Here is a 56053-nt window from a genome sequence, read left to right as displayed (position 1 = left end):
ACACACAGGTGTAAAGGGTAACAAGCTAAATGGATAACTGCTGGTTTCTTTTGTCATTTGCATCTTATTGCTAATAAGGAGCAATTAAAAGCCAAGAATGCAGCTGTTTAAGAGTTAAATAAGCAATAAGGGTTCAAAATCTTAATGAGGGAGACAACTAAAATGAAGCAGAAGTGTTTCTAGAGCAATAAGTGCTTCTTATTAGGCAATTGGGTTGGAACAAAAACCTGCAGCCACTGCGGCCCTCCAGGACTGACTTTGCCCACCCCTGTCTTAAGAGATTCTTTCAGTATTTTAGTAATAAAGGAACAGTCAAGGAGGAGGTAAACTGCATCAGAAATAATAAAGGGAAATTAAAAGATACAGACAATGAAATAGCAGATGCCCTAAACTTACGTTTTCTGAGGTGTTTACAAGTGAGCAAGTGGATAACCTCCCAGAGGTAAACGTGACTACTAAGGAGGTACTGAGGGATTTGGGAATTGTAGAGGGTGAAGTGCTGCTCAGATTAAATAAGATGACATCAAACAAATCACCAGGACCAGATAATATTTATCGTCGTGTTCTTAAGGAGGCTAGTGAGTACATATATAAACCCTTGACACATATTTTTAGGAAGTCACTGTGCACTGGAGAGATTCCGAAGGACTGGAAAATGGCAAATATCATCCCATTATATAAAAAGGGTGACAGGGCAGATCCAAGCAACTATAGGCCAGTAAGCTTAACATGCATCACAGGAAAATTAATGGAAAGAATTATTAAGGATAAGATTGAGCAACACCTGGTAAGGACAGGAGTTAGTAGGAACAGTCAACCATGGACTCAGAGAAAGGAGGTTGTGTTTTACCAACGTGCTGGAATTCTATGAGGAGGCAACAAAAGGATACGATCAAAGTGGAGCTTATGATATTATTTATCTGGATTTTCAGAAAGCATTTGATAAGGTGCCACATGAGAGGTTGGGCATCAAGTTAAAAGAAGTGGGAGTTCAGGGTGATGTTTTTAGATGGGTGCAGAATTGGCTCAGACACAGGAAGCAGAGGGTGATGGTGCGAGGAACCTCATGGCCGATGTTAAAAGTGGTGTTCCACAGAGGTCAGTGCTAAGGCCGCTGCTATTTTTAATATATATAAATGATTTACGGTAGATAGGAATATAAGTAACAAGCTGGTTAAGTTTGCAGATGATACCAAGATAGGTGGATTGGCAGATAATTTGGAATCCATTATATCATTACAGAAGGACTTGGATAGCATACAGGCTTTGGCAAATTTGTGGAAGATTAAATTTATTGTTAGTATTTCACATAGGAAATAAAAATGTTAGGTTTGAATACACAATGGCCAGTCTGAAAATCAAAAGTACTCCTAATGAGAAAGATTTAGGAGTCATAGTGGACTCCAAGCTATCAACTTCCCAACAGTGTTCAGAAGCCATTAAGAAGGCTAACAGAATGTTAGGTTATATAGCACGATCTCTGGAGTACAAGTCCAAGGAGGTTATGCTCAACCTTTATAATGCACTGGTGAGGCCTCATCTTGAGTACTGTGTGCAGTTTTGGTCTCCAGGCTACAAAAAGGACATAGCAGCGCTAGAAAAGGTCCAGAGAAGAGCGACTAGGCTGATTCCAGGGCTACAGGGGTTGAATTATGAGGAAAGATTAAAAGAGCTGAGCCTATACAGTTTAAGCAAAAGAAGATTAAGAGGTGACATGATTGAAGTGTTTAAAATTATGAAGGGAATTAGTACAGTGGATCGAGACTTGTATTTTAAAATGAGTTCACCAAGAACACGGGGACACAGTTGGAAACTTGTTAAGGGTAAATTTCACACAAACATTAGGAAGTTTTTCTTTATACAGAGAACCATAGACACTTGTGCCACCTTATATTTGGACCCAAGTGCTGCTGTGCATCAGGCAACAACTCAACACCACAATGGTTCCGATTCCCAACAGGCCTGACCTCTCTGGCTTTTACTGTTTTGGGGATGAGGCTACCAAGGGCTTCCCTCCATTTCCTTCATAATGTTGCTATCCTATGGGCAGGTACAGAGAGCAGAAAGGAGTCCTGTCTGTCATTTCAGAGCTGAGTGAAGTTTTTAACAGTGCCTGGAATGCCAATCCTGTCCCCACCTCCCAAGTATTCCCTGCAAGTTGAAGGACCATTTGCAGGGTGGATGCAGTTTAACATCCTACCCAGGGCATATACATAACTAAATGCCTTGGTAGGTTGCTTCAGATTCCCGCAGCACTTTGAGTGACTCTTTGCCACCAAGGTCCTTGAGTATGTTATTTACTATTTAACTAAAAGAATTTTACAGGTGGTTTAAATTGTGTCATGTGCAGTTTTGTGTTCTACAGACATATTTGAACATATTTACCTCAGCAGTTGTTTAGTCACTCTGTTGCTCTTGATTGTATAACTCTACGACCAGCAGTGAATCTCTCTGACCTATAAAAAAACTAGAATTGGAGGCTCACAATCAGTATACTGATTGTGCCTTTGTGCCTTTCAATTCTCAAATGAATATCTTGAAATAAATTTCATTGAAGGTTTACTACAACCCCAAATCCAATGAAGTTGGGACGTTGTGTAAAACGTAAATAAAAACAGAATCCAATGATTTGCAAATCCTTTTCCACCTATATTCAATTGAATACACTACAAAGACAAGATATCTAATGTTCAAACTGATAAACTTTATTGTTGTTTTGCAAATCTTCACTCATTTTGAATTTGATGCCTGCAACACTTTCCAAAAAAGCTGGGACAGGGGCAGCTAAAGACTGGGAAAGTTGAGGAATGCTCAAAAAACACCTGTTTTGAATATTCCACAGGTGAACAGGTTAATTGGAAACAGGTGTTTGTCATGATTGGGTATAAAAGGAGCATCCCCAAAAGGCTCAGTCGTTCACAAGCAAGGATGGGGCGAGGTTCACCACTTTGTGAACAACTGCATGGGCAAATAGTCCAGCCGTTTAAGAACAACATTTCTCAATGTACAATTGCAAGGAATCTAGGGATTTCATCATCTACTGTCCATAATATCATCAAAAGATTCAGAGAATCTGGAGAAATCTCTGCACGTAAGCAGCAAGGCCGAATACCAACACTGGATGCCCGTGACCTTCGATCCCTCAGGCGGCACTGCATTAAAAACCGACATCATTCTGTAAAGGATATTACCAGGAATCAGGAATACTTCAGAAAACCATTGTCAGTTAACACGGTTCGTCGCTACATCTACAAGTGAAAGTTAAAACTCTACCATGCAAAGCGAAAGCCATATATCAACAACACCCAGAAACACCGCTGGCTTCTCTGGGCCCGAGCTCATCTGAGATGGACTGACGCAAAGTGGAAAAGTGTGCTGTGGTCTGACGAGTCCACATTTCAAATTGTTTTTAGAAATCATGGATGTCGTGTCGTCCAGGCCAAAGGGGAAAAGGACCATCCGGATTGTTATCAGCACAAAGTTCAAAAGCCAGCATCTGTGATGGTATGGGGGTGTGTTACTGCCCATGGTATGGTTAACTTGCACATCTGTGAAGGCACCATTAATGCTGAAAGGTACATATAGGTTTTGGAGCAACATATGCTGCCATCCAAGTGATGTCTTTTTCAGGGACGTCCCTACTTATTTCAGCAGGACAATGCGAAGCTACATTCTGCATGTGTTACAACAGCGTGGCTTTGTAGTAAAAGAGTTCGGGTAATAGACTGACTTGCCTGCAGTCCAGACCTGTCTCCCATTGAAAATGTGTGACGCATTATGAAGCTCAAAATACGACAACGGAGACCCCGGACTGTTGAGCAACTGAAGTTGTACATCAAGCAAGAATGGGAAAGAATTCCACCTACACAGCTTCAACAATTAGTGTCCTCAGTTCCCAAATGCTTATTGAGTGTTGTTAAAAGGAAAGGTGATATAACACAGTGGTAAACATGCCCCTGTCCCAGGTTTTTTGGAAAGTGTTGCAGGCATCAAATTCAAAATGAGTGAAGATTTGCAAAACAACAATAAAGTTTATCAGTTTGAACATTCGATATCTTGTCTTTGTAGTGTATTCAATTGAACATAGGTTGAAAAGGATTTGCAAATCATTGGATTCTGTGTTTATTTACGTTTCACACAACGTCCCAACTTCATTGGAATTGGGGTTGTAAAATACAGTTTATCGTTCTTGCCTTACAGCATATAAAATAGGAAGAAGACTATATGAAGTTTAATGATGATCAGGATTCAGAAATTGGCCTGCAGGTGAGCTACCGAAAAGAGTGGATACATTTACACTGTAAATATCTAGGATCAGAGTGGTAGCCTGAGATGGAAAACGAGATGCAGAGATAACCTGTAATGGAACATTTGGAAGAAGGTTTCAGGAGCATTGCATGATCAGAGAATTAAGGTGAAGGTTAAAGATAAGGTTTTTAAGAAGACCTCTATAGAGTGAGACATGGGCAGTAAAAGGAGCACAGGAGAAGAAGTTTGATGTCTCAGAAATGAGATGTGTGGAATGACAAAAAAAAGGGCAGAATAAGAAATGAGACAATCAGATCTACAACAAAGGTAGGAGAGATATCTGAGAAAATACAGGAAATTGCAGGTTGAAGTGGCATGGACATGTGATCAGGAGAGGTAATGAATATGTGGGCAAAAGAGTGATAGGAATAGAAGTACAAGGAAATAGAAAGTAAGGGATGCCAAAGCAGAGGTGGACTGATAAAGTAGAAGATCTGAAGAAAAGGGGCTTGACAGAGAAGAAGGTGCATGACCAAGCTGTTTGTAGAAGGTTGATCAAGCACATCACCTTCACATAGAAGTGGGAAGAGATAAAGAAGAAGAAGATTCCTGCCTCACAGCACCAGGGTCTGAATCGAGTTTGCATGTTCTCCCCATGTATTTTTAAATTAATTGGCATCAGTCAGTGTGGTTAACTGTGTATGATCAACTGTTTTAACACTGAAAACTACAAATGTGTCAGTAATGCTTCTCAATTACCAAAAAATGTTTAGTCCTTCATGTGCTGTGGCATAAAAAACATCATTCACCTTTTTCCATTCCCAACAAAGCCTCCAAGGATTCGACTTAGGAACACTAGTAACTATGCCGCCAGATCACTGTTTCAAAATATCTACAGCCAATAAATGGATTAAAAATAAATGAACACTTTATTCAGATTTCTGTTGCTGAATTGCATGCAGCCACTCTCTTCTGATGGGCTGTATGGTTATGCTCTGCAAAGGACTGGTGTACCATCCACCACATGAACTTCTTGCCTTACACTCAGTGCTGCGGTGATATTCACTGGCTCCCTGTGGTCTAATCTAGGCAGATTAAATGTTCCCTTCAGAACACACATGATTTAAACGTATAGCACCTTGTCACTTAACTGCATGCTACTCACATACTTAACCTCTCCCTCACTAGCTGTCACTAGACAGCCGAAGCATGTGTTCATGACAATAACAACCCCAGCAGGCAATATCTTTACCAAATAACGCCAATACTTTAGCAAAAAAAAAAACAGGTTTTGCAGAATAACATAATTCTTTGAAAAATAACAAAACATTTTTTTTTTGTATGGCAGAAATAAGCTTCCATAACATTTTAGCAATACAATCAATTATTGAGGCATGTTTACTACTTATTTAATTTTTGCCCCAACCTGCCATTAAAGCTGAGATGCTACGTGTCTGCATAACAAGCAGTACCACATATTATTCTAATTAGATGGCAGAGTGCAAAACAAGGTATAACATTATATAATTAGTCATAGATATTGAAATACTAAAAAGGTATAAACGTTTCAGCAAGCATTACTAATGAATGCCTGTCTCTCTCTAAAAAAACCTTTGGAATTCTTTCTTATTGAGTATACAGTATTTTTCTGTAATTTTAAGTCTATCAGAAAATCTTAAATCCTGTGTACTCATCACTTCCCTGTCCAGTAGCCATTGATTAACTGGATTAAGTGGTTTGATAATGGATGGATGGACAAACACTCACTGTGCAAGTTATTAAGAACATCTGTACACCTGCTTATCCATTCAATTATCTAAACAGCCTACCATGTGGCAGCAGTGCAGTACGTAACATCATGGAGATGCAAGACAGGAGCTTCAGTTAATCTTCACATCAAACATCATAATGAGGAAAAATGTCATTTCAACCATGGCATGATTGTTGGTGCCAGACGGGCTGTTTTGAGTTTACTCACATTGATGCCTAAAAAACAAAAACATCCAGTGAGCAGCAGGTTTGTGGACAGAAACATCTTATTGATGACAAAGGTTAGAGGAGAATGGACAGACAGGATCAAGCTAACAGAAAGGTTTTGGTAACTCACTTCTGTACAATTATAGTAAGCAGAAAAGCCTCTCAGTATGTACAACATTTCATATCTTGAGGCAGACGTGCTACAACAGCAGAAGATCACATTGGTTTCTACTCTTGCCAGCCAAGAACTGTAAGCTGAGGCTGCACTGGGCAAAGGCTCATCAAAACAGGGCAGTTGATGACTGGAAAAAACATAGCCTGGTTTGATTCATCTCAATGATTGCTGAGGCACAGGGTCAGAATTTGGTGCCAACAGCATGAATTTATGAACTCAACCTGCCTGGCGACAACAGTCCAGGCTGGTGGTGGTGGTAGTAAAATGGTGCGAGGAACATTCTCTTAGCACACCAATCAATTACTGCTTGAGCACCATGATCTGGTTAAGTATTGTTGCTGACCATGTGCATCAGAATTTACCCATATTCTAATTGCCACTTGCAGCAAGATAATGCACCATATCACAAAGCAACAGTCCTCTCAAGCTGGTTTTATGAACATGACAATGTTCTTCGGTAGTCTTTCCAATCACTAGATCTGAATTCAGTGGAACACCTTTGAACAAGAGATTCACACCATGAATGGGCAGCTGCCAAATCTGGAATCATGTCCACATTGACCAGAATCTTAAAGGAATGTTTCCAACATCTTATGGAATCCATACCATGAGGTTGTTTTGAGAGCACAAGGAGGTCCTACCTAGTATTAGCATAGTGTTACTGTGGTGTAATGTAGAGACATATATAAAAGTATATTCTTAAATTTGACTGTTTACATATATTGAAAAAGAATCATAAGCATGTATGAAAATAAGCATTACTTGTATATCCTAATGCATGTTAGTATAGCAAGGGTTAAGTCAGAAAAAGGCCTGTGCCCTTTGTATTTTTTATATTTCTTAGCAAGCTGGAAACCACCAATATGCCAGGAGTCAAGGTCAAGTGTGTAGAGAGAGGCTGACAAGCAAGCCCCCCTCTTCTTCAGGTGACGAGCGTGAGCTGAGGACTAGAGATAATGGTGGCAGGAACTGGACGGGTTCAAGGAAGGGAGAGGGCCTGCCTGGTGGCCATGATGGATAAGTGTAATGTGTTTTGCACATTAGGCTGGGAAATATTGGTGGAATTTATTAGAGGTAGGGAACGGGAAACTGGAGTCAGGTAGGAGTGTCAAATGAACTGAGTGAGGTCAACTTTTGATAAGGACTGTAATAAATGTAAGGTACAAATGAGATGCTAATTGCTCATTTTCATTTGAAATGTGTACATCATGTAATAAAGCTTGATTCTGCCTGCACATCCTGAGATCTTCAAGTGCCTTTTTTTCAATAGTGTGTTTCTGCCACAACAGACGAGGCCTAAAAAAAGAATAAGGAAATACTTAAGAACATAAAGAACATGAGGCCTAAGCAGCCTTTTGGTGTGGAACCCCTAAAGATTTTTTTTTGCCGGTTTGAATCCTGAAAAAGCCAGAAGTGATTCCACACCATTGGGCCCTTGAGCAAAGGCTGTTATCCTGCAATTGCTCCATTCTAGGTATATTAGCCTGAAACCAGCCGCCCCACAAGCAGCTCCACCAACTTGCAGTGAGAACTCGGGTGTTGGTGGCAGGATTGGCACTTCAGCCATAGTAAAAAAACCTCACACTGTTCCAATCCATTTGAACTAGTGTAGTTGCACTGCTGCACTTTGGTCCTAATCTGGGCTCCTGAAGTGGTTGGTCATGTGGTGGGGGTGGCATAGCGTGCTGTGTCAGTGCACATTGCCAGTCTATCTACTGATCTTATCACTGAACTGCCATTTAGACACTTACAAAACCAATTCTAAATTTAAGCACTCTACTTCTCTTAATTGTCTATCTAACGTTTGTAACCAGCATTATTTCTTTTTTGTATACTATTTATTCATTATTATTATTCTTACATCACTTGATGTTTTTTTTCATTTCTATGTCATCTAGTAAACAATTTTCAGCAACATCCTATGTATGTAAATATGCTATAGAAATAAATGTTACTAGGAATTTGCTCAGTTAGTGTATGATCCATCTATCTATCCAACCGGCTATATCCTAACTACAGGGTCATGGGGGTCTGCTGGAGCCAATTCCAGCCAACACAAGGCGCAAGGCAGGAAACAAACCCCGGGCAGGGCGCCAGCCCACCGCAGGGCACACACCAAGCACGCAAAATATAATTCCCAACTTAATTTTGACTAGCAGATCGTGTAGAAGTGTTTAATAATGGGTACATTGGTCAGCGTGAGATACTGGCGTCCCGTCCAGATCGACGCCCTGTGCTACCTGTGCACAAAACAGCACTTGTCACGGCCGTTATTTTATTTCCTTTTTTATTTTTTTGTTCTCGCTGTCCATCATAACTGCCAATGCCGTGTCCTCCTTCCGCCTCCGTCTTCCTGACGGCTCGTGACCGCGTGCTCGGCTGCTGTGTTGTGTTAACAAACGGCTTCGCGAGGCAGTGACGCGGACGCGAGGGAGTCGGTAACCAGGTAACGTCGCGTGCCGCTTAACCGCTGCCATTCCGTCCCTCGCGGCTCCCAGCGGCGGCAGGTCAGCGTTCACTCACCGTGGCTGTGGCCGTCCTGTGCGTTCGTGCTGCTTGCTTACTCCACCATCCGAGGACCCCCGGCGTGAACGTGACCGAGTGTCTCCGCACCTTAAGGTGAGAACCGCGCACGCGCGTCCTCGCTCCCCGCTGGCTTTGGGCTGATGAGAAGCAGAGCCCAGTTGGTACCTGTCGAGGTGGGGCGCATTTTAGGCGGCTTTCTCTTTAGATGTGCCATTGACAAGCTGCATTGGAATGTGAAGTTAATGTGGCGGGTTGGAAACGCAGGTCGATGGAGTTCCTAGACACAAGTTTAGTTTTTTACAATTTTAAGACAAACACGAGGGAAAACGAAATAGCGATAATGAACTTCCATGCAAGGTATGCCACCCATTCATCCACTCTGTTTAAGGGGCAGTGACTTAGTAACTGGTACTGCTGGACAAGGCTCTGCCTTCTCATGGCATCTCGTGAACAAATAAAGGTGCAAAAAGCGGGAGAGTGTCACAAACATAAAAGACGTTGCAAGACATCACTCTGAGTAGTTTATCAAAGTTGGCTTTTCTGCCAGATTCCCGTTAGGTTATTTGGCGATGTTCTGTGTGAGATAACGATGGGTATGTGCTTGAGTGCACCTGCAATGAACTCTGGCCATTTCCTCTGTTGTGCCAGATCCTGCATTGATTTTGCCCAGCTCTTACAACCCATTTTGGTATTAAGCAAACGTCATAATGTTACTTTAGTTCAAGTTGTAAAGTTCAGAAACGAATGACAATTGTGAGAGTACCGAGAGTCGTCAGTCTCAGACATAAACTGCACGTGAAGTTTTCAGTTTGGAACAGACACTGTATGTTGTTCTACCATTCCAGTGCAAGAAGTTGCGAAGTACTGTGGCACACAGATTTGTTTTCCACATGACTGCCATAATCAGACACCCAGTGGAGGCTTTCTGTAAATGCCTGATATATTTTTGTAACAGATCTGTAGAGGTTTGGCACTGTTGTCGGTGACAGCAGTTCCACTGCATGTGCTTTAGTTGGTAGTTCAGGGCTGATATAAAAATTAGGTGCTTCTCTCTAAATATTGGAAACTAGAAGTGATACTGATCCAAGGAAACATCAGCTCAAGGAATATCATGTTGTGAAAAAGACACAGTGTACTTGAAACAAGGACCCAGGGGACCTTTAAATGTCAGTGTGATTAACAGGAACTGATGAGCCCTGCTGAGCTGAATGGCCGGTTGTTCTTGTCATCTCTCGTAAAGCCAGGCCTAAGACAGTGACGAGTTACTCATGTGGATGCGCTGAGCTTCAGTCACCTCACTCTCTCTCTGTCCCATGTACTGTACGCGTGTGTGATCGATGCCAGAATGTACATTAAATTACAAATTCTTAAGACATGCTGCAGCTTCAGTCATTTCTCATTTCGGATGAAGAATAAAGACTCTTTTTATTCCACTTGGATTGTTAGATGTAGGTATATTTTCTGCAGCCAGTGATTTAACAAAATCTTCCTAAAGGAAAAGGAAATATTTTCACGGTGACAGGAGTTTGGTGATTTTCAGTCACATTCAGGAAGAGCATACTGAACATTTGAAAAATAACTTGGATCAGTTTCAATGCCATTTGATTATTACAGAGTTTACTAATTTTAAAGAACTACAACATGTACAAAGAATTTATTTTCAAACATTCGTCCATCTATTATTAAATCCACTTAAACTAGTTTAGAGGGTTGGAGTCTATCCCAGTATTCGGTGCAAGGAAAGAGTGCACCCATGGTGAGTTACCTGTACAAGGTAATGCCTTATATGAGTTTGAGTGTGTGAAACCCTAACCCTAAGAAATTTAATTTGATTTAATACATGCATAACATTGTCTCCTGCGGTGGGCTGGCGCCTGCCCGGGGTTTGTTTCCTGCCTTACACCCTGTGTTGGCTGGGATTGGCTCCAGCAGACCCCTGGGACCCTGTAGTTAGGATATAGCAGGTTGGATAATGGATGGATGGATAACATTGTCTCATACCAACATGATTCAATTTTAAGGTATCAGGGGCTGAGTATATCCTAGCATCAGGGCAAAAACCATCCCTCAACAGGGCTCCAGTCCATTTAAGTGTCCACATTGACACTCATGTGACATATTCAGGCCATACATTCTTGAGTTGGCATAATGGGCAGCCTGGCAGTATCAGTCATCATCGACCTTGGAGAGAACACCAGTCCATCATACTGCCCACTCCTTCACATAGCCACAATCACATTCACTCATTTGTAGCAAGTTTATAATTCCCAGTTAGCCTCACTGCTACTCAGACACTGACACAACACAGAGAGTGACTGGTCACAGGATCATTGTGTCTATACTGTAAGAATTACAGTATGAATGCTTTGAAGCCACTTTGGCTTTGTTTGTCCGGCGCATCCTGACTCACTGGTATGACAAAACCACCACATATGATTGACTGTTTGACTCATCTTGATGTCTAGTTATACAAGATGTTGAGGTTTTTTTGGGGGGTTTTCCCTTATTTTTTGGCCCTATAGGCCAGACACCCCCTCATTTTTTGGCCATTTTAGACTATATTTTGTTTAGGAAATTACACCATTATGATAAAGCGAAAATCAATAGGTGTCTTCAGGAAAAATTGAAATTATCAAAAGGACTTGAATTTGCTTCCTACAACATCAACCAATCCCAGGGATGCACCCGTTAATGGGAAATGACAGGACAAAGTTACTCCATTTCACAAAAATTTAAAAAAAATTGGGGATCAGTAATATAAGTGTGAGAGTTGAGGTTGGTGATCATGAATATGGTCATATTTTTTATATCTGTTTCTTTACTGTTGGTCCTGTCCCTCTAAGAGCCATTACAAGAAGGTTACAAATGACACATTTCAAACATAGGCATGTGGGATATCGCTTTAGACTATCTCAAGATCAGTGATTATGACGTTATTTTTGATTTTTGATTGTTTACTCTCAATGGACGTCTGGCAGAGTGTAAAAATTACAAATTTCAAACACAAGCATGTGGAAATCTTCTTTAGACTAGAATATGTTATTTTTGACCCTTTACTAGGGATCTAGCCCTCTACGGACCTCTATCAGAGAGTGAAAAGTGACAGATTTCTAGTATAATTGAGAATATTTAGACTTGAAACATTTAAATTGAAGCATACATTTTAATATTTCAAATATCTGATGCAAGTATTCTTGTTTATTACGTACTTCTATCCTCAATAAGTAAATCATTACATTTCTTATGAAAACCCTGAATTAGAGTGGCTTACACAAATTCAGGCTCTTTTTTTAAAATGCTTACCATTGGCCTTTATTAACTGGACGTATTGTTGCCACAAATTTTTTTGCATTTATTTGAAGTTTAAACTATTCTCAAGTTTAAATTTAAATCAGACTTCCCCAAGACTTTGAGATGGGATTAAGCAGTTTTGAAAAATGTATTTTAAAATGAACCTGATGCAAGCCATAGTCAAATGCAAAGAACATTTTATTCCATCTACAGCTTCATTTCTTTTATATTTCTAAAATTCTGGAGCTACTGGAAAGGTTCAAACATTGAGTATGATGCATACACAAAACTTTCACAGTCCAATTATCTTCATTGGTAAAGTTTTAGTGACACTCAAAACAAAAACCGGAACAAAATTAGTAATGCACACCAAAACAAGTAACCTCTTGTCTTGTGATATTTGAGTTTCAGGCTTACACCGATACAAACATTTCTGCATATGTCAGTATGCATAAAACTGTATTCCTCTACTTATCCATTTGCAATTTTGTTACAGCAGACTTTTCACAGAGTGTCAGGACTGTTCAATTAACATGTTAGCTTATAGGGGGTTAAGCAAAAACGTCTATTATCTATGCTGCCATGTAAAATGAACATTCTGTACTAAATAAGCAAATACCTATGTGAATTAACATTAACATTAACTTTTGATTAGCTCCTACAATGCTCAATCATGATAAAGTATCTTTGAGCTGGAAAAAGGAAGCGCCAAGTAAATGTGTAGTGATGTCATCATTGTGTGTTGATATCAACAGTTTAGCGAGATTTTGTTGATTCAGTGCTGCTGCATTGTGTATTGAAGGCGATGAGGGAATACGAACAAGGGATGAGCTCTCTCCTTGCAGGCAACAGCACTTAAGTTTGGCTCCTGCAATGTGTTCACTTCAGTACCTTTACAGTATGACTTATTAATAAAGAAATCAGGCATAGCAAGTAGATAGATAGATAGATAGATAGATAGATAGATAGATAGATAGATAGATAGATAGATAGATAGATAGATAGATAGATAGATAGATAGTTTATTAATCCCAAGGGGAAATTCACATAATCCAGTAGCAGTATACTGATACAAAAAAAAAAAACAATATTAAAGAGTAATAAAAATGCATGTAAAAACAGACAATAAAAGTATAAGAGAGACACAAACATAGATCATAATGTTTATGCCAAGGTGATCCCAATATAATTGAAAATTGCCTAAAGCCAATGGAAATACAACTATGTCTGATCAGATGCTAGTCAAAACGTAGACTGAAGCCATAATGGCAGTGGAGCCATTTTTCATGATGAGAAAGTGGAAGTGGTTGGTTCAGGAGGGTGGAAACCAGTAGTGACATCTCACAGTAGTGACATCACCATTCTACAGAAGGAAGACGAGAAAAGGCATTTGTGTGATGTTTAACAAAATGTGCACATTAAAATGCAAAGTCATTACCAGCTTGCAGTGAAGGAAAGCATTAATTGACTTCTGTAATTGCCAGTTTTGCCCATCAATCACTCAAAAATGCATTGTGAAAAAGTAGAAATATGAAAGTTTAGCAAATGTATTAAAACAAAACAAAAAAAAAGGAAACCCTTGAACTACATGGCTTGGTCTTTGTGCGGACATGCAGTGAATTGTGGGACCTTATTTATATACGCAGGTGTACCCGTTTCTAAATGATATCCAATCAATTCAGTTTGCCACAGGTGGACTCCAATTAGGTTCTAGACACATCTAAATGATAGTTAAAACAAACAGGAGGCACCTGACCACAATTTGGAGTTCCACCGCAAAGGATCTGAACACAGTTTTATGAGTTTTTATAAATGTGCAAACCATTCTGGAAATGTGTTTTCACTTTGTTATTTTAAATTATGCATTTAAAATTAAATCTAAAGCACAATGCAGTGTGCAGAACTTGAAGGGGTCTGAATATTTTCTGAATCCACTGTATGTAGTTGTTAAGATGGGGAGTAATGATTAAGGCCCAACAGATTTATATACATATAGCCCAAGAGGTTGACACAGGACTCTTATCAGCAAAAGTCAGGTCATGTATTAAAACTGCCTTTAGACATTTCCTTGTTTCCAAAAATATTTTCCCCCTTTTTGGTTTCAGATTTCTTTTGCTCTGAGACACTGAAATATTATTGATACTAATGGAAGCAGATCACAAAACATCAAGCTGCCCAAGATTCGCAGATGTGGGGGAGAGTGAGAGCCAAGTCCCTGAAGGTAGCAACATTTTGAGGAAGGATATTGAGAGTGCCAGTGAGCTGATTCAAACTGGCTCTCATCTTGGTGAACATGGATTTACTGATTTAATTCATGACGGAAAAGAAGCAGCAGCCATCAAACAGAGGTTTAGTGAACAAGATCTGGGGTCTGTGGGATTATCTAGAAATGTTGCCTCTATTCACCGCACTCATTCTTTAGGTGAAAAATCATCCCAATCCAAAGAGTTGAAGAATGTGCCTTGGCGGTGTCATAGCTTGGGTAGCATAGCTGGATGTACGGTTTCATGGGAGGATATAGTTGATGATGTAGTTGGTGATGAACTGCTGTTTAAGCCACCTTCATATCCCATTAGTGAAGGCTTTCATAGCTCTATCTCAAAAGAGGAGATGGAAATGAGCACTACAAGTGAAGTACCGGAACTTTGCCAAGGAGGAAAAGAAGAAGACCTTGAGTTTACAGAGCCTCTTATAAACCCCGGTACCAGTCTCAAAAAGCTACTTACATCACAGATTGAGCATGCAGTTCAACTCCTGTCACTTTCTGAGCCAAACCGAGGTTCAGATGCCAGCCAAGACCAGAGCTCCTCCAGCAGCACAGCAGGATCAGAGGTGGGTTATGTAACAATGAATTAGAGGAAGTGTGTATGCTTACTGATCCATTGTTGGTGAAATCTAATTTAACAACAGATATCTGTGTGATAGGATTTTCTAGCTGAGGAAGAGAAAAAATGCTTTTTTAGGGAAGTATTTAGTAATAATAAGATGGTATTTTTGGATATGTAATTAAATGTTATTTGAAAGTCACATTTGTTTTTAATCACTCTTCCAACGCACAAGCATTTCTTTTGCTGTACTTATCAAATTTTTCCCATTGAAGATTGCTTAGTATGGTTTCCAAGGTGGATTCCATAGACTTTCAGATTCAGAGTTCATGTGCCTCGTCACTCCCTGCATGGAATCTGCAAGCTTTCTTCATTGCTTTGAGCGTTTTTCACTGCATGCTCCTGCTTTACTCCCGCATCTAAAAGATTTGCATTTTCGGGTAAATGAAGACTGCAAATTGACTCATTGAGTGTGGAATGTGTACGTAAAGAATATTTTCACTTAAACATTTTAAGCAAGAGTTTCAGACATAATATACAATAATTTTAATTTGACTTGGTGTCCTAGCTAAGCAACAGATCTTTCAATTTAAGACAAATTAACACATCTGAGTAAAAACTTATCTACCACTTCTATCCATTGTCTATCTGCTTGCACAATGGAGAATGAATGGGAGTCACAGCCATCTCGTTCAGCATGTAGTACAAGCAAAGGAAGAAGAGCAGGCTGGGAAAGAAGGGACATGTACTTTAAAGTACTCTCACCCCCCACCTTTGTACACTCAATTTAGAGTTACCAATTATTATAACTTCATGTTTTTGAACTGTAGACTTAAACCAAAGTCTCAAAATGGAAACTTGCATTATCACAGAAAACATCCAAGACCAGGATTGAACATGGAACCCAAACAGGCGCTGTGCCACTGTGTCTTCACTCTGTACCACCTTCTAACAATGTATCTAAAAGTTTAACATTACATTTTAAAGGCCAACAAGTTTTAATTCATTCTGTTCTAATGACTAGTTTAGTTTGCTGTTCTTAGAAATTCAAACTTTGTTATTGCACAAGCCTATGTTACAGATGTGTCACAAAGTATCTATAGAACTGTACAGATAACAAGTGTTCAGAAAATATGAAGTCAACCTCCTGTTTAATTTTCTGTAGCTATTGTACCAGATTATTTTAAATAGAAACATTTTATTCTTACACAGTTTTTTGCACTCCAAAACATATTCGTAAGCTTTCTATAAAGTGAGTCCCTCTGGTCTAGAGACCCGTTTTCGTATTTGACGAGGCTATTTATTTTTATATATATAGAGATTTATGTTTTAAAGTGGAAAACAAGAAAAATGCTCATAATATTTTACCAGCACTGCCTATAAGACATGATTTTATATTAGCTCATTTACCAGCCACACATTTGCCATTTCATGGAAGAAACCTGAGAGGCACTATTAGACATGTTCAGAAACAGTAGTCTTGCTGTTTCTGCTAACCAATATGTTTGTTTCATTTTCAAAAATATTTGCTTTTTAAAATTTTGGACCTGGAAGACAGCCATACAAAAAACTATACTGTATAATGTGCCTGACACAATAACTGGCTCAGATTTCATAAATGTGTATGTAAATACTGATGTTTTTTAGGGGTCTTATTGTAACTACTATTTTATGTCCCTATCCCCTCTAATCTTTTACTCTATCAAGAGCTTTGGAGACAGTAACTTCAATATTTACAGTGAAAGTCTAAGAAATATGCTATTAATGTGATCATTGCATTGCAGAAGTGGTACTATTTCCTATCTCTATTTTTGTGATTACATTGCCATTTTGTGTATTTGTTTTCCTATGAGCACCACCATTTTCTATGATTGTCTACATTGGTGCTGCCATTTTGGGTCTATGAATACCATGCCAAGCTGAACACATGCTATGCTCCTTATGTAACATTAACATAGTTTCACTATAAAAGATGGATGCTTGCATTAAGCTGTAACTATTTACAGGTGCTGATCATTAAATTAGAATATCATGACAAAGTTCATTTATTTCAGTAGTTCCATTCAAAAAGTGAAACTTGTATATTAGATTCATTCATTACACACAGACTGATGTATTTCAAATGTTTATTTCTTTTAATTTTGATGATTATAACTGACAACTAATGAAAGACCCAAATTCAGTATCTCGGAAAATTAGAATATTATGAAAAGGTTCAATATTGAAGACACCTGGTGCCACACTCTAATCAGCTAATTAACTCAAAACACCTGCAAAAGCCTTTAAATGGTCTCTCAGTCTAGTTCTGTAGGCTACACAATCATGGGGAAGACTGCTGACTTGACAGTTGTCCAAAAGACGACCATTGACACCTTGCACAAGGAGGGCAAGACACAAAAGGTCATCACTAAAGAAGCTGGCTGTTTACAGAGCTCTGTGTCCAAGCACATTAATAGAGAGGCGAAGGGAAGGACAAGATGTGGTAGAAAAAGTGTAAAAACAATAGAGATAACCGCACCCTGGAGAGGATTGTGAAACAAAACCCATTCAGAACTGTGGGGGAGATTCACAAAGAGTGGACTGCAGCTGGAGTCAGTGCTTCAAGAACCACCACACACAGACAATGCAAGACATGGGTTTCAGCTGTCGCATTCCTTGTGTCAAGCCACTCTTGAACAAGAGACAGCGTCAGAAGTGTCTCGCCTGGGCTAAAGACAAAACTGCTGCTGAGTGGTCCAAAGTTATGTTCTCTGATGAAAGTAAATTTTGCATTTCCTTTGGAAATCAAGGTCCCAGAGTCTGGAGGAAGAGAGGAGAGGCACAGAATCCACGTTGCTTGAGGTCCAGTGTAAAGTTTCCACAGTCAGTGATGGTTTGGGGTGCCATGTCATCTGCTGGTGTTGGTCCATTGTGTTTTCTGAGGTCCAAGGTCAACGCAGCCGTCTACCAGGAAGTTTTAGAGCACTTCATGCTTCCTGCTGCTGACGAACTTTATGGAGATGCAGATTTCATTTTCCAACAGGACCTGGCACCTGCACAAAGTGCCAAAGCTACCAGTACCTGGTTTAAGGACCATGGTATCCCTGTTCTTGATTGGCCAGCAAACTCGCCTGACCTTAACCCCATAGAAAATCTATGGGGTATTGTGAAGAGGAAGATGCAATACGCCAGACCCAACAATTCAGAAGAGCTGAAGGCCACTATCAGAGCAACATGGGCTCTCATAACACCTGAGCAGTGCCACAGACTGATCAACTCCATGCCACGCCGCATTGCTGCAGTAATCCAGGCCAAAGGAGCCCCAACTAAATATTGAGTGCTGTACATGCTCATACTTTTCATGTTCATACCTTTCAGTTGGCCAACATTTCTAAAAATCCTTTTTTTGCATTGATCTTAATTGATATTCTAATTTTCTGAGATACTGAATTTGGGATTTTCATTAGTTGTCAGTTATAATCATCAAAATTAAAAGAAATAAACATTTGAAATACATCAGTCTGTGTGTAATGAATGAATCTAATATACAAGTTTCACTTTTTGAATGGAATTACTGAAATAAATCAACTTTGTCATGATATTCTAATTTTATGACCAGCACCTGTATAATTCATTTATGAAAAGGACTTTTCGAGGGACAAACACCTGACTAAACAGTCTATTTAGAGATTGATTCTTGTTTTGACTTTTGTGTTTTTTCAACTATGATTTATGTCAAAAAACTTATAAGTCAAATAATCTAATGGCCTTTTGTTTTGACCATTGAGAAAAAGCAGAACATGTTTTTGCTTAGACCTGTAAGAAAAGCTGTTCCTGATTTTAAAATCTGGCCAATAGGACATGCAATTGTTCATTGTAAAACTCAACAGCTGGCTCCAAAAATGCCCATTGGCTTGGTGGCTGAGTCCATTTCTGTTATTATTAGAAATTCCCAAAGGCCTTTCTCTTCATGCCTTTATTTTTTGTTTCGATCTCAGTGGTTTTTAAAGCTAGGGCTGGATACTGGCAGCAGCTTCATAATAAAGCATACAATACCAGATGACAGAGGATAGTATGCCAGACATGCAACCTAATTGATATATGTTTATTAAAAACATTAGAAGTTTTTATATATATTTATGATAATATCACCAAGCTGTACAGACCCTTTGTGCATGCATATGTGTGGACTGCACATGCATTACTACACAAGAAAAAAAAATACAATAGCAGTGAAAATAATGTGGAGACCTAGGACTTTAAACTACTACTTAAGAAAATAAGGTGTCATAAATCTGCAACCATTTTTAACATGCTACCAGCAGAGAGTGCTTTTTATAGTATGTACATTCATGATGCAATTTCATTTTGTAGAAGTGTTCTTAGGCTTTATTAGATATGCACTACATAGAACATATACTTGTGTGAATAAAAAAGATTTAATATATTTTACAAAAACTTGGAGAGAAAATTCATTAAAAAAGATGCCATCAAAAGAAAACCTCACATTAAAAAAATCGCAATATATATTTCATTTTCATATTAGTTTTTAAGAGAATTTGGTTTTCTGGAAAAACAAAACAGTTGTAGCACTTACTACTCTGTGCACATGCATGGGGTTTCAGAAATATCTGCGTATGCAAGACTCTGAAAATGTCTTCACATTTATTAAAAGTAAAGAAATCATTATAGGTGTAGCACTGTATTTCCCACTGCCAGTACACATTACAGTAACCAAATATTACATTGAAGCATTGAACTTCTGACAGTCTGTGCCATTGTTTTTAAAAGCTTTCAAATAGTAAATTAAATTGTAATTGAAAAAATGACAGTGGACGCAAAAACAATAAATTCTAGCTTCTAGCTTATTGTAAAAATTCTAGTCCCTGTAGGTAAGTCTAATATTGTATTAATAATATTGAACAACTCTTAAAATTGGTATTTTTAAGTTATAAAACATACAGGGAAATCCTGCATATACAAAATTCAAAATGAGTGAAGATTTGCAAAACAACAATAAAGTTTATCAGTTTGAACATTCGATATCTTGTCTTTGTAGTGTATTTAATTGAATATAGGATGAAAAGGATTCTGTTTTTATTTACGTTTTACACAACGTCCCAACTTCATTGGAATTGGGGAATAGTCATTTTTTGTTCTGGTAAAACCATGTTTATAAAAAGACAAAGTAAACTGGTATTTACAACAATCACAAAAGTGCTTAGTAAGTGTGGTGTTATAAAAAGGATTCTAAACAATTCACACCCCTTTCAAAAAGTAACATTTAAAACAGCATGATGAGGGGCTTAAGGGTATCCTATTACACGCAGTGGTGGGCTGGTGCCCTGCCCAGGGTTTGTTTCCTGCCTTGCGCCCTGTGTTGGCTGAGATTGGCTCCAGCAGACCCCCGTGACCCTTTAGTTAGGATATAGCGGGTTAGATAATGGATGGATGGATGAATACATGAACAACTGCTGGGTTTGAGGCATGACATGATCCTGCACTGGCATCAGAAGCGCGAAGGCAGAGTTGTCTTGGCAAATACTGGACTCATTGGCCATAAGGTTATTGCAGGTTTTTGTTAAATTTATAATTATTGTGAAATGTCTGTATTATGTAATGTGTAATTTATCAATCCATTACCAAAACCATTTAATTCATTCATAATGTTTGTTCATAATAATGCAAGGAACTGCATAGTCATTGTTTCATTTTTAATGTTTCCTATCTGTTATTATTGTTTGATGATGAAAAAAGTTGAAGACAACACATACACTACATGTATAAGGTAGTTTACAGGTTTGTTTCGGGAGATGGCTCATTAAGTACTGATGATCTTCTGGAAGAAAAGCCAAGTATTGTGACAAACTAGATGAAGATGTAAGGTTTTGTGATGATTTTTTAGCTGGGTCTTTGTCTAAATATATTCTACCTTTTATTGTAGTGGTGTCTATAAATGAATTCTCTTACAAGGTTCTACATGTTGTCACATTGTAAATCTCCTATGCTATTTCTGATTGTCAGTTCTATCTTTGCCCAGTGTGCACAGGGATGTGTGTGTCTAATTGTACTGCAGTGTACTGGTGACCCATCCAGGTTTTAGTTTTTTACTTGGTGTTGCCAAATACAGAGCTCTATGAAAATCAGAGTCCTTTGTACTTTGTGCATATTTCATGGGGTACTACATTTTTTTATTACACCCAGTATAGGCTTCTGCTGGATAACTGGACAAAGTGAGTACCAAAGATGAATGGATTTTCAGTATATTTGTGTGTGAATGCTTTACTTCAGTGCCCGAGTATATTTCTACAAAATATGTTAGCTATTTATTAAAATGTAATAGCCTCATGAATATCCTTTCTGTTGCCAACACTCTCTCCTTTACACATCCCTCTGCTTCTCAGAACAAAAGGGACAGCTGACGCGTTGTGAATGATACATCTGCTTCTTAGCTCACAAAAAGCAAAACATTTTTAGCATACCAAATCGGCAGTGATTCCAATTCTCACCTTGCTTTGCTATGACTGGGACTGCATTAAATGGAAGTTCATAATCAATGGAACACCTGACTCCTTATGTAGCAGTAGCTCACAATGTGAAATGAATTTTAGATGACAGATGTGGTGTACAGTACTGCCATCTGTATTCCCCTGGGGTGATGACGTTGACTGGTGCTACTTCCGGGTGTGGCAGCTATCGGGCCAGGTTGCTACAAGAATAGAGCTACTAGTCCCAAAAGGTAACCATGATGGCAGTGCCCATTAGAAATAAAATTTGGTACCAAAACAAAATTAATACAATAATAAACATTTTTTACATTTTGAAAATGTAAAAAATTGTCTGAACAAGTACAAAAAATAGATCTACTGTACAGTGTTCAACACCCCAGAGATATGACAGTGGATAAAGAATACATTAAGCCAACATTATGAAATTAGAATAAATAAAAGTTCTCATACATGTATCATTGAACTGAATTTCAAGCTAATCAAAAAATAATTTTACATTCTGTGTTCATGATTCATTTCAGTTTAAAGTCTATTGATTTTAAAATTGCATTCTGATGTCCTGCTAGCTTTTCATGTCAAGCTGGAAATATATAAATACCTTTTTAAATGGCTGCTTTAAACATGCTTAAGCATTAGTGCATTTTAAATCGGAAAACATCCACATTTTGAAGCATTGTAATATTTTCCTCCTTTCCAGATTACATGAACCTCTTGAGATGAAGAAAAATAAACCTCACAGACAACCAACATGATGAATCACTTATAAGAAATTAGAAATAAAAATGTATGGCACAAATCTTAGATACACACGGCAGAACGTTTCTGCTTTTGTGTTATACAATCGTATTAGATCATATTAGAACTGTCAAATAATATTATTGACATGACATCTTTTATAAAGGTACATTTACAGTAGTGAGAAACACTACAGTGGTTTATGATTGTATTTGCCTGCAAAAATAAGGATTAAGTGCATATGAATTTATGATCTATAAAGAAAGGATATTGGTAATGTTAGTGTCTGTGCCTGCTCTAGAATTAATTCAGGCATTTGTGTGGGGAACTGCAAGAAGCTGCTGTAATGAGGACTAAGACTGACGGGGGCGTGATTGAAAGCTGAAATGAAAGTGTTCGTTGAGATAATCATGATTAAAGGCCTTCTGCTCACATCCATTGACAAGCATTGTGAGCCACAAAGCATTTGGCGCAATTGGAGGGCTGTGCTGCCTTTAAAGGATGCGTGCACCCTCGTACAGGAGTACATTTATAACAAAGCCGTGGAAAGGCTTTATGAAACAGGGACCATTGTACTGAAGATTACCAGCAGAGATGCAGTGGGACTGCTACACACAAGGTAAACAGCTTTAATGTATGTATCTTCCAAAAATTAATAAACAGGCCTTTAACACAAATTTTGATCATTAGAAAGCTGCAGTTAGTGTGCTTTTACAAAAAAAAAAATGAATCTAGTAAAGGGGAACAATCACTGTATGAGGTATTATCAAATACAAATGTTTTTGTTTCCAGTAGAGAATTTATTTAGAGTACAGAAGAACATAATCTCAGTCAGGCTGCCATAAAAGTGCACACAGTGTTTTATATTCTTAAACTCACAGGTTACATACAAAGGCAAGGGGTGTAGCTAAATTCATGGCCTTATAGTTATAGTGGACATTAAATACACAAATACATGCAGTGTGCTTCATTATGATACAATGATAACTACAGACCAGTTTTAGTAAAGCCGTGAATTGTACAAGTAAAATGGAATGAAATTAAACTGAGTAAAGCAAACTTTGTGGAGGTTTTATTTTTTTTTTTTGATTAAAATGAAAGTTTGATTATTTTACACAACAGAAAAGTCAGAGTATAAAGCAGGGTCTTCTTTTGGACCCTGTATGGCGTTATTTCAGTGCCACTATTCTGAGCACACGTAAAAAAATATTGAGCGCACGTAAAAAGATTGCAAGTGCAAGTGTTGCATTTTGAAGAGAAATTTATTTTGAGCGTACAAAAGCTGAATTTGAGTGAACAAAATTCAAAGCTGCGTGCAAAAAATGTATTTCAGTGTTTGCGCTTATCCATATACACACACACAATAACACCTCCTCTCGCTCAGTTTTTTCATTTGCGCTTGCTCGCAATGTGTTGCTTGCGCCACAACATTCTCTGCTGCGCGCTCAACTCTCTGTACACCGTTATAAGTGTGCCACAAAACCAACCAATCACAGACTTGGTTTCAAAAATTCTGATTGGCTCTTACGGTTTTCAATCAGCTGCTGTTCAGTATTCGACGACATAAAAGAGAGCTACTCAAATATAATTTGGAGAGTCAGTTGGCATGGTTGTATAATGCAACTACATTATACTACACCAACGATAGTCTTAACAAATAATATATTTTAAAATAAAATAATTAAAGATATTATCCGCAAATTGGGGTTTAATTGAGTTTAGCTGGATTTAGCTACATTTCGGACTGTTTCCGGAATGCAGCAGCTAGCGAGCTGATTGGAGACCGTAAGAGCCAATCAGAATTTTTGAAACCAAGTCTGTGATTGGTTGGTTTTGTGGCACACTTATAACGGTGTACAGAGAGTTGAGCGCTTGCAGCAGAGAATGTTGTGAGCGCAAGCAACACATTGCGAGCAAGCGCAAATGAAAAAACTGAGCGAGAGGGGGTGCTATTGTGTGTGTGTATATGGATAAGTGCAAACACTGAAATACATTTTTTGCACGCAGCAATGAATTTTGTTCGCTCAAAATAAATTTCTCCTCAAAATGCAACACTTGCACTTGCAATATTTTTTTACGTGCGCTCAGAATAGTGGCACTGAAATAACGCCATAACCCTGTTACTGGAAAGAGAGGGAGTACTAGAGGATACTTGTGTTAATTGTTGAACTGTTGTGTTTTTTGATTTTGAAATTTGTTTTGAAGCAAATCCAAATAAATACAATTTCTTTGTTTCTTTACAAAAGAAAGATGAGTGAATTAGGGTCTGTGACAGGTTCCCTTAACAACAGTTAATTGTATTGCATACAATTTGAATGACATGTAGCAACAGAGCAAAAGTATACGGAAAATCGATATTTGAATCATGAGGTGTGGAAATCAGTCTTTCTTACACAGCATATTGTGCACTGTTGGCATTAAAACTATAGGGACTATTGTAGGTGTATGGCAATGGAAAGAAACAAAGAAGTGTCACACATGAACTGGTCTATCCTTTGGACTTATATCTTTACAGTAACTGCAGTATCAGAATGTATATTACATATTTAAAAGGAAATGCACTGTATACAGTATGTACATTCATAGTTGTGTGTTGCTTTGATTAGCTTATTATTGACATCACAAAGAAGGCAAAAATGTGTTGTGTATTCTATGCACTAATTTAAAACAGAATCTGCACCAATGTGATGGACTGTGTGCTGAATAATATGACAATAAGAGTAAGAGTGTTGTTGTAAGTCTGTCTTGGTTTTAGTTTTCATATTGTGAGCTGTACTGTAATGATAATACGCATTTTCCTCAAGCTTTGAGGTGATTCGTCAAAATCTTCAAAAATGTCTACGTTTTCTTTGTTATTAAGAATGAGGAAGAGCATAGTACTCCCTCTAAATAATGTAGAAATGCAAGTTCAAACATGTCCCTGTGGTATTTTCTCAGTATATAAACCCTTGCTGGGAGTTTAATGTTTGTCAGTAATAATTATATTAGAATATCAGTGGAGCATTCAGGGCCAAAGTCATTCTAAGTTTAAAGCAAGCGTCCACAGTTGCCAGGAGTGACAGAGAAATAAAATACATACCAACTGATTAGGAGCCCTGCATGAAGAAAAGAAATGTCATGTTGATTTGTTTGTGGTTCAGCCAAGTTTTTTTTTTTCATGGGATTAGAACTTTCACTTCACAACATTCATTGACTTAGATTTTCATAGTCTAAGGCAAATGTAAACTACTGAACAGTACTGCTTCTTATTAGTATTCATACAGTGGTTTTGTAAAGCATCTTTAGGGTGACCATACATACTCTCTTTTTTTTTGCAGACATGTCCTCTTTTTGAGGCCGGAAATACTGGTTGATCCAGCCAGGGTTTATAAAATCCCTATAATTGATCAGGGTTTTATTTACTTGTTACTCACACTGTGTAAAGAAATAGTCCTGCATATTTATATTTGATCTGTGCACTACCAGTAGATATTCTTCTGCACATTAAAAACAGCATACCTTGGTACTGTGCACACTAGATTGCAGATTTTGGTAGAAAACACAGAGGAGCTTGTTTACAGAGAACCATGTATGGCAATTTGACTAAGCCAGGGTTAGGGCCAGGAGGATGGGGCAGAACATGAGATCAGAAGTATAAAAGATACTCAAATGATAGTGTAAATTTAAAGATTAGATAAAAAAAAATGCCTGTGTTTTTGACCTGGACAAAATGAGTGTGATGTAGCATGTACTTATCAGTAGCAAATAAAGGGAGTAGCAACTTAGAAGCACAGCTGGCAAAAGCAAGTGAAACACAGGATGCTGTAAATGCAGTGGCATTTCACACAGTTAAGCATCACATGGATTGTACGTGCTGTTTTTATGCTGTGATTGCACCACATTCTGTTAAAACAGCAGTAAATATTCCTGAAGATATACAGTATGTTATTGTGGTATTGGAAATGATGGGTCATTATTTTGATTGGAAAAGATGTTAACAAAGTAAATTAATCAAAGTCAGAAGAGCATTAAATGAGATAGCTGAGACAGTTGCACAATGTGATAAAGAAAATTCCTTTTAACTATTTAAAAAGTTTATACGTTTTATAAAACTTAACAATTTTAAATTAATCAAATGTATTGATGAGAAAAAGCAATGACGATTCATCACTTTGGAGTACTGTGTGCGGGTTGCTCCGTCATCTTTTGAAAGCCAAGAGGTATGGCATCCCCAGCTTATGTAGATATGTGAGAGAGGGTAGCCAATGGTTAATTGAAACAGTGATTGAAATAGCACTTCCTTGTAAGAATTCAAGGTATCTCCTTCCCCAAAATGTGTTAACAGTTGTTCCAGACTAGTGCCATCTCTTGTGTAAAGAAACTCTTTGTGTTTAATACAGTAATGCACAGTAATACAGTTTATTGTTCATGAATTGTTAATTTGGAAGGATCCATGCAATATTTGTTTCACTTTCACATTAAGAAATTTTGTACAGATCCTTGTCAAAGCTTCAAATTAAATACACCAAGATGTCATACTGTAACACAATAAAATGTTAAAAAGTCTAAGTAAGGTTTTAAATTCCATTTTTAGCTACCGTGTTCTTTCACCCATTACTGAGTAATTGCCATTCTCTGCAATCTCTGGAATTTTTGGTCTATGTTTTCATGGCCATGAGGAGAAGAAGTATGTAACATGCAGATTACTTTATTGTGAACAAGTACTTTTCACTATCTCAGCCTAAGATCTGTGAGCAATTAATGAGTTTTAATATAATATAAAGAAGAGTGTTCATGCCTTAGAACTATTTAATTTAATACAGCATACAGTACATGAACAATACAACAGATCATGGTTACACATTCTCACTCTGCTATTACAAACGATTACAACAGAGGTTCTGCCTTCAGCTCTAAATGTTCACAGTACAAAATCCTGTTCTTAATCATTAATGTAATATGCAGATTTTTAGGTTGTTAATATGTATCAAAATAATCTTTACTGGTTTTCTTTCGCACTATAATTCCAATATTTATCTAATAGTCCCTGTGCGCTTCAGCTGGATAAAGTGGATTTCCTAAAGTTTGAATTTATGGATAGTGCATTGTTTTGGAAAGAGCATTTACTTTTTCTGGTTCATTTCACAATTTTTAAAAAATATAGCCATCAATTTGGATCTTTTCTTGTCTTTCCTTTTAACTAACTATAATACTGAAAATATTTTATCTTGAATTTCAGAAAAATAATTTATACTAATCTTATTTTTATATATGAGAACTTGATTCACAAAGCCTCACAACTAAATTCTTTAAAATTGTGCAACAATATGATTCATGCATACATAATGTGATACAACATAATTGAAATCTATAATAAGGTATGGAGAAATGTTTATAAGGTAGGGTGTGAAAATATCCTCATATTAAACTACAGTTAATGTAAACTGGTCTGGTTTGTGGGAGTGTTCCTTGTGATGGATTCCCTACCTTGTCCATGACTGTCCATGAGCCATCTTGCACAAAGTGCTCTTACAATAGGCTCCAGCTCTCTGGGGCCACTCAAAGATTTGTTGAAACAGGAGGGTGAATGTTTTAATATATTTCATAACTTAGCGATCAGTGGCACATTCTGTTTTCAGCCAAGTCACACTCTGTGTGGAGTATGCATGTCCTGCCTGTGTCCCATGCATGTGTTGAGTTAATTGACAACTCTTATTTGAATTGGTATGAATGATTTTGGCATTATGAGTGGCTACACTCTGTAACCGACTCTCTTCCAGTTCAGGGTTATTTCCTACCATGTTCATGATACCACAGTGTCAAATCCTGTGACACTCTGCAGACCTGATGGAGAAATGGATGGATGCTTTAAACACATTCTGAAATGTAACAAATGCTCTTTGTGAAGTTAGTGTGCCTTGGAACATACTATATATAAGACATTATAAAGTAAACTGTAAGAAGTAGCTTTGAAATGACTATCGTTGTAGACCAGTTTTTATGTGCAGTGTCTATTTGAATTTAGAAGCAAAGAAAAATGTTATTTTCATAAAAATGTATATGTGAGGTAAATACAAAATGCAAAGTCAAGTTTCACGTCTTTAAATATATGTAGTGATTAACTGACAGCTAAATTCAGAATTTTATTATTTATGAAGGTATTATTTTATATTTATTTAAGAGTCAGTAAAAATGCTTTGAATTAAATGTTTGTTTATGTTACAGCACAAAAATTCAGAAGTGGGTCCCTCAAATGATCACGATAATTACAATACTCTCCTGATGCTTCCAAATATGTCATCGGGAAAACAGAGAGAACTAACTAAACTACTGGAGGTATTTTTAGCTCTTCTCATTATTATTGCAGAAAGTACAGGTATATATACAATTCATAGTTTATACCTGCACTTCACTGTATGATTTATAAGACTGTTAGAACCTGACTCATTTTTGCTTGATATTAATTGCTTTAACACTTCAATCATTACTTGCACAAATTTAAACAGACTATATTTTCATATATGTATTTATCAATTTATTATATTTAATTTAATAACTTCTGCTCAATGATTTGCGAATAACAACATCACTGACATCAGCACCCTGTAACTGAAAAATTTTAATAAAGCAACATTTATGTAATAGGCTGGTACAGTATACATTATAGCATTAGTAGTATGACATTGCAGAGGGCTTTGATATCTCAGAATATGTTTAAAGACCAGGATGACTGCTGCATTCTGGATTAGTTCAAGTGGTCTGGTGGCACAGACCTGAAGTTCCACCAACAATGATCTGCAGGTCCAGCAGAAATGAGTGATTTCTTCTATACAGAGGAAGAAGCAGAAAGAGCAGGCCAATGATACAGTGATAAAGATGAATGTGGTAATGCTCTTACGGATAATGTTACATTCTTGACTGGCATATGCAACTTTCACACTTCTACTCCAACCAGGGTTGTGTTATTTTGTTAAGGGCCACTTTTTCAACTGTACATAGTATAAAAGCACTTACTCAAGTCAGCTGATGTGACATCAAGCTACACTGGTATACAGATATATTTACAAATAATAATGTCACAGCTGGATGCCAAGAAGAAAAACAGAAGGAGGATTAAGAACAGTTCATGATCCCTGCACAAGCTCTAAGCATAGTATGCTAGACTGAAGAAATGGGCCTTCAGCCTGAATTTAAAACCTGAGACTGATGGGGCATGTCTTACACAAGCTGCTGTGAGGTGCCCTACCACCCATGAAATCTACAGTAGATCGTGATACGGAGATTGTAATGTATGCATGAGTTCTTGTAATGACTTTTGGAGAAGCCTTTTAAATTAACTGAATTCTACAAATAGAAAATTTTGAGCAATGTGCCACAATACCTACCAATATTCTTTGTTGCTCTTCCTGTCTCTGGCTATCATGAGATTTCCCCTTTGACTGAAAAGTGATTTTAGTTAACCTTTATCAATGGTTAAATCAGAAAATCTGAATGTTTTATTTTTTAAGACTGTGACTTTAAGGCAAAATGTCTGGGACTTCAGACAAGTAAAATATGATATTAGATAACAAAGTCTTAAATTGTTTTCTGGCATTATTTCCTTAAACAGTTTTTTTCCTTTTTAAAGCAGGAAATAAAATATCTTGAAGAAAAACCCAGCAATGATGAGATGATGCAGCATGATCACCTAGCCTTTAATCCCAGTGCACCATCTGTGCTGCAACGTCAGATAGGTACTGTATCATTAGAGTTTTCTCTATCTTTCCTTTTCATGAATCATTTTATTTTTTCCAATAAAAAATCCCTTATCAGACTTGTGCATATGTGCACCCAAGCCCTCATGCTAATTCTGAAATGTAGCAACGGAGATGCGTGTGCTGGATAAGTGCATGGTTTCATCCAGTGAAAGTCTTTCCAGGAGCAATGATGCAAAAATATGTTTGTTAGCAATAGGGCAGAGACTGGCACAGTATTTAGTTATAAGACTATTTATCATTCATGTGTATTACTCTACTCTATTTAAGGCAGCTGTTACAGTGTACTCAGTATGTAGGTCTTTGACAAACCATTCAGCTCTCAGTTTTCTTTCACATTTTGCCATCTTTAGTTTGGAAATTGAAGTAGATTACATTCAGTAGGAAAATTACATATATTTTACATAACATACAAAGTAAATACAAGCAGAAGATTAAAAAATATTACTACAATTTATAACTGCCAGCCTTAATCTGTTCAACTACCAAAAATAACTCACAGCTGGTTTATGAACATATATGTGAGAAATTGTTATACCTTTGGTTTTAAATTTATCTACAAAGATTAATATCCTGCTTACTCTGAGAAGTCAGCACAATAGAAACTTTTAAAAGAAATTTCCATGTTAAAGATTAACTCATGTTAGAGGCTTGATTACAGAGAAACACAAGTCTGGGGAAGATATACATCCATTTCAAAGGTACTGAACATACTTCAGAGCTTAGTATTGTCCATTGTACAGAAATGGAAACAATGTAAAATGTCGCTACAATGCTTTGATCTCGTCATCTACCTAAAGTTATTATAGCTGATAACATGAGAGAGCAGAGTCAGTAACAACTCTGAGTGTGTCACAGAAATCAATGAAAGATGATGTTCTTGAGTCAACCATCTCCAGGGCATCATACATGAAGTGCTTTCATGGAAAAATGGCAAGGAATCACTCTTAAAGATTACATTTCTTTGCATTTTTATTAAAGTTTTTATACAATTTCCATATGTTTACTTGCACTATACATTGATTTGCAATGCCACCCTCAGATTACATATTTCAGAAATGACATAAACATTCAGATCTCTAAATGTGCCTACACAGTTCATGTCAAAAATCACTCCAAACAAATCAAAGAAATAATCCTGACTAAATAAAATGGGTAAAAACCAATAACTAAAGTCAAATAAGGTATGAATATACCAAACTCAAATAAGGTAAACAACAAAAATTGCCCTTAACATAATATAGCATTCACCCAACACAATGTTACAAACAATACAATACTACAAAATAATGTTGTTATGATTAATGAAGATAAGTTAGCATTATATAAAAGAAAAAACAGTGTAACCATTTTGAGATTGGATAACAGATGAAGATTACAATTAACACTACATTTTTGGGCTGTAGGATGAAAATGTGTTTCCAATAGAAAACCCAAACAAACATCAGGGACCCTGCCTATCTGCGCGTAAAGCATGAAAGACAGGAACAAAATAATGATCCAGGTACTTTAAGGAAAGACTGCTACATGCTGCACCATGTGCTTACCCCACTGTAATTGTATATTTAAAAGTAATTGCAAGTGGCACTGTCTATGTGGTTGTCATGTACTCCCTGGGTATTACAATTCTCCTCATTTGTCCAAAAAAAAGAGTGCTGTTTCGTTTGACTGGTGATTCCAAACTGGCCATTTATAAGTATGAAAGTAAATGTATAGGCCTTGCGATAGACTGGCACTATGTTAAGGGCTGTTTCCTGCCATATGCCCAGTGCTGGCACACAATTTATTTAAAAAGACTAGCCTCTTTTTCCTATCTTTCAGTTAGCAAAAGCTATGGTATGTGACATCTAACTGGATCTTTTTTTAAATGTAATTTCACACTGTTAATAATTCTGAATGTACACCATATCATGACTCTCAATATTCCAGTGACTAAAATAAAGTTTATTTATAATAGGTAATGTAAGCAAATCTACTCACAGAATCATATGATTTCCATCAATATTTATAGGAAGACGGATGGAAAATAAAGAAATTCAGTACTGTCAATATGTGAAAAGTGGGTTTAATGGTTAAAGTATACTCTTCCTATACATGTCCATCTTTCAATCCATTTAGTGAAATTGCTTAATATAGGTTTTTGTATTGTAACTAGAGACTGTCCAGGTGGCATGCACAAGAAAGGATGCAGGATTTGTGCATGTAACTAGCCCACTTCAGGGCACACTGAAAATCTAACACTTAGCACTTAATAATACTCACTTCTGTCAGGATGGTTAAGTGCTATCAATCAAAGACACACACATGTACACTAAAGGAAAACCAGAGAATCAGGAGAAAATCCACACAAACACAGGGAGAACATGAAAGATTTACAAAGACAGCTACTGAGATGAGTTTCTTTTATTATTATAAGGATAGCAGGTAGTGGTGCTGCCTCACACTGCTTAGGGGACCTTTTCCATGGAGTCTGCATGTTTGTGAGGGTTTCCTGTGGGGATTTTCCATATTCTCCCTAATGTACAAAGACATGCTATTAAGTTGTCTAGCCACTAAGAACTGGCTTCAGGGAAGTAAATGAATTCAAAACAAATGACAGGCTTCTATTTTCTTAGAGATGCATTGTGGGACAGGGTCTGATTCTGGCCTGAAAAACAAGTAAAAAATGTATGCATGGTGTAACATTCAGGTGTGTTTAGGGACGTAGTTTACTGATTTTAAATTTGGAGCATTTTCATTTTTTTAGTTACTTCAACGAGTCAGTTGTCTCGTTTTTGCTTATTAATTTTTTTATAACAATGAGTCAAATTCAAAATAGAAAAATGCAATTACTTGTAATTAGGGATGTAACATTGCACTGTTCACGATTCTGTTCAATTCATGATACTGGTTTCACGATTCCATATCTCACAATTTTTAAATACAATCTGAATGAAGAAAACCTATAATTGTAAAGTTTTTGTTTATTATTCCTGAGATAATTCCTCTTCCATGCATGTCAGAATCAACAATGCATTTTCCTTGCCACTAATTAAACATTATGGTAACAGTGAAAGTCTTATGCACAATGTATTACAAAGCACAACACAGTTTTAATACTATGCATAATATTCTACTCATTAAATAAAACTAATTATTTTAGAAAGTATAGTGCCAAAAGTAGTATAAATAATAAATCTAATAAATGGACTGAATTTAGACAATAAGAGCATAGCTTAGTCTCCATTCTTAGTCTAGGATATCAACAGTTTTTTTAAGAACACAAGCATATCCACCTTTTTAGGTAGCGATTGTAACCTTTGGGCATTCACAGTATCTCCTGCAGTTGAAAAACACGTTCACTTGTAACAGAGATTGCTGGAGTTGAGAAATATGTTTTGGCCAGTGGGGAAAGCAGTGGGAACTTTGGAGAATTTTCTCTTCATCATTTCAATGCACAGCAAATGATTGCAATAGAGGACAATTTTCTGTACATGTCAGTTTCTTGCTGTATCCCAGGGGTGGGCAATGTTGGTCCTGGAGAGCCGCAGTGGCTACAGGTTTTCATTCAAACCCAACTGCTTAATTTGAAACCAATCCTTGCCAGTCTTGCACCTTATCTAATTTTATGGCTTGTTAGTCTGCAATGTAATGTTCTTATATCGTAGATTTTTTACTCTCCAAGGATATCATCCAAATAATTTGAAACTTAAAAGAGATAATTTTCAGTCTGTCACATTTTCTATAACATGTTTTATTAAATCAAATAGTGCATGATGAACACACACAAACTGGATGAAGAACTGCTGGCTGCTTTGTCATTTACATTTTATTGCTAATAAGGAGCCATTAAAACAATGAATGTAGCTGTTTAAGATTGAAATAAGCATCGGGAGTGGGGAACCTGAACAAATGAGTCCACTAAAATGAAGCAACAAAACGTCACTTAAGCAATAAGTGTTTCATCAGCAATAATTGTTTTCTCATTAAAAAACTAAGCTGAAACAAAAACCTTCAGCAGCTGTAGCTCTCCAGGATCGACGTTGCCCACCCCTGCTCTCTCCCACTCATGGGCAGTCCCACTGGTTCAGTGAAATAATCTCCAAGCAGATCTTCCAAATTCTTTGACTGCTCCATCCATGTTACATGCAATATCAGTAACAACAGTGCTGTTGCAATTAGCCCTTTCAAGCTCCCACTCCAAAACAGTCGATTGCAGCACCTCAGTTATGTTGCATCCAGTGTGGGTTTCAAAGAGTCTGAGTTTGAAACACAAAACTTACCATTTCCCAGTTACTGATAATTGCATGTGCTATGATCGTGATAACTTTGGTTCGCTCTGGAGATCCAGCTGTCTGTAGTTACTGTGATGCTCTCTGCATCTTTCAGGGATTCCTTCACACTCATCGTAGCCTCGTTGTACAGAGCCGGAAATATAGTGGCACTACAATGTGAGTGCAAGGGATTGCTGTTCTTTGTCTGAAACCCCTCATTCTCAACGACTGAAAATTGTCTCATTTCCTTCGTAATAAAGACACATACATCTTGCTATTTCTTTGGCCCTTGCACTAGACTGTGGATGCGGTGCTGAAAATAAATTTGCCACAGATGCTTGGCCTTTAGGCATATCGTCATATTTTTGAATTGTGAAATTCTGTGGCACAAATTATTGTTATATTACTACTTGTGATAGTAAACTACATTAAAACATTAATTTTAACAGCACTTTATGATATCATGTCATTTTAAAATGTAGTCCAAATAAACTTGTGGTGGCACAATAGCTTTCATTTTCATTTCATTGATTCCAATTCAAGTAAAAATAGCATTGATAGATCCTCTATTGTTAGTTGTTTGTTGTGGAAGGTCTGTGACTAACTGTAGTTTAGATTTCTTAAATATAATACATTCAAAGAAACATCCAAATCTCTGTTGTCTCAGTGTAAAACTGGCTGCTTTGGACCAGGATAGAGAGCAAGTCGGCTGATAAATGATAGTGTCAGAGAAATATTGACTCGTTATAGTGTGCAGATAATACAGCCATGATGTTGTTTTTAGTGTAATGTACAGTAAATATTTGTTAATGCTGTGCTTACACGATTCCTTTTCTCTTACACTCTTTTCTAATTATTTATTTTTTAAGGTTAACTTACATCAAGCGGCCATAGAAGTGAACTTGTACACGTACACACCCTTCAGAATTTGACTAGTTTGGATTTGGGATCTGTTTTCCAGTCATAAGTGGCTATCAACTGAGTAAAAGCAGGAAAATAATGTCTTTCCACCTATTTTTCATAGGTGTATAGGGTCAATACTTTCAAAAATATATAGTATAGCAAAATTATTTTGAATCATTTTGCCATTAGTTTCAAGTCAGTTTGACCTGGCGATGTGGAATTAAATCAGTTTCACCGCTATTAGTATTTGGTTCTACTCCTTTTAAAATGTGTATTTCTTTAAAAAAAATGCCCAGGTTCCATCATAGATTTCTAAAAATATTTACATTAAAATTGCATTTCACATTTGCATTATTAAAGTATAAAATAGTAGTATTGAAAAATAAACTGCATATTGATTTTTGCCTAATTAAGGCCAACTAAAGGTGCAGGTTAGTTTGTGTAAATTTTACCTTCTTCTCACGGAATAGTAAAATACTCTACAGGTAGCAGGAATGCTAAAAAAAACTAACCAACTTAGAATTCATCCATCATGGCTGGAGCTTCTTTGCATGTTACTACTGTACTAGAACAGGTATCAGTGACACATTTTTCTAGATATATCAAGAGTAGCTTTTTTCTAGGATAGGACTGAGTGCACCTGGAAGGTTACCCTAGCACCAAAGAAGGAACCAGCCTTCACACAAACAATCACGCTAAGAATTTGGAGGTTTTTGTTTGTCCACCCACCTCTTGAGGATTCACCACAAGTTCTCAATGGGATTAAGGTCTGGGGAGTTTCCTGGCCATGGATCCAAATTTCGATGTTTTATTCACCGAGCCACTTAGTTATCACTTTTGCCTTACAGCACGGTGCTCCATTATGCTGGAAACCCACAAATTCTGGCAAGCTCTGAGCATTGATTATGCAAGAATGGGCTGCAATCAGTCAGGATTTGGCCCAGAAGTTGATTGACAGCATGTGTGGGCGAAATGCAGAGGTCTTAAAAAAGAAGGACCAACACTGCAAATATTGACTCTTTGCGTAAATTTAATGTAACTGTTAATAAAAGCCATTGAAACTTATGAAATGCTTGTAATTATACTTCAGAAAAATCTGACAAAAAGATCAGCAGACTTTGTGAAAACCAGTACTTGTGGCATTTTCAAAACGTTTGGCCACGATTGTAGTGTTGCTCTATTTTCATATTGCATACATTGGATAGTTAGATTTTGTAGCATCAAGAACATTATACAGTAATCTGTATTATATTCACTTAACTTTTAAATCTTATCCAACACTAGGCCAGATGGCCTGCAATAAAATCTACATGCAGGGACTCCATAAATCCCATAGTTAATATTTTTCCCTGTATTCTTTACTAACACCTTTAATTAATAACTGTTTGTATTACAGCAGATCTGAAGAGCCACATTAATGATTTACAGGAGGCTAATGAGAATGCTGTTAATGAATTAGCCAAAGCTGATGAGGAGATTTCCCAGCTGAGGACTGAGATAGCCAGACAAAAAATGGAATATGAAATGAAAATTCAAGAAGCACTGCACAGGACAATCCAGTTCAAAGAAAAGGTAAAAAAGCTCACTAACACTGATACTTTGGGCCTGATTTTGGTACAGTGTATGGTTTCACGAAGGTCAGAACAGAATTTGAATCATACAGAAATAAGGAAGGTCGTGTGGGAATGTTTGTTTTAATTGGAAAACAATGTTATTCAATGTTTGGAATTGCTTATTGAAAAGCCTGCAGCCATCTTCATGTTACACATACCATGCATTTATATTAACTTAGATGCGTCAGCAGAAATTATTTTGATTAAACTTTCTCAGATTTGCTTTGTCATTTAATAAAATACAATATTGAATCTTTGTGTAAATTCAGCACATCTTGCTTATCTATTCTACATCGGTTTGCATTATTATTTTAATTATTATTTATATATTTGCATTATTATTCTGTCAAAAGCTGCATATTTATTTCTACTAAGTTTATCTGCTCATCAATGACATTTACACTGTATGTCTAGGAGGAATCCATTTATAATTGGGTAGACTAGGGGGCTTCGCCCCCTGCTCGCTTTGCTCACCACCCCCCTGGCCTGCACTACGTGCCAGCCACTTCTCGTCTCTGCCACTAGCATCTGTGGATTTCACTTTCACCAAACAATAAATCTTTTAATTCTCGCGGATACGCCTCTTCACTGGGAAGAAACACTACTTTTCCCTGATGGCAACATGAATTAGACAATCTACAGGTCTAGGATTTAAAGTTTAAATCCGAGCAATATCTACATACTTCTGTCATATCACCTATGTCCATATATTCAATCTCTTTTCGCTTTTCCGTTATTTCATCGATTAATCATTTCCGTTTGTTTGTGCTAATGCAATCTTTACTATCATTTTTTTGAGACTTTCATATTTTAGTACTTTTATTATCTCTATCCTGCTGTGCATGTGTATTGCGCCAACGTTTTTGAAATCTTTATGGCGTTCTATTTTGTCATCTACTCTTTGTCTTTTATTTCCGGCCCCGGGTGTGGTTAAATCTCTTGGTGCAAAGTCTTGTCTCACAGAACTTGAAAGTATCTCTCTGAAAAAGTCTTGTCTCGTCCCAGGATTTTTTTATATAATTGAGAGATATGTCCAGTTGTGTTTTTTTGTTATATATATTGTGACAAACATATATACACTGCATTCCAAAGTCCTTATTTCCTCTATATCAGTTCCTGTGGGAAGGGGACAGGGGTAGTAACCTGAAAATGTATCAGGGGTAGTAGCCTGGCAATGTAGCAGTGACACTAAGTTCCACTGTACGGTCAGCAATAGTTTATAATTACTGCCAGGCTTTTGTTATAGAACAAACAAAAATGATACAATATGGACAGCTAATCAGCAGCTTTAATCAAGATATACTAGACTAAAGTATTGGGTTTTCCGTTTGGATTTAAATGCTAAGGCCAATGAGGCATTTCTTATATAAGCAGGCATATCTTTCCACAAATGTGGGCCATGTAGCTAAAAGCTTGACATACCACTGTTGTTTTATTATCTTTTTTAGAATGGCAAGCTGAAGTTATAATGTACTCTCTGGTATATAGGGAATGATTCTTTTAGGTAAATAACTCTCAAGTGATTTAAAGTTTAATATATATGAAGATGGTCATTTGTAACAAACTTTAAACTTACCTGGAAATCAGTCTTGATATCAGGAGTTATGTGGTCATACCTCCTAGTCATGTAATGATTCTTAAAGCAACATTTTGTAACTGGAAGCTGCAAACACAAGGATTTCATCAGCCTGTGAAATGCAGATTGCAGCAGTCAGTTTTACTACAGTTAAATTTATGAATTATCTTCTTTTTATTTTGCATACTAAAAATGATCTTATATATATAATTTTGCATGGAAAAAAATAAGAATGTTGTAGGCACCATTGTAATATGTGTTGATTAATGATTGTTTGTTAAAGATGATGTCTTAAAGTGCATTCACAGTGCAAGCTATTGTGTGAAAGAATGAAAGCTGCATGATATAATACCACAGAAGAAGACGATTCCTCTACTGTCATACTTTATTTATAAATTGAACTAGAGTTTGCAATACATTTACCATTACTATGTAAAATGAGATTCATATAGGCAAATGGGTATAACTGAACATATACAACATAAATTAGTACGTACTATATACAGTGCCGAATAAAAGTATAAACTAATGCAGTGCCTATAAAAGTTATTTACTTGGAAGTATTCACATTTTATTAATATGCTGAATTCAATCGCAGTGGATTTTATTTAGCATCTGTGATGCTGAATAACAGAAAATACTCTTTAATGTCAAAGTGAAAACCCTGCAAAATGATTTAAATTAACTGCATACATAAAACAGAAAATAACTGATTCTATAAGTATTCACCTCCTTTAATATCACACACTTAAATCATCACTGAAGCAGCCAACTGGTTTTAGGAGCCAGTGTGGCAGAAGTGCTGACGTCCAGGGCTCCTCAAACATCCAGGCGCCCCCTGGCAGTGGTCATGGGCCCCTATAGGGTTGAGCTTCCATGCTCACTTCCCGTGGCCTCCATACAAACCAGGGCGGCTGCCTTCTCGTGGTCCAGGGGAGGCATAGTCCATCTCCCAGTCCTTCCAGGTGTCCTGGTTGGGCACAGCCCCCAGCCGACCGCCACAATGGACAAAACTTTGACCCAGTTGTCAGCCAAAAGATTGGAATTATGTGCGTCCAACAAACCAATGGCAAAACTCAACTCCTTCCTTTTTAAGCAATTGAAAGCACTGGATCTATGCCCTCTTTATATGCTCAATGCTGTTGGCCTGGACATAGTTTCTGCTCCATACCAGGAACTCCATTGACTAGGGTTTAGCCATAACATAGGCCCGAAGAGATCCGCTTTAGCTGAGGAAAAGCATGGAGGTACATGGAGAAAATGCAAGCTCAGTACAGGCAATGGCTGGGACATGATCGCAGTGCAGGACTTGTGGGTTATGAGGAAGGAGCACTGAACACTCTGTCACCATGCCATATCAGCTTTATGAATGTACTTAAGAGTCTTTGTAGTATGTCCAGAATTGAAATCTACAGTTATGGGCCAAAAGTAACTATTGCAGGCACAACTGTGAGGTCTCCAATTTAATGTACTATAAACTGCTGTTGGTATTAAAAAAGGCCAGAAAGTCTTCTGGTTATTATTTGTATTGTATGTAGCCCAATATTCTGCATTTATCTCTTTGAATTTAGCAAATGGATATGAAGGCCAGAAAATGGGAGGATGAAGACTTCCTTCCTGTGGTTCATGACAATAGCTTAAATCCACATGGAGAGATCTGTCAGCTCCGAATTGAATCCCGCAAACTCAGGGAAGTTAACCACCGGCTAAATGAAGAGAACCACTGGCTACAGGAAGAACTGTGGGATATGAAGAGGCAGTATGAGAGGCTCCTGAAAAAAATTCTTGATGAGAAGACTGAAGGGAAAATGAAAGGTAGAACAGAAGCATAAACGTCATGTTAACATTTTCTTGTCATACAGCTGCATGGTAAATGTTTGGAATGAGCAGGCACACATTCTTGATATTTATTTATGACTGAATGTGGTGCACTGCAGGAATGGGTTTTTGTGTTTTTTTGTTTCACTACTGGGTCTGCCACAAACACAGTCTTAATTTTGAATTCTTGTTGCTGTCAGGTGATACGTCCTTTCAAGAAAAAAGAAGAGAATACAATGGTGGTCTAGAGAAAGTGGTACCACTTGAAAAGCCTCTGACCTTAGCCCAGTTGAGGTACTACTTGATATTAATTCAATAAATACAAATAGAATGTCATAAATTGTGCACTTGCTCTGTCCTACAGTAATTAGTACAGTGGTACCTTGGTATACGTCCTTAATCCGTTCCAGATCCTTGGACTTATACCAAACAAGACTTATACCAAACAAATTTTTCCCATAAGAAATAATGGGAAAATGATTAATTCGTTCCCATGAAAAAAAAATCCTATTGTTATTGGCATATTATACATTGATGGGGTTGTATAAAATAATTTAAACACTGCTTAATACTAAAATACATAAATACAAAAGTAATTAGATGAAATAAATGAAAATGACTTGTCCGATAACAATGAGTTTAATTTTACTGCACAACAAAGGAGAGCGTTACAGCTCTTCCAAAGGAGCCTCTTCAGGAGATTGTGAAGCACTGCCGTTGTTCTTCTTCTGGCGGTCTTCAATCCAAATCCCTAAAGCAGATTACATCCAGACTACTGCCTTATTACATCCACTTACAACTCGTTTTGCACCCTGGTTAAAAGGACACTGCGGCCGTAGATCTTATATTCCTTTCCTACTTTTTAAATAAAAAGAATCGTAGCCTTCAACAAATCCAAAATGTTTACCTTTTCAGCAATCGTTAACATCTTCCGTTTGCACTTGGGCACGGCCCCTGAAGCAGTAGCAGATCGTTTTGGAGCCATAATGAAGGGCTTGACTATGCACAAAGATAAACACAAAAGAGCACAAATCTTTACACAGCGAAACACGTTGATGCTGAATGAGCGAGATGAGACTTCCGGGTTAACACTGCATTCAGCACGCAGGAACTTAACTGCGTGCTCTGATTGGTTAGCTTCTCAGTCAGGAGAACTTAACTGCGTGCTCTGATTGGTTAGCTTCTCAGTCATCCGCCAATAGCGTCCCTTGTATGAAATCAACTGGGCAAACCAACTGAGGAAGCATGTACAGGAAGTAAAAAGACACATTGTCCACAGATCCTGCGAAGCAGCGAAGAATCTGCGTTATATATTTAGTTATGCTTTCATATAAAATCCACGATAGAGTGAAGCTGTGAAAGTCGAAGTGAGATATAGCGCGGGATTACTGTACAGGTTAAAACTTGGCCCTTTTTTTTTGAAGGCGCGCGCCCGGTATACCACACGTGTTATTCTAGCACACGAGTCATATTCCAAACAAAGGTCGTATACCAAGCAAAATATTTCGCCTCTAAACAGGACGTATACCAAGTTGGACTTATTCCAAAGCAGACGTATACCGAGGTACCACTGTATATATTTCTGAATTACTATATATGCCTTGTCCACACTCCATTATCTATTCTTGAGTCTTATGGCAGATTAAATTTAATTCAATAAATTATTTATAGTAAGATGAAGTAATAAACAAGACCTTATTTATCTGTATACTAATGGATAATTTTAACTGCATATTTTAATAATTCTTAGAAAACAATGATATGTGGAAGAGCACTGCAAAAACTCAAATGTGAGCCTGTTGATAAAGTTTCCATGACGTGTTCACTGTTTGAAGATGGAATTTTTATACTTTCATTTGCTCAACATTAGTTTATGCTAATTTCTGCTTTAGTTTAATCAAATATCTTAAAAATAATTTTTAAACAGCACTTTCAAAAAGATAATACACAGGAAGCATCTAAAATAAGATAAGATAATAAAAAGGACACAAAATATGATGATGAATTGAGCATTTCCACACAAAATAAGCTCAACACTTAGATGCAAGTCATTATAGTTAGCATGTCATGAAGAAGTAACCTCAGTGACTTCCAAACCAGGTCATTGTTTGAGGGAATCTTCAGTGACAATGAAAAGCTTTGCAATTATTCTGTGATACCCTGACAGGAAAAACGGTTACAGAAAAATAGTGTTTGATTAGTAGAGTTATGTTTTTAATTGTCATTACAAAGGCAGCACACACTCTGCTTTGATGTGAACAGTGCTCAGAAATGTAAAAATATTGGTGCAACCTCAACCTCAAGTGGCTAATAAAATGGGCAGACAAATAGATATGGAAATTAGGCATGGGTGCTATGGTGTCCCAAACTAATGCTATCTCTACCATTAAAAAAACACTTACAGAGGAAGATGTGCCAATTTATGAATATTACTAAATCCAGCTTGCACATTTAAACTAAGATGTGATTTGTTTATTCTTAAATATACAGATGCTTGTGAATATGCAGTTCTAACAATACTGCTCTTTTTCTTTACCAATAAAATGGACCAGATATGGGAGTATGAAAAAGGAACCCCAGAATGAGCTCAGTGGCATGAAGATGACTTCTTGGGAAGGTAAGGGGATTCTTTATGATGCAAAATGGGTTTGACTCCAGCACCAAGTTATTGTCTGTGTGGAGTGTGCACATACTCCTTTCTTCATCATGGGATTTACTCTGGGTGCCCCATTTTTCTTGCAAAGACAGGCAGGCTAAGTTAATTGGTGATGCCTAATTTGTTCTGTGTGAATATAAGAGTGCATGTGTGTATGTGAGTGAGCCCTCAAATGGACTGGCACTCTGCCAACAGCTGCTTCCTACCCAGTGCTGGCAGACTAGACTTTGGCCCTGAACTGAATTAGCATCACAGGATAATATTAGGTTATGCTTATTTAATGAGGAAACATGGTGGTGTTTCCAAGCCACTGTACTAGGACCCCAGTTGATCTCTACAGTAGGGCATCTTTTACACTATTCTCAGTTACTTTCATTCTTACTCACAGAATTATTTTGAGACATCATGGGTAGCAGGGTTCAGCATATGAAAGTTTTCAATAATTCAATGCAGAAAAAAATGACTCTGTAGGTAGGGGAATCAAAAATATAAGGATGACAAATACTGTATCTATGTCACTAAGAAACAGGAATAAAAAAGACAGCTGTATTCAGTATACATATTTTATGTTAGAATGTGAAAAGGAAAAAAGTGTTTCCATATCTTAGTTCACTGAAGTCAGATAAAGCCATAGCTATTTAAATATGAAAGATTCGCCTAGGCTGAAGGTAGAATGTGTTGGATGGATATTGCATTCCAGTTATGACAATGAAACTAGAAAAGTAGGAATACTGATTTACAAAACAAGGCTTTCTACAGTCTTAGGTAATTTCTGATTTGGAAGAGTGCTATATTACAGAAGTGCGAAAACTGAAAAATAAAATTTAAATAATTTTAGCTAACATACACTCACCTAAAGGATTATTAGGAACACCATACTAATACGGTGTTTGACCCCCTTTCGCCTTTAGAACTGCCTTAATTCTACGTGGCATTGATTCAACAAGGTGCTGAAAGCATTCTTTAGAAATGTTGGCCCATATTGATAGGATAGCATCTTGCAGTTGATGGAGATATGTGGGATGCACATCCAGGGCACGAAGCTCCCGTTCCACCACATCACAAAGATGCTCTATTGGGTTGAGATCTGGTGACTGTGGGGGCCATTTTAGTACAGTGAACTCATTGTCATGTTCAAGAAACCAATTTGAAATGATTCGAGCTTTGTGACATGGTGCATTATCCTGCTGGAAGTAGCCATCAGAGGATGGCTACATGGTGGTCATGAAGGGATGGACATGGTCAGAAACAATGCTCAGGTAGCCGTGGCATTTAAACGATGCCCAATTGGCACTAAGGGGCCTAAAGTGTGCCAAGAAAACATCCCCCACACTATTACACCACCACCACCAGCCTGCACAGTGGTAACAAGGCATGATGGATCCATGTTCTCATTCTGTTTACACCAAATTCTGACTCTACCCTTTGAATGTCTCAACAGAAATCGAGACTCATCAGACCAGACAACATTTTTCCAATCTTCAACTGTCTAATTTTGGTGAGCTCGTGCAAATTGTAGCCTCTTTTTCCTATTTGTAGTGGAGATGAGTGGTACCCGGTGGGGTCTTCTGCTGTTGTAGCCCATCCGCCTCAAGGTTGAAGTTGCTCTTCTATCAGCTTGAATCAGTCGGCCCATTCTCCTCTGACCTCTAGCATCAACAAGGCATTTTCGCCCACAGGACTGCCGCATACTGGATGTTTTTCCCTTTTCACACCATTCTTTGTAAACCCTAGAAATGGTTGTGCGTGAAAATCCCAGTAACTGAGCAGATTGTGAAATACTCAGACCGGCCCGTCTGGCACCAACAACCATGCCACGCTCAAAATTGCTTAAATCACCTTTCTTTCCCATTCTGACATTCAGTTTGGAGTTCAGGAGATTGTCTTGACCAGGACCACACCCCTAAATGCATTGAAGCAACTGCCATGTGATTGGTTGATTAGATAATTGCATTAATGAGAAATTGAACAGGTGTTCCTAATAATCCTTTAGGTGAGTGTATATACATGTCTACGGTGGGCTGGCGCCCTGCCTGGGGTTTGTTTTCTGCCTTGCATCCTGTGTGGCTGGGATTGGCTCCAGCAGACCCCCGTGACCCTGTAATTAGGATATAGCGGGATGGATAATGGATGGATGGATATATACATATAATTGGGATGATAAGGAGTTTATCATGTTCTCTCCAAATACCTTATATGGTTGGTCTAAAATGTATAATGGGTGGAGGTTCTTACCTGTTTATTAAACCATTATTTAATTAAAATTTATAAATAACTGCAATGTTTAATCTAGTTAAATCTATTCCAAAAGTTTGCACACTTCCTTGGGAAAAGAGAAGAGTGTCCAACAAAGGTGAGCAAAAGGACTCGACTGGCATCTTACGATTTTCTATCCTGGCGTCTGTTTAATAGAAAGAGCCAGCAAATAAACTTTGTGTGTGTATGACTTCCTTACTTTAGTATCTAAAAAGAAGTACTTTTCTGAAAAATGTACAAAAACAAATAATAGACATTCCACCCTGGTAATCCTTTTTGACAGTCTGCTAAGCTGTTTAGCTTTCAGGGACTAAAATGAAAGGTGTTTCATTGCTTTTACGCATGGTAATTTGACAGCTGTTGACTCCCATCCAATGGGATTTGTTAACTCATTTGTAGATGACAGTGTAATTTATATTTTTATTTTATTTAAAACATTTACTTTTCAATAATATAAACCATATATATATTTGCAAACACATACATTTTTGCTTTGTACCATCCCCCATCATAACCTATAATCTGTGGGGGAGGACATGTTATGAGATGACAATGTGCTGATTAGTTTTTGAGCCAAATCTTGCAAGAGAAAGAGGCACTCTAGAGCAGGCATGTCAAACAAGTGGCCCCCAGGCCACATGCGGCCCGCATAACAGATCCTAGTTAGCACTAAACCTGTACAAAATGATTACTATCATTTGTGATTGAATCATTCTGCATCTTCGGCGTTACATATTGACTTTTCTTACTTCTGCCTTCTGACAAAAGCACGTTTTCCCATGGCATTACGATACCGGAAACGTCATCTGCTAGTATAGTTGCGAGAACTGCCAACAACGGAGATTCACTCAGTGAAAAACAAGGCTGCCCCCTTCACTGAGGACATTTTTCAGAACGCTAGGCGGGTGGGGCTTTGCAGCAGCGCAGAGAGAGGAGAGACCGCGGTGACAGAGTATTACAACAAAGTATTTTTATGTTTCTGACAGTTTCCACATATGACACGAGTCCACAGAAATATTGTTACTACGAAGTACATTCAGCAGCAAATACTTTCATTACAACAAAGTGACCGTGAAATGCTTGAATGAATCTTCCACAGAGCAGTTAGTTCTGTGGTCACAGCTCAGTTGTGGACATTGAAAAAAAATGTTCTTTCTTCGAACATTCCTCGTACTATTTTTTTTGCTGTTTTTGTTTTGTGTGGTTTTAAGTGATACATTTTCCTTATTGCTCGTCAACATTTGAAAAACATCCATTGGAATTTAACTCATTGTCACCCTTCTATAGAAACGGTATACTTGCTATATGCAAAAAAGAAGAAAAATCTCGGGTTGCAAACGTTTGCAAACTGCTGCATTTGAAGACGTTGAAAAAGCTGTTTTTATGTGATTGCAGTGATGCTTGTTCAAGAAACATTCCTATTAATGCGGCACTCTTTCAAGAAAATATGAGGTTTTTAAACTCTCTTGGGACCCGGACAAACAATCTCACACATGGCAATAGCGCTTCGGGACGCACTTCAGTGTGTCGTTCCCGTTGGGTGGGGTGGATCCCAGATCCCAAAAGAGTTCAGAAACCTCACAATATGAAGAAGAAGGATAAAGGATAACTGTGCTGACCACAACATGCTCCCACAATCAGATAATGTTCGCGTTGAATTCCTCCCACCCAATTGCAAGGCAGTGCTTCAGCCTTTGGATTTGGGCATCATTCGCACCCTGAAAGTGTATTATCGCAAGGAAATGCTGAGAAAAATTCTCGTCAGCATAACTTGTAGATAGAAGATTAAACTAACGCGAAAGAAGCTATTGAAGCTGCTTCAGTTTCCAACATCCTATCTTTGTGATGCACGTTTTCTGCAGTGACAGCAACAAAATTGAGATTACAGAGTAGACTGAACATAAGCAACACACTTCGCGTGTCACTGTCTTCCATCCTCCCGAGATAGGATCGTCTGGTTGCAGGAAAACAAGCTCAGGGCTCTCACTGATTCTGCATTATGGTAAGCTGTATAATTTCTATTACTAAATTATCTATACTAATAAAAGGCAAAGCCCTCACTGACTGACTGACTCACTGACTCACTCACTGACTCATCACTAATTCTCCAAGTTCCTGTGTAGGTAGAAGGCTGAAATTTGGCAGGCTCATTCCTTACAGCTTCCTTACAAAAGTTGGGCAGGTTTCATTTCGAAATTTTATGTATAATGGTCATAACTGGAAGCTATTTTTCTCCATTTACTGTAATGGAGTTGAGCTCGAAAGCCGTGGGGGGCAGAGTTTCATGTGACATCATCACGCCTCCCACGTAATCACGTGAACTGACTGTCAACGCAGTGCGTAGAAAACCAGGAAGAGCTCCAAAAAGCACTGAAGAAAACATGCATTATATAATTGAGAAGGCAGCGAAACAATAAGAAGCGAGCGAGTGACATATACAACCATATTCATGAGTGCTGCTACTTCGGAAACAAAGCACGGTGTAAACCTAAAGTTTAAATTAAGTTCATAGACAGGCTGCTGCTGGCGTTTTTCATGCTCACAGGTAATGCGGGATACAAGTTTAATGAGAGGACGCAGGATATAAACGAGTTTTAATCACTTTGTAACTAAGTTAAAATTGCAGGTGAAGGGCTGTGCTAATGCAAATTCCGAGAGACTGTGTTTGTGGGGGATTGACAGTTAAGGCGGGTGGGGGAGTCACGTCATCATCTCCCCTCCCATTCACCTCATTTCGCTCTGAGCTGAACTCCGCAGCTAACGCAGTGTTACGGAAGCAACTTTGTGACGCTGCCACCAAATACTCACAGAAAAATCCTCAAGTAAATACACACGCTGTCTCTACAGTTTCTCCACACTGAATCCTCCAGGCACTACTAACAAAAGGTTACATTGACAATCGTTTTACGTTATTTTTAAAATGTTTCCTTTTCTTAGCACAAGCACAGCTGAGAAGCTTTGATGCATGTGCTCCATAAAGCGTTAAAAAATCAGACATTTAATCACACTTTGCATTACAAACAAAGGGGAACTTCTGTCAATGCATGATTTCCTGGTACACCGATTACATTGATCAGCACTTCCCGATTCATTTTACCCACGCACCCCCTTGGTTTGAGAAGAAGTATGAAAAAATATGAGGTTAACACAGAAAAACAGATCACCAATTGAAGCTTTATGAATAATTGATTCACCATCAATAATTGTTTTTGTAAAGCCATACTCAGTGTAATCCTACTTCCATTTTATCATTTTTCCGCCACTAGCCATGATTAAATGATCGGTAAAAAAGTAAGAGCGAAGCGAGGGTGACTTATTCAGGCAGGCAGACGACAGCTCAGTAGCTCGAATTTGGATATAAGTAGGTTCTATTTAGTCGCCAGAAATATCTTTGGTAGGAATGGAAGTTGAATTTAGTCTTTAAATTTCTATGGTAAAGAAAAAGTTATTTAACTATATAAAGTCAAAACTTGTATATATAAAGTCATTCCCGAATATATAAAGTCAAAACTTGATTATATAAAGTCACTGTCGGAATAAATAAAGTCAAAACTTGAATATATAAAGTCATTCCCAAATATATAAAGTCAAAACCTGAGTATATAAAGACGGCGTTGGAATATTTCGGAATGTATAAAGTAAGTGCTGGAATATATAAAGTCAAAACTTAAATACAGTAATCCCTCGCTATATCGCGCTTCGACTTTCGCGGTTTCACTCTATCGCGGATTTTAAATGTAAGCACATCTAAATATATATCACAGATTTTTCGCTGGTTCGCGGATTTCTGCAGACAATGGGTCTTTTAATGTATGCTACACGCTTCCTCAGTTTGTTTGCCCTGTTGATTTCATACAAGGGACGCTATTGGTGGATGGCTTAGAAGCTACCCAATCAGAGCATGTATTACATATTAACTAAAACTCCTCAATGCTATAAGATATGCATCCCGCGCGCAGCTTGATTGTTTGCTTGTCTCTGCCTCTCTCTCACCCTCTCTGACATTCTCTGCGCCTGACGGAGGGGCTGTTTGCAAAGAGTCTGTTTGCTTAAAAGATACTGAAGCTCCTCTAAAAAAATGCCGCTTTATTGCGGTGCTCGGTATATTTAAAAGCACAAAAGCACATATATTGATTTTTTGATTGTTGCTTTACTCTCGCTCTCTCTCTCTGACGTTCTCTGCGCCTGACGGAGGAGATGTGAGCAGAGGGGCTGTTTGCACAGAGGCTGTTTGCTTAGAAGATACTGACGCTCCTCTAAAAAATGCCGCGGCAAACTTAAAAGCACAAGTATTGATTTTTTGATTGTTTACTTTTCTTTGCGAGCGCTCTCTCTCTCTCTCTCTCTCTCCCTCTGAAATTCTCTGCTCCTGAAGAGAAGAAGATTTATTTGAATTCTTTTAATTGTGAGAAAGAACTGTCATCTCTGTCTTGTCATGGAGGACAGTTTAAACTTTTGACTAAAGGGTCTTATTTCATGTCTAGAGAGCTCTAATAATGTTAACAGTGTGGGAGAGTTTATAAGGGCTTAAAATATATAAAAATAACCATACAAACATATGGTTTCTACTTCGCGGATTTTCGTCTATCGCGGGGGTTCTGGAACGCATAACCCCGCGATCGAGGAGGGATTACTGTATATAAAGTCTGCGCTGGAATATCCATCCATTTCCCAACCCGTTGAATCCGACCACAGGGTCACGGGGGTCTGCTGGAGCCAATCCCAGCCAACACTGGGCGCAAGGCAGGAACCAATCCTGGGCAGGGCACATGCATCATTTTCAAAACATTAACCGAACAGTGTTTTTTGAATTTATTTTTCTGAATACATTTTTGTTAACTTAGTTCAGTTTAGAGTCGTTTCAATCAATAGATTTTGACTTTCACTTTATATATGCAGGAGTGACTTTATAAATTCCGACGCTGACTTTATATATTCAACTTTTGACTTTATATATTCAGAAAAAAGTTCTGACTTTATGTATACCGACGCTGACTTTATATATTCAAGTTCTGACTTTATATATTCCGACAGTGACTTTATATATTCTGACGCCGACTTTATATATTCAGAAAATCAATGTATTTGCCTGTTTGGCACCCCATAGTATATGTATGTGTGTATATATGTACACAAGTGTTACATTTGTTAAAGTTTTCAGTATTGGAAAGAAAGCTACAGTAACTTTGTATAATAGTATAATAGTATTTGTTACAGTGCGGCCCGCTGACGCACGTATGGCAGTCGAAGCGGACAACCAATGGTAGTGAGTTTGACATGCCTGCTCTAGAGGAACCCTCAAATGAATTTTTGATAATATCTTGAGAAATACTGTAATTCTGCAATTAATTATGAATTCTTCTCATTAATTGCTGTCATAAAGACCTATTTTATGATCAGAGAGATCAGCATCAGAGCGGTAAATAATTACTGAAATGTTATAAAATAGTTTGGGTAAGTTGGTCCCTAGTGTGCAAAGCCTACTGACACTCACATCCAAATTCTTTCTCTCTTACCCATCATCTGTTGTCTTTCTTGGACCACATCATTGTGCCTGCAGTGTAGTTTGAATGCATGTCTTAAATTTGCAAATTATAAACTATAAGATAATATTGCAAATAATTTATGTTTTTATTATTGACTGTCATGATTTGGGATAGGGCAGCACGGTGACGCAGTGGGTAGCGCTGCTGCCTCGCAGTTAGGGGACCTGGTTCGCTTCCCAGGTCCTCCCTGCGTGGAGTTTGCATGCTCTCCCCGTGTCTGTGTGGATTTCCTCTGGGTACTCCGGTTTCCTCCCACAGTCCAAAGACATGCAAGTTAGGTGCATTGGCGATTCTAAATTGTGTGTGTGTGTGTGTGCGCGCGTGTGTGCGGTGGGCTGGCGCCCTGCCCGAGGTTTGTTTCTTGCCTTGCACCCTGTGTTGGCTAGGATAGTCTCCAGCAGACCCCTGTGACCCTGTAGTTAGGATATAGCGGGTTGTATGATGGATGGATGGATGATTTGGGATAATTAAGAGAAACATTTATATGGCTTTAGATTATTTTTTAAGTGGTCTGTGTGCCCTTTATGTTTTTTTAATGTGTACAGATCAACTTTCTAACTACACTTTCACTCGAACAATGTTTTGGACATGTTAACATGTGTTAACATATTTAGCGGTTTTTGATATCTGCTGACATGCAGAAGTCACATCGCGTGACATCACCACTGATGGGATTAATAAAGTTTATCTAATGTAATCTAAAGGTCAGCACTGCAGATTTCCTAGTTGTCCAAATTTCTGGGTACTAATGAAAAACTCTTCCAGTGTTAGTAGCATTATTCAACTTTTGGCTTTGAATTTGTGCTTTTTTCTTTTTGAATTTAGGCAAGTGTTTGGGTTTGTTCTCTTGGTTATTTCTGTCCTTCTGGTAAACGACTCCAGTCTGTTTTTTTGAATTTAAGCTTTTATTTGCCCATTTCCTAGCCCCCTAACCTTTTTTTCCAGGCTACTGATTTATATTAATAGAAGAAAAGAAATCAACAGTGACCTGATGTCAGAATAATAATCTGCTTACATTTTAGAACGGGAAAAGGACCGAACATTACACAACAGCTCTCCAATGTCAATGGACAGTGAGTGCACAGACTTCCTGCTCATGGGATTCAAAAACAACTTCCCTTCCAGACAACTGGAGTTAAAAGGTGCACTTATGAGACAGTTTTCATTTAATTTTTAGTTAACAAATAATGTGACAATAACTGCCTTGTACAATCCCTGTTGTCGCTTGGACAGACATTTTCATTGGAGAAACACAAGAGTCCTCTACAAATTTACAGTAAAAGTAAAATATGTAAAAACTTACATTATGTACTTTATATACATAGGTTTTTAGTGTTCTAGCCACATATTCTGGGACCTTGTGCCTACATATTCGTTAAAGCTAAAAGGAATTTAATATTGTGTTGATTAAGAGAAACGATTTAAAAAAACAAGTTTAAACAAGACAAATAAACAAAATCTCGCAGTGCAGTCATTCATTGTAGTATTGAAAGCAAGTAATGTGACTTGCATTATTGTATTCATGCATAAAATCTACACATCTACGCTTTAAAATAGTAAAGTAAATAACTGCAAAATAACAAAGTTACTGTATTAGCAACCAGATTATTGCTGCAGATTCATTAAAAAAAAGCCAGACTCTGTGAACATGGCTAGAGTTCGGAATGTCAGTCCTGCAGAACACCTGATGTCCCTCTCAGGCTTTGAAAGAAGTGGTGGAAACTGCAGAGCTCTGCTATCAAACTCAAGAAGGGCTGACGGAATGCCAATAGATGTCAGGGTAAAATGATCAAGGGAAATATTAACACTGGCTTTCCGGGCTGTGTGAAAAATACCTTCAGGATAGATACCATATATTACCAACAATGATTTAAATTTTATTTGGCAAAAGAAAAACAAAGGCACAACCCTTCCCAGGTTAGTCAGTATTTTAAAACGAGTACTTTTTGTTAACAATAATTGTCAAGACAGATATCTGTAAATAAACGTACGAGATACAATATAGGAGCATTAAGCTACTGTAACAGCTGACAAAGGCTCCATGATTGGCCAGTTCTGGTTGCTCCATTATCTTCTGTACTGTTATAAAGTGAAGACCAGTGGGTAGATCACAGAAACTCTCTTAAAGATGGTACATATTCTTACAACAGAAACTGTAAATGGCTGTATCTCTGAATAAGTGTTTTCCATTTCTTCATTTTAGACAGACTACAGGTGGACTCTGATGAGACAAGTGATGATATGTCATCAATCAGCCAGAACTGCAATGGTGTCCGTTCCTCTATCCACTCCAACATACCCATAGTGTCTAATAAATCTGTTAAAGACCGTTGCCCAGAATCCTGCAACACTGCAGACATTAGCAGGCCAAATTTTAACAGGTATGTTGAAAAAGATATAGCACTATTCTTGACTGTAACATGACTGCTTTTGAAATTTGTGCAACATTTGAAAAGTAGCCCTTTCTTCTTATTTGACAATATTAAGGGTTCCAGTGGGGAAAAAAAAGTATTTTGTAAAACTATGTAGGCTCCATGATCTGATCTTAGCATGCTGGTCCAGTCTCATGGTGACCCATCCGTACAGATATAGTCCTCAAATGTCTTACAAGTCATTCAAGTCATTTTTGTGATGTTATGTGCCACTACCCTTTATTTGAAATTACACAGTGAACGTTCAAGGCCACTTACCATGAAACCTTTTTCTATGTGCACAGTGTTCAGAATTGTACAGAACAGCCTAAACTTGTTTCTATGAGAATCATAATACTTAGACTGTAAATACTATTCTGCCTTATGATCTGCTATTATGGAAATGTGTTCAGCAAAAGTACTCCTGCTTTTAAATGTTGTTTCAAATTACTTCACAAGCTGTTTGCATACCTTTAATTTTCGACACAGTACATGCCACTACCTCATTCTGCTAATGCATTTCCTGTGATTTCCGTTTATTTCCTGCCTCATTTTGTTTGTTAGATTTCACCTCTCTGGAGTTGTACTACCGAGACGGCCATTTGCTCCAAGGAGCACTGCAGACCTCAAAGTGGGAAACTTAGTTAAGTTTTCTCGGCCTGGTGGGAAAATCAGCAAAGGTACCATTAAATATTTGGGGAACCTCCCAGGGCGACAGGAAATCTACCTTGGAGTGGAGCTGGAGGGAAGTGAGATTGGAAAGCACAATGGGACTTTTGAAGGGTCAAGATATTTCATATGGTGAGCACCTTTTTAAAAATACAACTATCTGATATTATTAGGAGTCTGGATTAGAGTCATTTTAACACTGGTTTAGAGAGAACTACAGTAAAATAATATTAGATTATTAACGATGGTGGCAAAGTTGCTTCATGTCCTGCATTCAAATCCCATGCCCAGTCATGATCTCTATGTATATAGGATCATAATGGTAACCGAAAAATAAATTGCTTATATGTTATCGAATTCCTGCTTAGGTAGTATACTGATTGGTGAAAAATGCATACATACATTCTCAAAACTATTTAATTCACCTTAGTGTCATGGAGGGTAGAAGTCTATCCCAATTGGACTATCTTTGAGGAAGGAAGTTCTTATGCACACACCCACACCAGGTCCAACTCGGAAGTCACAGTTAACCTACCTGACCTGCGTGTCTCTGCAGAGGTATGAGGAATAATGGTGTACCAGGAGACAAACCCATAGAGACACGGGGAGTACATGCGGGCTTAATGTAGACAACTACTGGGCAAGGGATTTGAGTGCTGGACACTTTATCTGTGGAGCAGTACTTGTATTCATGCAGCGTAAATACTGTGTGAAGATCATGTCACAAGTGTTTCTATTTTTCTTTTCTTTTCGTCACAATGACTTTCACAGAAATTCCAGCATAAATATGAAAGTCTGACAAAGAATCAGAGAGATACTTCGGTGACCTGCTAGTTTTTCAAAATCTGGTCCTGAATATTAACTCTTCATCCAGTGACATTATTATATGGCGAAACCCATCCTAACGTTGTAGCATTAACATACAAATTTGGTAAAAACACAGTCTTACCATTTACCTTCTCTCTCTCTCTCTCTTTTAGCAAACCCAACAAGGGAGTCTTTGTCTGTTTTAATAAAGTCATCATGGCATGGGAGTAGGACTGCAGCAGAATGGCCTCCACATTTTATTTGTTCGTTTTCTTAACTATACCCTTAGGATGTGACATTTTATAAATTTTTAATGGAAATATTTTTACTTTTGTACTGTGATGCAACCTTTCACCAATTTTTGTGAGTAAATGTTTTAAAACAAAGGCTGACATGAGTAAACAGACTTGTAATATTCTGTTAAATCACGAGTCAGCCATTTCTTAAGCGGAGCTTTTTTCCTCCAGTTGGTTAACATGCCTTAAACATGTTTTTTACATTTTTCAGCTATAATAACTAAGACATGCACTTTGGGATAACAGGAGAGATTAATAGGAGAAAAATTGGTGAGTTGGGGGAGGCACGGTGGCGCAGTGGTAGCCCTGCGTTTGCCTCCCGTGTCCTCCCTGTGTGGAGTTTGCATGTTCTCCCTGTGTCTGTGTGGATTTCCTCCCACAGTCCATAGACAAATGCCGGTTAGGTGCATTGGCAATCCTAAATTGCCCCTAGTGTGTGCTTGGTGTGTGTGTGTGCCCTGTGGTGGGCTGGCACCCTGCCCAGGATCTGTTCCTGCCTTGTGCCCTGTGTTGGCTGAGATTGGCTCCAGCAGACCCCCTGTGACCCCGTAGTTAGGATATAGCGGGTTGGATAATGGATGGATGAGGCGATTGTGAGCAAGAGTGTGTCATGTGGAAGCTATGGATAAGAGGGGTGGACAATGGCAAGTTTTTTAATAAAATCTTTTTCTTGTGTAAAAAGTAGGACAATATTTTATGATATTAATGATTAGACAGTTGTGATCTTTACTGTTGCATAAAAACTCCACCTACTGTATAGATAACCATTAAGCCACCCATCTATTGATTTAATAAGCTACTGTACACTGTGGCGGGCGTCAGAACTCATCACTACTGTAATCCAAATGCAAAACAAAAATGCTTACAAATTTAAAATCAAACTTAGCACAGTTTCAGATATGTTTCTGCTCTTAACCTTGTTCATAAATAACACTTGATTTTCTCTACAACATTCATTATTCTGAACAAGTCACACTGCCCGAAAAGAGCACTTTGCCCATCTCTCCATTTTCTAATCCCCTTTTATCCATTTTAAGCACCGTACACAACACCTCTCTATACAACAGCACAATCAAAAATACAACTTTAGTCCCAAACTGATGTCATGCACATATCTCAGAGTACCCAGAAATGTACAGAGAAAACACGGAAACTCCACAGAGTCAACCCAAAGTCCTCAAAGCCCAAGTGACACAACCTCCAGCAAATTTCCTTTTTTCTACAAACTGTTTAAGACATTTCACTGAATGC

The 56053-nt window shown here is 37.8% G+C and overlaps 1 protein-coding gene across 3 annotated transcripts; it reads left to right on the top strand.

Annotated features, from left to right (window-relative positions):
• The first annotated feature begins 8741 nt into the window (after positions 1-8741).
• On the top strand, positions 8742-55155 carry LOC120523675. 3 transcript variants are annotated; one of them, XM_039745214.1, is made up of 12 exons: positions 8742-9019; positions 14323-15049; positions 28470-28580; positions 29875-29977; positions 36551-36726; positions 39915-40158; positions 40362-40455; positions 42714-42778; positions 51642-51761; positions 52823-53000; positions 53595-53831; positions 54680-55155. In XM_039745214.1, exons 2-12 carry the CDS (start codon positions 14363-14365, stop codon positions 54735-54737), a joined length of 2073 nt encoding a protein of 690 aa, XP_039601148.1. In that variant the 5' UTR covers positions 8742-9019; positions 14323-14362; the 3' UTR covers positions 54738-55155. The 3 variants fall into 3 exon arrangements, with proteins under 3 accessions (XP_039601148.1, XP_039601147.1, XP_039601146.1); XM_039745213.1 differs by having other exon boundaries at positions 29872-29977; positions 36554-36726; XM_039745212.1 differs by having other exon boundaries at positions 8744-9019; positions 29872-29977.
• Positions 55156-56053: the final 898 nt, after the last annotated feature.

This window comes from Polypterus senegalus, chromosome 2 (assembly GCF_016835505.1).
Source record: "Polypterus senegalus isolate Bchr_013 chromosome 2, ASM1683550v1, whole genome shotgun sequence".
Classification (NCBI taxonomy): Eukaryota; Metazoa; Chordata; class Cladistia; order Polypteriformes; family Polypteridae; genus Polypterus; species Polypterus senegalus.
The sequence above is the reverse complement of the archived record's forward strand: the minus strand, read 5'-3'. Positions and strand labels throughout refer to the sequence as shown.

Bases quoted from the DNA above. Each gene is read 5' to 3' on its own strand.
- LOC120523675 (XM_039745212.1), top strand. From the start codon at position 14,363: ATGGAAGCAGATCACAAAACATCAAGCTGCCCAAGATTCGCAGATGTG. The intron at 51,762-52,822 runs GTGCACTTATGA...TCTTCATTTTAG, and splicing joins CAGACAACTGGAGTTAAAAG to ACAGACTACAGGTGGACTCT. The intron at 53,832-54,679 runs GTGAGCACCTTT...TCTCTCTTTTAG, and splicing joins GGGTCAAGATATTTCATATG to CAAACCCAACAAGGGAGTCT.